The following is a 72,089-nucleotide window of genomic DNA, read 5'->3' on the forward strand; positions in this document are numbered from 1 at the left end:
AATAAGCAGGAGAATCCACGCACAGACCCGGGACATCTGGTAATCCTCGCGATCCACAAAAAGAGACTGTCTGCGCGCCGGAAAACGACGCCCGACTTCCCCGCGTGGAAAAGAACGACGCAAGTCTGTGTGTGCTGAGCGGAAAACGACGCACACACCCCTTTTTCCACGCATCTCTTCTCCTGTGGCCCTCTGAGGAGATTTCCCACCAGAAACCAGGTACTCTGTGCTTGAAAGACACTTTATTGCTTTTTAAAGACTTAAAGACTCTTAATATCACTTTTCAGTGATATCTTTACAAATTCGTATTGCAACTTTGATCGTTTTGACCTACAATTATCCAGATAAATATTCTATATTTTTCTAAACACTGTGTGGTGTATTTTTGTGGTGTTATACTATGGTGTTGTATGATTTATTGCACAAATGCTTTACACATTGCCTTCTAAGTTAAGCCTGACTGCTCGTGCCAAGCTACCGGAGGGTGAGCACAGGCTGATTTTGGATTGTGTGTGACTTACCCTGACTAGAGTGAGGGTTCTTGCTTGGACAGAGGGCAACCTATCTGCCAACCAAAAACCCCATTTCTAACATTGGTGGCAGCGGTGGGATAGGACTTGTGTTTGTGCAGTGACATACAGTAGCTAAGTATTTCACTACCTACCCACAGTTGAAGGTCAACTTGATTTTTTATCTCTTTTTTGACTTTTGGTCTCTGATGTCCTCCTGGATATACTATTGATATTTTGGACTTTGGATTTTGGTTTTTGCTGGTAAGATCCTATCAGAATGGGATCGCTTACCTACTTATTCTTTTTGCCTACTGACCACCTCACTAAGGCTGACCTAAGGAAGCTTTGCAGAGAATGTGGCCTTCCTGTAGCAAAGAGATCTACTAAAGCAGAGATGCTACATGCCTACATAGTCTGGGAGGAAGACAGATGGGCAGAGAGAGAGGCAGCAAGAAACCAAATGACTAAGTACCCCTCAGAGGAGGAGGAGGACGACTCAGATGAGGAAAGAGACCCAGTGAAAAAAGAATGGCTCATGGCTCAAGCACGGTGGATGGAAGAGCTAGATGAGTTTATTGAAAGGGCTGAGGCAGCAAGTCTCTTAGCCCTGGAAGAAGAAAAGATTGCAGCTCAAGAGCTGAACTGTAAAGAGCTGAAACTGGAGGCCGGAAGGGCTGAGTCCAGTTCAGATGGTGGCAGCAAAAATCTTGCATCTAGTACTGCTGAAGAAGGGCACAAGCCCAGAGATGTGGTACCCAACTTGAAGAAGAGAGTTGACACACCCCAGGCGGTTCAAGGGTATGAGGTAGTTCCCGTTATGCACAGGGTCCCTGAGAAGGATTGGGGAACTGGCACAGGGAGTCATATTCCTACTGGGGGGAGGGACACTTTACTGACTCTAGCAGAGAGTGACAGAGAAAAGGGTTCCCCCCTGGTGGACGTCCTGGATATAGAGTGTAGAGACATCCCAGAAGAGTTTGGGTTGAGTGTCAGGGACAGACAGAAACTGTCTCACCAGTCTCAAGAGGGTGATGTAGAGTGCTTTTCCAAGGCTGAGTTACTAGGTGGTTGGGTGAAGGGTACTGTGGTTAATACATGTGAAGGGCAGAGTGATGTAATTGCTGGAGAGCATATGTCTGGTCCTTATTTTCCAGAGCTACGCCAACACCAGGTGGAGTGTGAGTTCTCTGACCCCAGGGAACTTACAGTGGAGGCAGACTTTTGGGTGAGTACCAGAGAGTCTGAAGAGGCATTTGGGGGTGCTCCTGAAGGGAGTGGTCTAGGTGGTTCCCGACCAAGTGAGGTGGGAGAGGATTGTAGTGTCCCAGGTAGGTCTCAGAGCCTAACCTGTACCGTAGGGCCACCTTTTGAGGTAAGCCCCGCAGTGTCAGAAGAACTTGGGGGGATGACTGTAGACAGCATCCCAACAGTTCTGGTGTCTGGCAGTACCACTCCTAGTGAGGGGGTGCAGAAGTCCAGACATAGGGTTGAGAGGGGGTGGCAGACCCCAGTGGAGGATCTTGAAAGTCAGGGGTCAGCTCTGAGAGCAGAGCCCCCCAGGAATGACCCAGGTGAGACCGTTTCTGGTTTGGGGGAAACCCAGACTCTGCCGGATGGGCAGAGGTCGGGAGACCTGCGCCAACCAGACTCTTGTGTGGCCCTTGGGGACGGCGTGTCCCTTGTGGGGGGTGAGAGTGCCCCCCCAGAAAGTCCTGGTATACCAGGCAATGGTTCAACCTCAGGGTGGTGACCCTGGGTTGGAGAACCAGGCTCAGAGGTTAAACTCTGACCTGGTGGGAGGTAGGTGTGCCTCCCTGAAAGTCCTGGCCTGCCAGGCAATGGTTCAACCTCAGGGTGGTGACTCTGGGTTGGATATCCAGGTTCAGAGGTTAACCTCTGACCTGGTGGGGGGTAGGTGTGCCCCCCAGAAAGCCCTGGTGTACCAGGCAGTTGTCCAACCTCAGGATGGTGACCCTAGGTTGGAGAACCAGGTTCAGAGGTTAAACTCTGACCTGGTGGAGGGTCAGTGTGCCCTCCAGGAAGTCCTGGCGTGCCAGGCGATTGTTCTACTTCAGGGTGGTAACTCTGAGTTGAATGGCCCAGTTCAGAGGTTAAACTCTGACCTGGTGGAGGGTCAGTGTGCCCTCCAGGAAGTCCTGGCGTGCCAGGCAATTGTTCAACCTCAGAGTGCTGACTCTGGGTTGGATACCCAGGTTCAGAGGTTAAACTCTGACCTGGTGGGAGGTAGGTGTGCCTTCCAAGAAGCCCTGCTGTGCCAGGCAATTGTCCAACCTCAGGGTGTTGACTCTGGGTTGGATGACCAGGTTCAGAGGTTAAACTCTGACCTGGTGGGGGGTAGGTGTGCCCCCCAGAAAGTCCTGGCGTGCCAGGCAATTGCCCAACCTCAGGGTGGTGACCCTGGGTTGGGGAACCAGGCTCAGAGGTTAAACTCTGACCTGGTGGGAGGTAGGTGTGCCTCCCAGAAAGTCCTGGTGCGCCAGGCAACTGTTCAACTTCAGGGTGGTGACTCTGAGTTGAATGGTCAGGTGCAGAGGTTAAACTCTGACCTGGTGGAGGGTCAGTGTGCCCTCCAGGAAGTCCTGGTGTGCCAGGCAATTGTTCAACTTCAGGGTGGTGACTCTGAGTTGAATGGTCAGGTGCAGAGGTTAAACTCTGACCTGGTGGAGGGTCAGTGTGCCCTCCAGGAAGTCCTGGCGTGCCAGGCAATTGTTCAACTTCAGGGTGGTAACTCTGAGTTGAATGGGCAGGTGCAGAGGTTAATCTCTGACCTGGTGGGGGGTAGGTGTGCCTCCCAGGAAGTCCTGGTTTGCCAGGCGGTGATCCAGTCTGAGGGTACAGACCCTGGGCTGGAAGACCAGGTTCAGGGTGTCCCCCCGGACCTGGAGGGAGGGGCTACTGATAACAGTGCCCCTACCATGTTGTCTTCTGAGGAGGCCACTCCTAGTTGGAGGGTGCTGGACCCCAGAAGGGAGGGCAGGGGGAGGGAAGCCTCACCCCGGGCCCTAGTCCAACCTGAAGGTACAGACCCCAGGTTGGAGGGCCAGTGGCAGGTTAACAGCCCTGCACTGGTGGAGGAATGGTACAGGGCGACTTCTGTAAGCCCCCTGGCCATGTTGGACTCTGGGGGTACCGCTCCGGGAGGGAGGGTACAAAGCCCCAGAGGGGAGGACCAGGTTCAGGCTGTCATCCCTGACCTGGTGGAAGGGAGAGTGGTTAAAGGGTGCCCAGCACCTGGGGCTACCGCCCCCCACTCTCCACAGCCACAGTGGTTGGAGAGCTTTGAGAGGCCTGGGGCCCGGCTCTCATCCCTGGCAGCTGTCAGTAATCACTGTGGCTTGCTGTCCGGGTGGACAGAGTTATCCCTGGGGAGGGGACAAGTGTCACACCCCAGGGGTAGAGTGGGCAACACCACTATGTTGGTCATGGGGGTACTATCCTGCTCCTGGGATACATCTGTGAGCAAAGTAAGGTTAGGTGCTGCACAGATGGGATCCGCAGGAAAGGAGAAAGGTTCCCCATGGATGGGCTTAATGGGCCCTGAGAGTATGGACAGAGGGACCCAATGGGAGTCAAGAAGGCGAAGAACTGGAGCATGCCCCTGCTGTTGTGGGCCTGGGTCCTTGTTCTGTCGCCTCAAACAGGGAAGTACATCAGGATAGTGATTGTTCTCCCCTGGCTTTAGGCTGGTGGGGGGTCATGTTGGACCTGGCTTTTTGACAGGGACATCCCCAAACTTTTTGCCTCCTTCCTCCTATTTTTTCAGACCTGCTGTTGTTGGCTTTTGACCTCTGAGCACTTTACCACTGCTAACCAGTGCTAAAGTGCATATGCTCTCTGTGTAAATTGTACTATTGATTGGTTTATCCATGATTGACTATTTAATCTACCTGTAAGTCCCTATTAGAGTGCACTACATGTGCCTAGGGCCTGTAGATTAAATGCTACTAGTGGGCCTGCAGCACTGGTTGTGCCACCCACCTCAGTAGCCCCTTAACCTTGTCTCAGGCCTGCCATTGCAAGGCCTGTGTGTGCAGTTTCACTGCCACTTCGACTTGGCATTTAAAAGTACTTGCCAAGCCTAGAAATCCCCTTTTTCTACATATAAGTCATCCCTAATGTGTGCCCTAGGTAACCCCTAGAGCAGGGTGCTGTGTAGGTAAAAGGCAGGACATGTACCTGTGTAGTTATATGTCCTGGTAGTGTAAAACTCCTAAATTCGTTTTTACACTACTGTGAGGCCTGCTCCCTTCATAGGCTAACATTGGGGCTGCCCTCATACACTGTTGAAGTGGCAGCTGCTGATCTGAAAGGAGCAGGAAGGTCATATTTGGTATGGCCAGAATGGTAATATAAAATCCTGCTGACTGGTGAAGTCGGATTTAATATTACTATTCTAGAAATGCCACTTTTAGAAAGTGAGCATTTCTTTGCACTAAAAACTTGTTGTGCCCTTCAATCCACGTCTGGCTAGGTTTAGTTGACAGCTCCTTGTGCATTCACTCAGACACACCCCAAACACAGGGTACTCAGCCTCACTTGCATACATCTGCATTTTGAATGGGTCTTCCTGGGCTGGGAGGGTGGAGGGCCTGCCCTCACACAAAGGACTGCCACACCCCCTACTGGGACTCTGGCAGACAGGATTGAACTGAAAGGGAACTTGGTGCATTTCTTAGAGACTCTTTGAAGTCACCCCCACTTCAAAGGCACAACTTAGTATAAAACAGGGCCTCTGCCCTACCTCATCAGACACTTGCTGGAGAAGAAACCTGAACCAGAAACTACATCCTGCCAAGAAGAACTGCCTGGCTGCTCAAAGGACTCACCTGTCTGCTTTCTCCAAAGGACTGCTGTCTTGCTGTTGCCCTGCTGCCTTGCTGAACTCTTGTCTGGCTGTGAAAGTGCTCTCCAAGGGCTTGGATAGAGCTTGCCTCCTGTTCCTTGAAGTCTCAGGACCAAAAAGACTTCTTCCTTTCACGTGGACGCTCCGTGCGCCGAAAATTTCGACGCACAGCTTGTTTCGCGGCGAGAAAAACGCCGCACACCGACGCTGATCAACGCGACGCCCTCGGGACGATCGAGACTTCGACGCACAACCTCGCAAGGACAAAGCCGCCCGACTTCCAAGGAGAAATCGACGCGACGCCTACCGTGAGTGCGAAACTTTGACGCACGGCCTCGCAAGGACAACGCCGCCCGACTTCCAAGGAGAAATCGACGCGACGCCTGCCGTGAGACCAAAATTTCGACGCACGGCCTCGCAAGGTCAACGCCGCCCGACTTCCAAGGAGAAATCGACGCGACGCCTACCGTGAGATCGAAACTTCGACGCGCAGCCCCGCAGAACGACGCGCAGCCGGAAAATAAGCAGGAGAATCCACGCACAGACCCGGGACATCTGGTAATCCTCGCGATCCACAAAAAGAGACTGTCTGCGCGCCGGAAAACGACGCCCGACTTCCCCGCGTGGAAAAGAACGACGCAAGTCTGTGTGTGCTGAGCGGAAAACGACGCACACACCCCTTTTTCCACGCATCTCTTCTCCTGTGGCCCTCTGAGGAGATTTCCCACCAGAAACCAGGTACTCTGTGCTTGAAAGACACTTTATTGCTTTTTAAAGACTTAAAGACTCTTAATATCACTTTTCAGTGATATCTTTACAAATTCGTATTGCAACTTTGATTGTTTTGACCTACAATTATCCAGATAAATATTCTATATTTTTCTAAACACTGTGTGGTGTATTTTTGTGGTGTTATACTATGGTGTTGTATGATTTATTGCACAAATGCTTTACACATTGCCTTCTAAGTTAAGCCTGACTGCTCGTGCCAAGCTACCGGAGGGTGAGCACAGGCTGATTTTGGATTTTGTGTGACTTACCCTGACTAGAGTGAGGGTTCTTGCTTGGACAGAGGGCAACCTATCTGCCAACCAAAAACCCCATTTCTAACACCGGGTGTTTATCTAATTGGGCCTTTGATCCCCAATATCCACCTGCACATATAACCCACTGAACCAATTGTATTGATTAAGATATCTGCTGAGATCGATAAAAAAAGATAAAACATCACCAGCATGCATTATCAGTAATAATTTAAAAAAGGTTCAAGAATGATCTGATCAATTAAAAAATGTCATAACATGTGAATGCTTTCAGCTGTGAATATATTAATCAAATCATCAACATTAGTTAGATTACATTTAAAATACAGAGGAGCTAAACAGCGAATATGGGTTATTGTGATCGACGGGCATAGAATTAAACATGTTTTAAATATTGGGTTCCAAGGCCTGCCATTTACAACCCTCGTTCAAACTTAATCAAATTTACAGAGCAGTAAAATCACCAGAGGACAACTCTTTTACTACCCTTTGCAGTTTTTCTTCAGGGTGATTGTACTGCCCCCGTGCAGGTTTCTGAGAAGGAGAGCTAGGGCCATATGTACCAAAGCATTTTCCCAGTGACACAGAATAGGTAAAACCCTTTGCTACATCTGGCCCCTAATGAGCAAAACTGGCTTTACTGCACTTGATTTAGTGCATTTTTCCTCGTTCTGACCTATTTTTTCTAAGCCAATTATTCCAGGAAACACCTTGAGGAACGTGTGTGTGGAAAAACCAGTCGCTTTTACATCACTGCACAATGTTTAAGCTGGATTTTAGAGCAAACACTGTTTAGGCCCAAATCCAGATTTACTCCGGAACTTGAAGTGTTTGCATTTGATTCAAGACACTTTGAAAACAATTTCAGCGATCAAGTAAACACAATGAGTGCCAAGCTCTGCTGCTCTGATCTTCTAAATCAAAAAGAACTTGTGTGATTACTTCCCGGGCTAGTCGATGTATCTATATTTACTACATATATGAACAAACTGGAACACACAAAGGATGACTGAATCTGGATACCTATTTCGGGGTCCACATTTGATAGCCTATCCACATTTAAATTGTATCTCTTGCTGGTCACTCTCATTCACTTTTAACCACCAGAAAAGTACAAATAACTATTAAACCTTGGGATCAGCTCCTGTCATAATTCATAGCTGTCCAATGGGTCATCGACCCTTTTGCTAATTAGCTCCTGGATATAAAGAGTTTTGGCTATTACTTCATTTTTGCCTTTTTAAGTTTGATTGTACTCTGTCCTCGGCTTCTATTCCTTTTTGAGCTTTCATAGTATGTCATTAATTCCTTATGCATTTCGGGGTTCTCTGCCTCTTCTCCAGGAATATCCCTTGAGTTATCTGATACTCAACTACTGTAATTAATCAACATAAACATGCCTGAAAATCTCCTATAAAGTATGTCAGTAACTAATATGAACTATATTAAGTAGCTGGCTACCGATGGTGCGAGCTGGAAGTGGGGTTTCTCCATCTGCCTGGTCGTGTGCTGCTATTGGTAAGTGCTGGACTGAGGTGACTGCTGCCTTGTCGAACATAGTGAATGTTGCGCTATTGGGGGATACTGGGGGCTGGGATACGCGTGACAGGGGCTGTGACCTCCTATTGGCGAAGCACTAGGTGGCAGGCGGCTGGGGCAGAGCCCCAGTAAGCATTGGTTACACAACAAGACTCATTTCAATGAACAGCCTGAGCTTTATTCTGACTTACTCACACACGCATCACGACACTGAGGTATCTGGGGACCTCTCAGGTCATATCTGCTTAGTCATATGAGGGGGTTAGGGGATGAGTCCCATGATGCTGAGCCGTGAAGGTGAATAGGGACACTTCTAATGACGATGCTATGCGTCTGCTTAGCGCTGTAGGGTAGGGATGCGAAATCCTTCACAAACTGTATCCTCTATGACTGCATGAGTTTACTATGCTGCTATCTGCCTGACTGATTCTCATAGACGATGTAATATTACATAACTGCAATTACTTCTTTGTGAGTTTGTTAGCACTGGAAAATAACATTTAAAAAAGTAGCTGCCTACTGGTTAGTGAGTTTCTCATTAGCATATCATTTGCTGGGGATTTGGTGTAAACTAGATGTAAAATACTAGTTCCTGGTTTACTTGTAACCTGTTTGTAATGTAAACATCAGTGCTTAAGACTAATACCAATAGCCAACAATGTCAATTAGAGTGGACTAACCATTAATGTTGTGTTCTAAAACAACATGTTGTCTGGTGTAAAGTGCTTCAAGGCCTCATCAGTGGCTAGTAAGCCCAAAAAACTGCAATAACAGTACAACCCATTTGTCCACCTTTCTTGATTTATCCAGAACCTGCAATTAGCGTGTAGAGCTAGTCTTTCATGCCCCCAAGGCCTGAGCCGCGTGGCTCTTCTGGTTGCTCCTGTCATGGAGCTTATGTGTATGCAGGCTTCCTGCTTCATGTAGTATTTCTCCTTTTTGTGTGCAACTATTTTTGTAATTTTTTAATTGTACAGATATTTGCCCTTGAATCTTTGTGTGGTTTCTAAATACTAAGTTTTATGGTTAGGTTTTAAAGGATACTGAACGCCCTAGCTCAGTGTATTTTCACTTGGAACGGTGTGCCCCTGGTGATGTTTTAGCAATGTTAATGAAATGATTGTTTCGCTTGCCTTGCTTTTTGACAAACACAGTATATTTAGCAGTGAATCGTATCAATCGAGTAGTGATAGTCCAAGGCACAGGGAGTCAAGGCTGGATTTTATGTTTTCCTGAGTAGGGTTGAAATATTCTGTCGGATCTCGTCATAAAGCTGAAGTTGGCACAATTAAAACAGTCTGGCACCCCAGTTAAACAGCCTGAGGCCTACAAGTACGAACCAGCAGGAGTGCTGTGCAGACTGGTCCACAAGTGTACAGACTTGTACAAACACGTACTCTACAGACTAGTACATACATACAGACTGCAACACACACACACTGCAGATGGGTATACAGGTACACAGACTAGCAGATTTATTGGGGAGAAACCTGCCCACACATGACGTGTCGCAGGCCCAGGTATGCATCTCCCACAAGCAGCTTGAGGCCCGTAGCATCAGGTCGCGGTTAGCCTATTGTACAGGCCCCTCATAGCCCAAGGGTGCAGCTCTTACAGACATCGGGTGGACCACGGGTTCAGACTACAGTTCGTGCATTGTACAAACCCCTCATATATCTGGGATCAGTCTCTGTAAGGCAGCAGCAGTACTGCGGTGTCAGGCTGCTGTTCACACACTACACAGGCCCTCGTGTGCCACAAGCCTGCGCTGTCATGTTGAGGTTCACACATTGTAACAGTAGAGGGACACTCTCTTAGATGGAATCAGTGGGAGGTCGTCTGTGTTTTAGCTGCTTTTGTCTTCAGTTACCAGATGGCAGTTTTTCAGAGGCCTCCTGTACAAGAAGGTGACCCAGAGTGAAAAACCTCTAAAAACAGCATAAGCAACAGCATCTTAACAGCAAGAAGAAGATAAATCTTATCCCTTAAATCCCTTATCTCCTAAACCTCCTAACACTCACCCCCCTCCACCCTTAAACCCCCCTCCCCCAGCTCTTCTCACTCTACCTGTCCCCCCCTCCCTCGCGCTTTCCCGCCGCGACCTCCTGCACGCCCCCGCCCCCCAGCTCCCATTCGCCCCCACCTGACCCCTCCCCCCCCTCCTACCTCATATGGTGGCCGCTGCGCGATTGCGCAGCGGGCGCGCCGCTGGGGCGCGCCAGAGGCAAGCCCGTCTGCGCCCGTCCGCGCCTGTCCCGCGCCCAGCGCCACGACCCCTGGTCCGCAGCTCCCCAAGCCCGCTGATCCGCTACGACCCCACCACCCTCCACGCCCTCAACCCAGGACGCTCCAACACTTTCTTCCAAGCTCACCCCAAACGCACCCATGGACCCTTCGCCTGCAACTCCTGCAAACGCACCTTCCACCACGCAACAACCACGACCACAAGCCCACGCGCCATCAACCACCTCAAGTGCATCCTAGTCAACGCTCGCTCCGTCCACAAACACGCCGTTGAACTCTGGGACCTCCTGGACTCCATAGCACCGGACGTCGCCTTCATCACGGAGACCTGGATGAACGCCTCCTCGGCCCCTGACATCGCCACTGCCATCCCCGAAGGCTACAAGATCTCCAGAAAAGACCGCACCAACCAGGTAGGAGGAGGTATCGCCATCGTCTTCAAAGACTCCATCAGCGTCACCACCTCCACCGAAGACACCCCTCTCGCCGCTGAACACCTGCATTTTCAGATTCGCACCGATCCGAGGACCACCCTCAGAGGATCCCTCATCTACCGTCCTCCCGGGCCACGTGCCCCTTTCAGCGACGCCATCGCCGACTTCATCTCCCCGCACGCCCTCGCCTCGCCGGACTACATCCTCCTAGGTGACCTCAACTTCCATCTGGAACAAAACAACGACCCCAACACCACCACCCTGCTCGACAACCTCGACAACCTCGGCCTCAAACAACTGGTGAACACCGCCACCCACATCGCCGGACACACGCTTGACCCCATCTTCTCCGCCAGCAAACACGTCTTCTTCAGCCACGCCTCCGCCCTACACTGGACCGACCACAGCTGCGTCCACTTCACATTCCGAAGCGAGACCCGCCACCTCCGCACCCAACCCATCCCTCGTCGACAGTGGAGCAAGATCCCCGAAGAGCAACTCTTCTCCGCACTCGCCGCCAACCAACCCACCCTCACCACCGACCCCAACGATGCAGCCCTCAACCTCACAAACTGGATCTCCAACTGCGCAGACATCCTTGCTCCCCTCAAATGCACGCATCGACAGACCAACACCAAAAAACCTCTCTGGTTCTCTGACACCCTCAAAGAATCAAAGAAAACTTGTCGCGCCCTTGAGAAAGCCTGGCGCAAGGACCGCACCGCTGACAACATGACCGCCCTCAAGAACGCTACCCGCGAACACCACCACCTGATCCGCGCTGCCAAAAGGAACTTTTTCACCGACAGACTGGACAAAAATAGACACAACAGCAGAGAACTCTTCAGCATCGTCAAGGAGTTCTCCAACCCCAGCGCCAACGCCGTCACGCCCTCACAGGATCTGTGCGAATCCCTCGCCACTTTCTTCCATCGCAAGATTAGCGACCTCCACGACAGCTTTGGACACCAGACCCAACCAAACACCACCGAACCGGCATCCACGGCCATCACCCTCAACAACTGGTCCCACATCAACACGGAAGAAACCAAATCCATCATGAACTCTATCCACTCCGGCGCCCCTTCGGACCCCTACCCGCACTTCATCTTTAACAAAGCCGACGACATCATCACCCCGCACCTCCAGACCGTCATCAACTCTTCTTTTTCTTCTGCTACCTTCCCCAAATGCTGGAAACACGCCGAAGTCAACGCCCTACTAAAGAAACCTACGGCTGACCCGAGCGACCTGAAAAACCTCCGCCCCATCTCTCTTCTGCCTTTCCCAGCCAAAGTAATAGAGAAGACCGTCAACAAACAGCTGACCACCTTCCTGGAAGACAACAACCTGCTCGACCCCTCACAAACCGGATTCCGAACCAACCACAGCACTGAAACCGCCCTCATCTCAGTCACTGACGACATCAGAACCCTGATGGACAACGGTGAAACTGTCGCCCTCATTCTGCTCGACCTCTCGGCTGCCTTTGACACCGTCTGTCACCGCACCCTAATCACCCTCCTCCGCTCCACCGGAATCCAAGGCCAGGCCCTGGACTGGATTGCCTCCTTCCTCTCAAACCGTTCCCAAAGAGTTTACCTCCCTCCGTTTCGCTCAGAACCCACTGAGATCATCTGCGGCGTACCCCAAGGCTCATCACTCAGCCCGACACTCTTCAATGTCTACATGAGCCCCCTCGCCAACATCGTACGCAAGCACGACATCATCATCACCTCCTACGCCGACGACACCCAACTTATACTCTCCCTCACCAAGGACCCCGCCAGCGCCAAGACCAACCTACAAGAGGGTATGAAGGACGTCGCAGATTGGATGAGGCTCAGCCGCCTAAAGCTGAACTCTGAAAAAACGGAAGTCCTCATCCTCGGCAACACCCCGTCCGCCTGGGACGACTCCTGGTGGCCCACGGCCCTCAGCACCGCACCGACCCCCACAGACCACGCCCGCAACCTCGGCTTCATCTTGGACCCTCTTCTCACCATGACCAAGCAAGTCAACGCCGTGTCCTCCGCCTGCTTCCTCACCCTCCGCATGCTCCGCAAGATCTTCCGCTGGATCCCCGCCGACACCAGAAAAACCGTGACCCACGCCCTCGTCACGAGCCGCCTGGACTACGGCAACACCCTCTACGCCGGGACCACAGCCAAACTCCAAAATCGCCTGCAACGCATTCAAAACGCCTCGGCCCGCCTCATCCTCGACATACCCCGCAGCAGCCACATCTCCGCACACCTGAGACACCTGCATTGGCTCCCAGTCAGCAAAAGGATCACCTTCCGACTTCTCACCCACGCACACAAAGCCCTCCACGACAAGGGACCGGAATACCTCAACAGACGCCTCAGCTTCTACGTCCCCACCCGCCTCCTCCGCTCCTCTGGCCTCGCACTCGCTGCTGTCCCTCGCATCCGCCGCTCCACGGCGGGTGGGAGATCTTTCTCCTTCCTGGCGGCCAAGACCTGGAACTCCCTCCCCACCAGCCTCAGGACCACCCAGGACCACTCCGCTTTCCGGAGACTCCTAAAGACCTGGCTGTTCGAGCAGCGATAACCCCCCTTTTTCCCCTAGCGCCTTGAGACCCGCACGGGTGAGTAGCGCGCTTTATAAATGTTAATGATTTGATTTGATTTGATTTGATAAATGGGCTGGCACTGGCAGACAGGCGCCAAATACTATGGTCCTTACTTCACAGGTCCACAGCCTTGTGGGCGATCGTTCATGAATGATGGATTCATACTAATAATTAGTCTGCAGTTCATGAAATCATTTACAAAATGTATAGACCCGTCTACAAATACGCTACACAAAAATGAATCCACGCTAGAGGTGGTTGCTGTAGGAAAGTACCCTCTTTCTTGGCATGGTTATCCCCTTTTTCTGCCTGATGTCAATGTGTTTGACTGTGTTCACTGGAATCCTGATAACCAGGACCCCAGTGATTATGCTCTCTCTCCCAAAACTCTGTATCCATCCCACAATTGGCATACTGGTGCCCCCATATGAGCCCCTAGTATATGGTACCTAGGTACTCAGGGCATTGGAGTTCCAGGGGATCCCTATGGGCTGCAGCAGTTATTCTGCCACCCATAGGGAGCCCATGCAAGGGGTTCTGCAGACCTGCCATTGCAGTCTGCGTGAACCGGGTGAATGCACTGTTTTCATTATAGGTCACTACACCAGGCCACTATAAGTCATCCCTAGGGTAGGCCCTCTCAGTGCAGAGGGCAGGGTGCAGGTACCTGTGTGTGAGGGCACCCCTGCACTAGCAGAGGTCCCCCCACAATCTCCAGACCCACTTTACTGGACTTTGTGAGTGCGGGGATGCCATTTTACACACCTATTGGACATAGGTCAAGACCTATGTCCAGCTACATAATGGTAACTCTGAACATAGGCATGTTTGGTATCAAACATGTTGGAATCATACCCCAATAACTTTACAAGTGTTGGTTGTATGATTCCCTGCACTCTGGGAGCTCCTTAGAGGACCCCCAGCATTCCTCCTGCAGCCTTCTGAGGTTTTCTAGGCAGCCCCAGCTGCTGCCACCTCACAGAAAGGTTTCTGCCCTCCTGCTGCTCAATAAGCTCGAGCCCAGGAAGGTAGAACAAAGGATTTCCTTTAAGAGAGGGGTGTTACACCCTCTCTCTTTGGAAAAAAGTTTTACATGAATTGGGAAGGGTAGCCTCCCCAAGCCACTAGTATGCTTTGAAGGGCACATTTGGTGCCCTCTGTGCATAAACCAGTCTACACAAGTTCAGGGTCCTCCAGTCCCTGCTGTGGCACAAAACTGGACAATGGAAAGGGGAGTGACCACTCCCCTGTCCGTCACCACCCCAAGGGTGGTGCCCAGAGCTCCTCCAGAGGGTCCCTGGGTTCTGCCATCTTGAATCCAATGGTGGCAGGGAACTCTGGGTGCATCTGAGTGGCCAGGGCAGGCAGGTGACGTCAAAGCCCCCTCCTGATAGGTGGTCACCCAGCTAGGTGACCAATCCCCCTTTCAAGGCTATTTAGGGTCTCTCCTTTGGGTGGTACCTCAGATTTGGCTTGCAAGATGCCAGCGGGATTTCGCTGCATCCCTTACTTCGACTTCTGACCAAAGAAACTGCATCTGGACTCTCCAGGACCCGACAATCTGCAACAAAGGTGAAGACTTCGCCTGCAACATTGTTTCTCCAGCTCCTTCCATCTTCTGCAATATTTCCCCAGCCGTGCATCCGCTGAGTAAAGCTCGGTTTCAGTCTGCACAGGAAAGAAAAAGGAATCTCCCTTGGAGTGAAGGACTCACTCCCCTGCATCTGCAGGCACCAACAGCAACGACGACCGGCTGTGTGGATCCCTTCTCCTGTTGAGCTGCATGGATCCTGCAACACGGGTGGTAGTCAGAAGTGGTCAGACGGTCCTCTCTACCAGCTGCCAACGTTGGTGGAGGTAAGCCTTTGCCTTCCCATGCAGGACAGTACTGCAGTGCTCCGCATCATTTGCAGCTGCCAAGGTTTGTTGGCACTTCTTCCAATGAGTCTTCGTATAGCTCCAGCCCCCAGCACTCCTTCCTGCGACACGCAGCTCCCTGAGTGACTCTCCTGAGGCGTGGGATCCCTTTTCGTAGTGCTGCGTGGGCTCAATTTACACCTTCTGTGTTCCCGTCCTGTGGGACTCCTGTGTGCGCTACCTGTGCTTCTGTGGGCTCTCTGTGACGCTGAGAGTCCCCTCGGATTCCCCCTCCTGGGCTGAGTCCTCCTGGGCCTTGCTGGTCCCCGGAAGCACCACTTTCCACCAACTGCGAGCTTTGCCTGTGCCTTGGCTTGTTGGTGGAATCAAGACACGCAAACCCAAATGCAATCTTCCTTCCGACGTTGGACAGCACCTGCTTCCTCTAGGAACTCGACTCCGACTCCATGGCTGCAGTGCTGACTCTTCTTCCTCACCGTCGACCAACTCCTGCAATCCTCAGCTTGGTGGGTAGGGGCTCCTGCCCCCACTGGACTCTGCTGTGTCTTCTGGACTTGGTCCCCTCTTTCCACAGGTCTTCCTCTTCAGAAATCCACTGTTGGTTTCTTGCAGTCATCTGTGGGTTTTGCAACCCTCTTCTTTTCTTCTAATTGGGTGTTCTGTGGAAATTCTAGTGATTTAACCTGCTTTCCTGGTTGCTGGGGGGTGTTTTGTTACTTACCTTCGTGCTTTCCAGGTACCCCCAGTGGCCCACTAAACACTCCACTTACCTGGGTGGGGGTGAAATTCTCGCATTCCTTTTTTTTAGTATATGGTTTGTGCTACCCCTAGGTCCACTATTCTATATTGTGTTTTACACTCTGCAGTTTTCTAACTATTCTTATGCCTATTTCTGACAACTAATGTACATAACTTGTGTATTACTTACCTCCGAAGGGAATATTGCCTCTATAGTAATTTTGGTGTTGCGTTACCATAATAAAGTACCTTTATTTTTGTGACACTGAGTGTATTCTTTCATGTGTGTAGGTGATGTGTGACTACAGTGGTACTGAATGAGCTTTTCATGACTCCTAGATAAGCCTGGCTGCTCATCCACAGCTACCCCTAGAGAGCCTGGCTTCTAGACACTGCCTACATTTCATTAATAGGGTATACCCAGACTTGGTATAAGGAGTAAGTACCTTAGGTACCCTCCACACACCAGGCCAGCTTCCTACATTGGTAGTGCAGCGGTGGGATAAGCACTTGCAATTGCCTTATCACTCTGTCAGCTGGTAGCTTCTGCAGGAAGGACCACTGCTTACTTAGAGGTAGACATAGTACCTAGTGTTAGGAATCTAGTCTCTGGGTTTGGGTAAGCTAGGGGTCTAGGCATAGCCCTTGTTCCAAACTTCCTGAGAGAGACTAGAAGTTAGGGATGTTTGGCACACTCTACAGCACTCTAAGACATACCATATCTGCAACTGGGCACGCCTCTGAGGTCATAGATTCTCCTTATGAGAACCTGACCTTCAAGGAATTGAAAGGAATGTGTGCTGAAAGGAAGTTAGATATGGGGAGGAATCCTAATAAGAGCCTGGTCTTGGGCCTCCTGCTTCAGGATGACCAGGAACAAGCTGGTGATCAGGAGGAGGAGGAGAAACTAGATTTTAACTCCTCAGAGGCAGAAAAAGATATTCTAGATCTGGGGGAGGATCAACAGGATTCCTCACAGGGTCACAAAGTTCCTAGCAGACCCACTAGCATAGCTGGTGAACTTCAAGAAGTGGGAGGGGAGGCCAGACCGTTAGGACTCCCTTTACATCCAGAGTGCTAGTGGAAAGGGTCAGTAAGCCTTGTGGCAGATCCTCCTCTGCCCATTCCCATGTCACCTCAGTGTCTGAGGGGACCAACTGTTCTAACCCAGAGGGAGACTCCACAGACAGGGAGCTCAGGAAACTGAGGTTGGAAGAGGCCAGGCTGAGGCTGCAGCAGCAACAGCTCGCCCTAGATAGGGCGGCCTTAGCAGTTGAGAGGGAACGGCAGGGGTTGGGGCTCACACCCCAAGGTGGCAGCGGCTCAGGTTTTGGAGAGCACAGGGTCAGGGAGAACTCTTTTGACTCTAGAAACCTGCACAAAATTGTTCCCTCCTGCAAGGTAGGAGGTGATATTTACAAGTGGTTTGCTGCATTTGAGAGGGCCTGTAAAGTTCAGAGGGTCCCTCAAAGGCAGTGGGCTGGTATCCTCTTGTTGTTCTTCTCTGACAAGGGGAGGGATAGACTTATCACTGTCAAAGAAGAGGATGCAGACAACTACAATATACTTAAGTCTGCACTCTTAGAGGGGTTTGGTCTCACCACTGAGCAATAGAGAATAAAGTTCAGGGAGACCAGAAATGAGTCTTCACAAGACTGGATAGACTTTGTGGACTGTTCTGTTAAAACTTTGGAAGGCTGATTACATGGCAGCAAAGGATCTGATTATGAGGGCTTGTACAACTTAATTCTGAGAGAGCATATACTTAATAATTGTGTGTCTGATTTGTTGCACCAATACTTGGTAGACTCAGATCTGACCTCTCCCCAAGAATTGGTAAAGAAAGTAGACAAATGGGTCAGAGCAAGGGTGAGCAGAAAAGCTCACACAGGGGGTGACAAAGATAAGAAGAAGGAAGGAGGTAAGTCTCATGAGCAAGATGGGGACAAAGATAAAAAGGAGTATCAGGCCCACAAAACTCTTCTGGGGGTGTGTCTAAAACCTCCTCCTCTCACAATCAGGTGAAAAAGCCTTGGTGCTACATGTGTAAAAACAAAGGCCATAGGCCAGGAGACAGCGCCTGTCCTAAGAAAAACACCAAGCCTCCCGCCACTACAACCCCCACTCCTACATCTAGTGCCCCTAGCAATAACAGTAGTGGTGGGAATAATAACAATAACCAATCCAAGGGTGTAGCAGGGCTAACTCTGGAAAGTGTGGAGGGGGCTGGTTTAGTAAGGAAAGTTACTGAGGCTGTTTTAATCTCTGATGGGGGCATTGACTTTGTCACCCTTGCTGCTAGTCCCCTTAACATGGATACGTACAAGCAGCATCCCTTGATAAATGGTGTTCAGGCTGAGGCCTACAGGGACACAGGTGCCAGTGTCACAATGGTGACTGAAAAACTGGTGTCCCCTGAGCAACACCTACTTGGTCACCAGTACCAAGTGACTGACGCCCACAACAATACTGTGAACCAACCAATGGCAGTTGTAGATTACAGCTTGGGCGGGAGGGGGTTTCTGGTCCTAAAAAGGTTGCAGTGTCCACAGACCTACCTGTAGAGTGTCTACTAGGGAATGACTCGGAAACTTCAGCTTGGGCTGAAGTAGAGTTGGAAGTCCATGCAACAATGCTTGGGATTCCAGGGCACAAATTTGCTTTAACAATGGCTCAGGCCAAAAAGCAGAGAACAGGGAAACTTGGATCCTGAAACTATGGACCAAGAGCTTCCTAAAAGCAAGGGCATGAAGGGTAAGAAATTATCCCTTACCCCACCCTCTACTGAGGATTCCCCCTTGGCCAGCTTCCTACAGTTGCAGAGAAAGATTTATAGGGACACATATGTGAGCTAGATGAGCTGGGAGACGGAGATTGCATCTGTGTAGTGGTACACACAGGAGGTTTGTAGCAGTTTGGTCACAAACAGGCCTGCACCTCGTTGGTGGCTAGAGCAAGAGCCTTAACGCTGAAAGTGGCTGCACACACTGGATTGTGGAGTTCCAAATACACAATGGAACAAAAGCCTCGCCGACCCCAACCATGGCAGCGGCTGCACAAAGCGGCCAACCTCTGTGAGCCTGCACGCGGAGGTCTCTGGAGGCGCCTTTCCCAGAGCCGCAGCCTGCGCCATGGAGTGAGGTGAACCTGCACGCAGTTTGAGGGGGCCCTGTTAGCAAAGTGCCTCAGGCTGTCTACCGCGCTGTCTTGACGAGGATGCGCTGCGCACTTGGCCTCTTATTAACAAAATGAGTTACTCACTCGCCTAAATGCTGCTCAGCACCAAATTATTGCTACTCATGTGGAGGGAATCTTGCACTGTTACTGCCTCGGTGGGATACTTTCTCTGTCTGCTCAAAGGAAGCACAAACTGCGCTTTGCCAGTGTTGCACCTGTTTTGTGTGCGGCCCCTTAACTGCTGATGCCTGTGATGAGCATGTACTCAGCGTTTACACTGGTGTTCCTATGATTCTTTTGTATTGTTCCCATAATGGGCTTTATCTCTGTGCATCTGAGGCGCAGAAGTTTCCTGCACTTCTAATGCCGCGCTCAAAAGCACCAGATTCAATGTTTGTCCTTAGGCTGATCCCTTGGGGGCCCGGGGGCGGTCCTTGCATCAGTAGATGCAATACGAGGGCACGTCTGGCAATTGTGCAGGCATGCTCTAGGTTCCGGGCCACCCCGACAGTTCACATAACGCACAGACTCCCTCATGTCCCACGGTGCAGATCTCAGGAGCACCAGTCTGCAGTCCTGTCCTCGGGCCCAGAAGGGCAGCTCTCCAATGCAGCGGGAGGTCCGCGGTATCAGGCAGTAGTTCACATAGTCCTGGGGTGATGCAATCCCTGGAAAAGAGCGCTTGTTGTGATGAAGTCATGCTTAGAAAGGAGGAGGAGGAAAAGGCAGACGAGGGGAGGGAAGAGGCCAAGGGAGGGATGGAAAACATGGAGTGAAGTTCTCGCTAGAAGAGAATTGTGGAATGTACAACTAATGTCGTATGTCAATGGCGGCAACTATCATGAGTGTCGTGGCAAACATCTCGCTGCGCATACAAGGGGATTGGTACAGTCCTGCGTGCAGGCGCACGTCTACTACCTTCGGAGTGGGCTAAACCACGCAGGATAAAGGGCGGCCCTCGATTTTTGTGCTGTCTTAGAACTATTACAGTTACACAGAGCCAGGGTCGGGTACGTCATGAGAGAGCCAAATTATGCGACTGGGTTGATTATGCGGCAAGAAAAGGCAAATTGTGCTAATTATGTGGCATAATGGGGCACATTTTGTGACAGTATTATTTTGTCATTTTGTTATTTTTACACTTGGTAACTAACACTCTCTGGGCTTGGGTTGCACATCATTGGTGCACGTTTAACTCCTAAATAGAGCAATAAGCAACAGAAAGGTGACCACGCAACCTTTGAAGAGGGCCTTCTACTCCGCAGATACACCTGGCGCTGCGTTTTTAGTAACTTTTGAACCGTTTGAGATAGAAACATTTTTTGGGGGTAAAAACTGCAGAGTATGCAACAGATGTGGAAACTCCATAATTAGGCGGAAAACGCCACAGCCGTACAATCGCATAATTCCAGGGGCCTGCTTATTGGGCTCAGGCAGTGTAGGAAAGGCTGGTCTGACAGGTCAGTGTGCGGGCTGGTTTCCTGGTCTGCTGATATTAAAATAAACACTGACTGCAGCAAGCTCAGATCCATGCAGTCTTCCACAACTTGCAAAACACTCATACATTGTCTTTACGAGTTCGAAACTGCGCCAATATGCAACTTGTATTACCTGTCTAATTGACAAATGTGGGCTACTTTATGTTGGTGCCCGTCCCATTTTATGGCTCTGTCTGCATGGCGCGGCAGAGGGGCGCCCCCTATGATCTGGCAACATGGAACAAGACATGGCACAGGGTCGGAGTCCACCTTCAGGTGGTCGGGGGACAGGGAGCGGCTCCAGGATCTTTATAGAGCCAGCCACAGCAAATGGTCTAAGGGGTCCAATGGAGCGACAGGGCTGTCACCACCAAGCTACCGCCTTAGTGGAAACTGTAAGAGTTTTTTAAATGCGTAAAATAAGTTTAATATTACTGATTGACAATTTACAGTTAGGTGAAAAGGTGCATGCCTCTTGCAGGCATGTTATCTCTACAATGCTTGGGCGCAGATGCCCTTCTGGTATATGAACATCAAAGTAACTCCTGTGATGAACGTTTTTATAGGTTGGTGACCAAGGAGGAATTTCAGTATCACTTAAACTGTGAGCTAAATTAAAATCACCCTGACAGGAATAGAACTGCGGCTTTGTACATCGCCTCACAGAGAAATTTTTATTTCCGCGCATCAATGCGCAGAACAGCATTTCTATCTCTCGTTCACCTCTTCCTCTGCACTGCTTAACATTTTTCTCTGCATCGCTACACAGAGTAACATTTCTCCCTCCGTACGAGCGCATGAGGTAACATTTCTGTCTCTGAGGAGACCAGCGTTTCTATTTTACTATCACTGTACATAACGTCATTTTTGTCCCTCTGTCTATATTGCAGATGGCAGGCATCCTATGCCTGGTGCACTGTGCAGAACAGCATGTATACCCTTCCCTCGTATCCTTACAGCTGTTACCGGTGTTTATATTCTGCATCTTTCTTTTTTCAGACTTCACATAACCATGGTATTATCATCCTTGTATTCCCATGGTAGCTTCTCCCCCGGGCCAGCGCCACAGGTGCTTGGCCTCATGGGGGTCTCTCTAATAGTAGCTGTACGTGCGCTGCTGCTGCCTTCACGCAGAGAGACAGACAGACAGACACACACACACGTCGTCCTCAGTCCAGTGGAGAAAGAAACTCGATTCGGCACCTTGTGACTTCGGATAGGACCAGTACTCTAGTCTCGTTCCTACACACCAAGGGCACACCAGGATTTTCACACTGAACACGATGCTGCTGCAAAAGACCCACTTCATGTGTTGCACAAAGTCCTATTTATAGGCGATAGGATCATAAACTATTCGCGGGGTTGGCGGGGGTGAACATTGTGCAAAGAGAAAGGATCCGTGAACGCGGGCCCCAGACGACGGACGGCCCGTGCGAGGGGCATGGGGAGGAGGCCAGCCCATGGGCACAAGGAGTGCCCTTATGTGCTGGCGAAGTCTGTGTACAGTACTGTAAAACACGGGGAGGCAGCACAGGCGACGCCTGGCATGGGCCTGCGCCACAGCTGGGCTATGGGGAGAATTCCTGCCTATCCTAATGTGCCGGGGCTTCTCTTAGTAACGCATATTCGTGGGAGCTGAACACTTCGCACGTGGTGGTAGGATATCACATTTCACATGGCGTTATACACAACAGCCGTTGTTGAATGTGAGAAAAAAGGGCAAATTTAAAGACAAAAAGTTGAGTGAAGGAGTGCCCTCATAAACAAAGATTCATGGCAGGGTTTGGAATAAGGTGAATCGTGTGCACATGGCTGTAAGACATTGACATGCTGCATTATCTCAGGTACGGGTCTGTTACACAAGGGCAGAAGTCAGACATGTGGAGAAGGCCTCTATGGCAGGGCAGCGAGGGAGTGCTCTTTAAAGCAGAATCACTTTACACTCCCTGACAATTGAGTATTGTGCTCAGTCGAGTAAGGCATCGCAAGCTACACAGACGACGAATGACACGGACCTGTTACAAAGCAGAGCCAGTGGCTCTTTTTTTGGGGGGCCTGAATTTTTTTTTCATCAGACAATAGGCTGAGGAAGAGAGGGAAAACCAGACGGATGGGAAAGACGGCGAAAGAGAAGGGCGGCAAAACGGCCACAGAGGAGAAAGCAGGAACCTGCAAAAGCCCAGATATGGGGACATGAGCGTTGGGTGGTGGATTAAAGAGGCATGGGGTGGATTTGAGGCTGCAGCCTGGTATTCGATGCGCAGACGTTTAACTGCACCGGCCGCGGGCTTCTGAGCAGATCTTCTGGCCAGTGGAGTGAGGAAACTTGAGCCCCCCTTCAAAGTACCCCCTCCGGACTTACTCGGGAGCTATAGGCCCCAGGTACTGTGCTGAGGGGCCACCTAGAGCTCAGGGGCTCCCCCGCAATGCAAGCCAGGTGCCTTCCAGAGAGGAGCACAATCTAGAATAGTTTTGTCCTATTTGGGGCTTATCATTAAGGTGCAGCTTGAGTCTAATGGTACAGTAAACATGGGACCCATGTCCGAACATACTCATTGCACTGAGAAAAAACCAAAGGTAAAGGAGGATGCTAATTTCACTACATTGATATGATTAACTTTATATATAGATGTTCATAAATGTCATGGACATCCGAGAAAAATAGGTTCTGATACACCTTCTTCCCATATTACTGCGATCAGCCAATTCAGGTATCAAAAACTTGCAGACTGCAAACATCTGGTGAATACACTCAAGAAGAAATAGAATGTCATAGGAAGTCAGGTGTTCACGTAATGTGGAACAACCCATCACCATGTGTGGATCTGCCCTCTGGTAACTACAAAGGGTTCTGCTAGACCGTGAAGAACACACCGAGATTATGGAGACAGATAAAGCTTGTCTCAAATAAAGGTCAGAATCATTTATCTGTGGTTTAATAATGCCTAGGAGACCAGAGTGTATATTCGTTCTTGTTGAATTCGGAGCATCTGTGTGTTCATGGACTTCACTTTTCACAAATTGAGCATTAAAGGTTGGGATAAAACACAAGACTAATAACATCAGGTATAGTCTGTAGGAAGACCAAAACTCTTATACTGGTTACCTTTGGAAGTAACCTGCTTTGAGCAAAACTGATGCACCTATATTCACTATTGTATTAGGAGCACTTTAACTATATCTCCATAATCCTCAAATCGACTGGACAAAACAGACCACCGACCTTTTCTTAAGGTACTGTCCGCAACATTGTTATCCAAGTGAGCATGTTAACACACAAACGCCTTTAATTGTTTCAATGTGACCACACCAGATGTAGCACTACACATACCAGCTCCCCATCAGGAATTTAAATATGTCTGTCTTAAAAGGAGCAACACAAAAGGATGATGGACGGAGTGCTGAACAATGCAAACACCCCCGTCACAGATCTGGCTTTAATCAATCGTTCTTTTGCTCATCATGCCACCCCAGTTTGGACACAGCCATATGCAAATCAGTCTTGACCCTGTTCCTCATGGGAACAGTCCAGCCCAAACTGCCAGGCCAGGTCCTCCATGGACCAGTAACAAGGATCCTGGGACCGGTTTCAGGGTATCACCCTTCATCAGCCAGGCTAGATTGAATCCAGTGGCACAGTGAGCACGGTTTCAGGGTATCACCCTTCATCAGCTAGGCTAGCTTGAATCCAGTGGCAAAGGGAGCACCGGACCCACGTTTGAGCATATCCTTCCCACTTAGGGCAACTTTAGCAACACAAAAGGATGATGGACAGAGTGCTGAACAATGCAAACACTCACCCCCAGTCACAGATCTGGGTTTAATCCATCGTTCTTTTGCTCACCATGCCACCCCAGTTTGGAGCCAGCCAAATGCAAATCAGTCTAGACCTTGTTCCTCATGGGAACAGTCCAGCCCGAACTGCCAGGCCGGGTCCTCCCTGGACCGGAAACAAGCATCCTGGGACCTGTTTCAGGGTATCACCCTTCATCAGCCAGGCTAGCTTGAATCCAGTGGCACAGTGAGCACAGGACCCACGTCCGGGCATACCCTTCCCACTTAGGGCAACTTTAGCAACACAAAAGGATGATGGACGGAGTGCTGAACAATGCAAACACTCGCCCCCAGTCACAGATCTGGGTTTAATATATCGTTCTTTTGCTCACCATGCAACCCCAGTTTGGACCCAGCCATATGCAATCGCATAATTCTAGTGGCCCTACCATAAGCATGTCTTCCATGCATAACCATCCCTAAGATCCCCACTGCAAAAAATTCACCTTTGCTGCATGGTGCCCCAGATTTGTTGCCTTTTGCTGGACCCTATATCTTGGCTGGTTGGAGAACTCTATACAACTCTCTGCATTTTACCCAAGCTAACCAGTGATAAAGTGCTTGTGTTCTTCCTTCCATCATGGTAACTTGGCATGTTTAACTTACCTATATGTCCCTAGTACTTGATACCAAGTGTCCCCAGAGCATATAAATTAAATGTCACTAGTAGACTGTAGCACCCATTGTGCCATCCGCTACAGTGACCGTGCAATTTTGAGTGCAGGCCTACTCTATGTAGCCAGGCTATGCAGTTCAAAACTGCATATTCAACCTCTCAAAATAACTCCTTTTGACAGGCCTAAACCGTCCTTTTAATTATTTATACCTCCCCCCCTATGTAGACCTTATTGCTCACAAGGCAGACTGCATGGTTTTGAAAGTAGGATATGTAAAAAAAATTAATTATACATGTACTTGGAGCAAAAATTCACCAGATGCCTTTTTGACTATAGCATAGCTAGTTGTTCTATAGGAAAACACTCTGGTGCAATATCAAAGACAAATACTGTATGTTGGGATTGGAACTACCTAGAAAAATAATTAAACAACAATTGTTTATAGTTATTAAATATCCAATTCAACTCCTCCATCTGAGACCTGAAAAAAGCCTACAAGGCTGAACCTGCTCTCCCTCGTAACCAGGAAAAAAGAAGTGGACTCCAAGGGTCATAAGCATGATCTCCTGTACAAGCTGCAGAGATATAACAAGCTGCAACAGGCCTTTCCTACAACCGTCCAGCTGATCAGTGACAACTGGAACTGGACTGGATTCTGCTTGACACCCTGTGAGTCCTTATGTGCCTCTCCTGAGTTCCTGGGGGCTGACGTGTACTCCTGTGGTAGATTGGGAATTAAGGGGAAGATAAAACATTTTGCCCAGAATGTACCTGGTTGGTGTATGTGACCTGCACTCCATCACAGTCAGTGTCAAAATTTGCCTAGGTCCCTGTCCACTGTGACCATTGACTAGTATTAGCACTTTGTGCTTCTTTCCTCTCAATACCGGAAAAAATCATATCTCTGGTACTCCTTATTGGATTTTTGTCATTTCTCTATCATTTTGTTACATTTTACTTTATTTTTCTAATCTGTTTGGATATTTTTATTGCTTAACATCTCAACTTTATTACTGTTTTAATACTGCATAAATACTTTACATGCTGCCTTTAAATTAAGCCTGTCTGGTATGAGTCTTAGCTACCAGTTAGTTGGGCTCATGTTTATTCAGTGACTTTAGTGTTTCACGCTGACAAAAACTGATTATTACTGTGGGTATTTATCTCCTAGCTATACCCCTCATCCAGCTCCCTAATCCTCGCACCATATCCCTTCCGTCAGCTATCTCTTCTCTCTATCAACCCTCCAGCAGCTCCCTGATTCTCCACCCAATTTCACTTTCTGAGCTGTAATTCTTCTCTAAGCTACCTAGGGCCTCTCCATATCCCTCCCTCAGCACCCCTTCCCGGTATTCTCACCCACTTTATAACTGCCCCGTATGCCTCTTTCTCTGGCCCTTCTATGCATCTTTCTCCATGTCCCAACCCCTCTTCTGCTCTGTGACTGTACTCTCTTCCCCAGCCCCACATATCCTCGTATTTCCTCCCTCAGTACCACTTCTTTGTATCCCCTGCCTCTTTGTCCCCATCCTCAGCTCCCTGGCTATGTCCTCTCCTTTAGCTGCCTTTAGGTCACTCCATTTATCTTTCCTGGCCATACCTATTACTTTAGCTATTTCCCCCTCCCTCCCACCAGGGCTGGTGCTTGGCATGGACAGTGTGGGCAGCTGCCCAAGGCCCAGTGGCCTTCTTACTATTACCGTGCCCCCACTAGTCCATCACCCTTTTAAAAAGGGTTCATTGTACGAGTTCCTGGTGGGCAGCCCCCTCCCTTTGGTCTTGCAGCCATGGTGCAGAATCCTTCTCCCCAAAGGGGAACCTTCTCTATCGCTCCTTTCTGAAGCATAATATTGACTTATAATTTGAGGTAATGGAGATGTTTGTGAATGGATCTGAAGGGAGGTTTTTGAGCTGGCATCTGGATAAAGTCTAGCGTGTGTCCAAACTGAACCAGGTTCAAGACCCATCCGTCCGATGTTGTGTTCTGCTACTGTTGGAGGAATGAAAAAATGTTGCCCCCTAGTTTGAAGTCTGAAAGAGTAGGCGTAGCCGGAGTCTTGCAGAGATCGTTGTCGGCGAGCCGAGTCTTTTCCCTGACGACCTGGACGCCCCCTGGGGGCGGGTCTGTTGTACACCACTTGTGGGGGTTGCCTTTGGGCATATTGAGGGGTGTCTGTAATGTTGATAGCCTCTACTATACAAAGGCATTCTACATCCTCTGGCTCCACAAAAGAAAGACTTCCTGAATTGCCGTGTACCCAGTGATTTAGTTGTCTCTGTATTGGTTTTAATTGTCTGGAGAGCTTCATCAATATGTGTGCCAAACAAGGCTTGTCTATGAAAGGGAAGATCTAGTATCTTATTCTGTACCTCTGGGCGAAAGGACATAGCCTTCAACCAGCTTCGTCTCCTGAGCACAGCGGCACCCGCAAGCTGACGAAATGCAGTGGTGGCAATATCCATTGCACAGTTAATAATTTCTGCTGATGTCCACGGTCCTTCCTGCAAGATCTTTTTTGCTTCCAGCTTGGCCTCCTCTGGTAGCTGATCAATGTACGGAGCTATCTCCACCCACAACTGTCTATTGTATCAGTCAGGCACCACCAGAGAGTTAGCTGCCCTCATTGTTAGACTTGACATTGATGAAAAACGTTTGCCAATATTGTCTAAACGTCTTCCTTCTTTATCAAGAGGGGCTGAAATTAGAGTTCTTGGATTACTTTTGAGCCGCTTGAGCGATAACTGAAACTGAGGGTGGGTGACCAGTCAGGCAGGCTGGAGCATCTTCCGGGCTTTATGTGTTTTATATAGGAGCAGAAGCACTGCGGTGACTGTCGCCGGATTCTGCATAACTTTTAAACTTTCCTCCCATATGTGACTGACAATGGGCATGGAGCGGATGCTTTTTGGATTGTCTCTTTGAAGTCGTATAAAAAACAGTCCATCTGTTTGGATGGCATTGGGAGTGCAAATCTTTTGGTGGCTCTTTCAAGTAAATTATGAAAACCTCCAATGTCCTCAGGAGGCGTGTCAACTTTCATGGGCAATGGAGAAGATGGAGTGGGGAGGACATAGTCGTCCCACTCTGCATGCTCATCCTGGATTTCACCTTCCTCATGTTCTTCCTCTGAGGTATCTGTGTCCAGGAGCATAGCTGTGGTTGGTGTCTGAATCGTAGTAATAGGCAAGGATGGAGCGTGGTGGATGTTTTAGGCACTGGTGATCTAGCAGGCCTAGATAGTTGGGTTGCAATTCCTCCAGTGGGTGGGAATCTTTTTCTGTAATCTGACAGCATGAGTCAGAAATCAGGGAGCTTGACATAAACACCATCCACTTCTGATATGGCTGCTCTTAGGAAGTAGCATATTGTGGGTTGTATTCCTCATAATATTCTTCTTGATATTTGACATGTAACTGGGAGGGACTATGTGCTGTGCCATAGCGTCCTTCGTCATCTGAGTCATCTTCCCCCTCCAGTAAATGAGTTGGTAGGAGGGGAATCATTTTACTAGGGGAAGTGTATTTAGAGGTTAATCTTGACAATCCCTGTTTTATCAGTCATTGACTGGGTTGTCGACTAGGTCATCGACGGGACCGACAATGAGGCAATCAACGAGGTGGTAGACGGGATCATTGGCAAGATGATGTGTGTATCAGTCGTCAGTAGAGTTGTTTATGGCAGAGATGACGTTCTTGATGTCGGAAATGAGGAAGGGTAGATCTTGAGCGTCAACAGCTTAGTGGCTGACGCCGTCTACAATGTCGTTGGAAAGGAGGCAGACGAAGATTGTGAGGAAATGGTCACGGTCAGCTTTGTTGTTGATGGTATCATGTACGTCTTGGTCGGTGAAGTTGTTGACGCCAAAGCTCTTGTCGACGGTGGGGTATTGGTCGGTGCTCCCGTCGACAGTGGGGTGGTTCTCGGCTTTCCCATCGACAGTGGGGAAGTTGTCAACGCGCTCCCATGGACTGTGAAGTTCTCATCGACAGTGAGGATATCGTTGATGATCTGTCGATGGGTGGAGCTGAGGAAGACTTTTTGAAGGTATGTGAAACCTTAATAGGTGGTGTAGGTGGCTATGAGGAAGATTCTGTAGCCCTTTCAGAAAAGGTGTGATGTTCTTTACTCTCCTTTACAGATGGATGAGACCAGGATCTGTGAGTAGATTTGGAAGGGCTGTGGCGTTTATAAGACCCGTAGGTGGTCTTTTTGGAGGCTTTCTTGGGCTGTTCTGAGGAGGATCTATTATGGGGTGATCTCTCGCTCTCTCTTTTGGGATCTCCTTGAAGATGGAGTCCTCATTGTCAGAGTCTGAAACTGGCTTGTTCCTGGTTTTAAGTTTTTGCAGCCAAATAAGCAGCCTTCCTTCTCTGTCAGTTTTGGTAGAAATGGTATGACATACCTTGGAGTCCTTCGCAGAGCGATCTGGTTAGAGGCAATAAATGCAATTGTGGTGAGGGTCCTCAGAATGTAACCTCATTTTACGCAGGTTTTGCACGGTCTGAGGAGACTTTTCTTCTCTTTGTCAGACATGATGTTTGTCTTTTGGTAAGGTGAAACTGTAAATACTAAAGGTTAAGACCTTCAGGGCAGTGAAGAAATGAGACAAAATCTTCCAAAATATTGACTCAGAGAAAATCTGAGCAGAGATCAAAGAGGACTCCCTAGCACAACGCGCGGTAGAAAATCTGAGGGACTGGAGCTTCTCTCTGGAGTGTTCTAAAGGGTGGTGTCGCCTGATTGGTGGACTCTCAACTTTAGTCCTTTTAAAAAAAATTACTCTGATAGAACACTAAACTAATGGGCCTAAGGCCTTTATGTTTAGGTCTATCTTTACACTACTTTTTAAAGGTACCGGGGACTCCCATTTCAACAACAGGGAATGATTCAAGCATATGAATCTATGAAAGTTCCACTACTGGAGAAAGATAAAATTACTTGGGTGGGGGGAGGAAGGAGGGGTGACCCCCACATCCATCAGTACCACCTCAAGGGAAGCGCAACAAACCTTTCAGTATACGCACATCACATAACTCATCAAGCCACATACCATTCCTTGGTTTATACATCTGAAACAGTTGCACTAATCTGCAGCATCATGCTTGTTCACATTTGATATCCCTACTTCCCATGTTCCTAGGTGCATCCAAGGGGGGCTGGTGGTGTCCCATTTTGCTTCTAATGTAAGCACTGAGGGAGAGGCGAATCTAAAGGGGTAAGATAAACAAAAGAAGCTAAGAAGTGGGTGAGATGACAGAGTATAGCAGAGAGGCGCGAGCTCAACATAAGGGGCAGAACAACAATAAAGAGCAAGTCGCTGTAGGAAAGGAAGATGGGAAAAGAATGATGTGTATATCGTGGCAGAATTGGTGAGAGATGGGAAGAGGCTTAGTGAAGTAAAAGCATTAGCATGCAAAAGAAAGGAATGTATGAGGTTCAGAATCCACACTGAAATGTAAGAGCTTGTGAAGAGTCGGAGGGTGGAAGGGGAGAGAGAGAGTTGTAAAGTAGCACAAGAGCAGTGGTGTAACAAATTCATGAGGACCTTTTCTGAAGAATGTGATGATAGGCCCCAGAGTCTCCACATATGACAGATATTCATTGACCCTTGCCTAAATGGGAGCCCTGTGATGTGCTGGGGACCCTTTGAAGTACTGAGGTCCCATCTGCACTGCAGGGGCCTGTTCTGCATCCTGGCACAAGAGGTTAAGCAAGGTAAGAGGCTGGAGGAGTGGTGAATAGCAGCACAAGTGGAGATGTGAAAGCTAGTGAGGCAGAACCAGCGAATGAAGAGTAGAGGTGAGAGAGAGATAAAACATAAAGAGTAGAGCATGGAGCGGAGAGGTGGACATAAACGGGCAGAACCAGTGAACAAAGTTGAGGCAGGAGAGAAAGATGAAAGGTGAAAAGCAGTGCCTGGATAGGAGAGGTAGATATAAGAAAGCAGAACCACCAGGAGAGCTTAAGTGGTATGGAGAGGTAATGGAGAGGGGTGGATATAAGAGGGTGGGGCAAAGGGACAGACCAGCAAAAAAATGTTAGGAGGCTGGGGGAAGAAATATGAGGTGAAGGACAATACATGAATGGACGACGTACATGTAAGAGAGGCAGAACAATCAAGAAACCTTACACAGAGAAGAGAAAGGGAACGGTGAGAGGTGAATGTAGAAGGGCAGAATCAGTGAGAAAAGTTATAAGCAGGGAAGAGATGAGGTGATGTGTACAGCATTGAGGAAAGAGGTGAATATAAGAGTAACATACCCAGAAAGAGAAGTGACGTAGCTGGGGATAGCGGAGAGATTGATGTAAGAAGGGCAGGATCCACCAAATAAGGTTTAAGGAAGAGAGTAGAAAAAGAGTACTGCATAAAGGGGAAGAGGTGGTGTAAGAAGGGCAAAATCAGTGAGAATATATTAGAGTGTAAAGGAGGATGAAAATGGAGAGATGATGCAAATGGAGCAGAACCAGTGAAAAAGGTTGTGAGACTGGGGGAGAGATAAGCCGTGAAGGAAATGCATGGATAAGAGGCATGGCTATAAGAGAGGCAGAACCAGCGAGAGAATGTAAGCAGAGAGGCAAAAGAGAGAAGTGAATGGAAGAGAGAATAACCGCCAAGAGATAATAAGAGGCTGGCTGAAGAGGGGAAGATGAGGGAAAGGTGGATACTAGATGTGCAGAACCAGCAAGAGCAAGTTAAGGGCTTGGTTAGAGATGAAAGATGAAGAGTAGGTCAGGCAGGTAGTGTCTGATGCAAGAAGGGCAGAATCCCCAAAAGAAAAGAGGGAGTGGCATATCTAACAGGGGCAGGCACAGCAAGAGAAGATAAAGGGAAAGGGGAGAAGGAAGAGGCATAGAGCTAGATTTAGCATGGTGTACCAGTGGAGAAGATAAAAGCTGGGTGGAGAGGTCAAGAGAAGGACAGGGAAGAGAGATGTTGACGTAAGAGGGGCAGAAACAGCACGGGAATGTGAGAGGCTGGGTGGAAAGATGAGAGGTAAAGAGTAGGGGCATGGAGGGATGGGGGAAAGATGAATGTGAATGTGGCAGAACCAGAGAGAAAAAGTAAGAGGTTTAGGGATTGGGGAAAGATGAGACATTAGGAGAGCATGCAGGGTGGGGTGGATTTAAGAGAGGCTGAACCAGCAAGAGTAGGTAGTAGGCTGGGCAAGTGGTGAGGTGAAAAGTAAAGTATAGAGAAGGGAGAAGTGGCAGAATCAGCAAAAAGGTAAGAGGCTGAAGGAGAGGTAAAACTTTTGATGAACTAACATGTGCTGCTAGGCACATTGACCCTTCTGCCAAAGTTTTCCATGTAGGAAATTTGGCTTTGTTTTACGATGTCATCCACCAAAAAAGGTTTGTCATCTTGAACTATTCTCGACATGTGTGTGGAATTACAGCCTGCTCTCTGTGTGCTCCTACTGATGTTGACCTTTTTTTTACCAAATCTAGCTCCACGCTGGGACCATTTCATGTCCATTTCTTGAATGGACAGCTAGAGATAATAGCCCCTGCTCTGGCCTCCATTTGAAGTACCGCCTTTGCCTCATCATCAGTTCCTACCAAAGTAATAAAAAAAAACGAAAAAGTTGTGCTTATTCCTCTGCTTAAAACTGCATCTTCTGACATCTCTTTGTAGCCTTGTTCTCAAAAATCCTTGCAAAATAAGGTAACTGCCAAATCTCCTTCACAGATCCCTTGTCATGTGGCTTCTGACCTCTTCATGAGTTTGAAGTAGCATTTCTTGCTGTGTCAGATGATTTGTGACTGATTCTTGATCAGGAAGGTAGAGCAGCCTTAATATTACCAAATTATAATGTCCCATTTGTCAGTTTCCTGTCCCCTGCTTATGAGTCAACTGAACAACCTGGAATTTAAGGTATTCCCCTGGTGTGTCTTACCTCTAGGCTGAAAGATCTCAAGCAATCCATCCCCTCTTAAGCAATTTAAGTGGTGTACTAAAATTAGGCTCACTGTTTAATATCCATCTTACCCACTTAGCCCTATTCATACAATCCTTTGGTTTCTTGCTGATGTTCTGTGCATATTGATACCCAAATCAGAATTGCATTCAATGACAATCCAATCTCTACCCAAGAAAATTATTTGGGCTTGCATGCAATCAGTTTTTTTCTGGATAAAGACAAATTAATTAAAACCTTATAGAGAAACATCGGGAGTCTGCATCTTTAAGGTGTCTGGTACCATATACAGTTCTCTATAGTACCCTCTGGAACTGCGTCAATTAACCACCTTGACTGAGTCAGCAAAAAATATTGGATTCATTTTCCAACATCATCTCTCTCTGTCTGGGCAAGCAGTGTCATTTACCTACTTTCACTACATCCACAAAATCTGCATTTTCACCCGTCACTACTGCAAGACTGTTCTACAGTCAATTATCTTCTCACTCTTCAGATTACGCTAATGTTCCCTTTCTTAGACATCCCACCTTTTTTATTTGGTACCCTTCAGATCATTGAGAACAGTGACAGGTTTCTCATCTGAGGCTGCCCCACATGCTGTATAATTTCTATTCACCTTTTACCCACCATGGTCTTGTGCCATTCTAAAATTAAGAGGGAACATACTGGAGGTAAATCGTTCTCCTTTCTAACTGCAAAGCACTGGAAAACTCTCCATCTGGAGCTATAGCATATCTTAAATCTTCTGGAAAAAAATGTAAAACTGGCCTTTCCCAACAATAGTACAGTCTGCACCTTTCCTTTGAAAATTCCTTAGCGCCAGGATACCCACCTGGTGTGGTATTTTCATTCATCTATTTCAATAGAACATTAACTAAAAATGTGCATTACCTGTAATTTAACAAAACACTTGAGGAAAGGGGAAGGTGAAGAAGACAAACATCTTGTAAAATTAATTTGAATACCTATTAGGTATCTGCTTCAGCATGTTTTACAGTGCATCATTTGTCAGTAACTGTCCAAGGAATTAGGTCTATATGTGATACAAACTAGTTATACTGTCCCAAAGTGCATTACAATACAAAAATTACCAGGTTGCTACACAGAGCACAGGGGCCATCTGGCCATCCTCACAAAGATAGCCGGATCACTGTCAAGTGCAGAATGACAATGGGCAGACATGGGCAAGCACAGGGCGGTGTGCACCTCTTTCCGCAACAAATTAGTCCAAACCTCAAGGAGTGACAGTGAGAACTGGGGAAATTGCTGCTTTCAGTTTTAATGAGCTTTACTTGGGACTCGAGGAGAATTTGAGGTGTACAGGAGAGGGGGGCTGCGGAGGGGAGCAGGATGAGAAGGGTGTCATCCTATACAGTACATCAATGCAAATGGATTGATCAGCCAATCATTGAGCCTATGTGAGTAGGTGGCCAGTAGGTTTAGGGGGGCAAATCTTGTATTGGCAATAGGAAGGACCAACAGTGTTTGATTAGATAGTCTGGAGCATGACTGGAGTAACTTGTGGATAATTGAAATGATCTTTCGAGGGTCTTGCATTCAATTATCTCTTTAACCAAGATTCAGTGAATTTACCTGAGGGTAGATGCAATTTGGTTATTACTTCACAGATATTAAGGACATGTGACTTAAAATATTTACAACTGCAAAATCTCAGTGATTATGGAGGCATTATTTTGAAAGTCAAAAACACCCCGAGCTACTCCACATCGCTAGATATTATTTCCTTTTAGGGGAAAAGTGCACTGAGTCTGCTATAATAAATCCATTGTGTTTTGTTGCTGTAATGTACTGCTTACCTCTTTAGTGGCTGGCTCCCTGTATATCACTTGGCAGTTTTCCAACTCTGGATACACATTCTTGTCACTTTTTAGCCATCTCAGTTTTATATCTTTAAGTTAGTTCAGCTCTTTGCATCTCTTAAAAATTAAATTTGAGGGTAATTGCTGTGTTTAAGCATTCTAATTTGTGGGAATGGGCAATCTTTTGGTGTTCCTGTCTGCCAATATATTAGCCACCCCACCTGCATATGTCATCTGTGCCGCCTCATCCTCTTGTTTTCTGCAATCGGTGCTTGCTGTTGTTTGACGGAGCACTTGCAGGTCACTCACCAGAACCAGCATGTATCCCTTTGTGTTGATGCTCATGCCTGCAAAAACAAAATGCCTTAACCTTGAACTTCACTGGCATACAGGAGTACCAGCGAGTCACTTGAAACCCGCTATGTAGCTCTGGGACAATCTGTCTTAGAATTGTATTCATGTACTAATCTGGAAATATCGGTTTTGGAGAGAAAAAGGCCTAGCTTTTCAGCCCACTTTGATGTGTAGCTCCACATAATGGAGCTTTAAAATACTTGCACTTATTGTATTAGGGTTAATATTTATATTTGTAGCCATCTCAGTGATATCCACAGTAGAGATGTAGCTACTTGCAAAGCTGCTTCAACAGTGCCATAAAACGAATGGTCACTTGACACCTCCAACGATAGCACTTCCTGTGATATTACATCTCATGCAAATTAGAGAGGCCCCACATGTTCTTATCCTATCCAGGGCCCCACAAACTCTAGAACCGGCCCTGCCACCTGCAATATGACGCCTACAGCTGTGTGCACCTTCTGTTAACTCCCTCAATTTAAGATTTAGATCACTTGACTCCATTTCACCAATTCAGTCCTAGGATTTCGAGTCAGACCACTGTAATCTGATAGTTTAGTCCAATTTGATTTGAATGAAAGAAGTCACGACTACAACTAACAGAAAGAATGTCACTGTTAACTAAACTCTGGTAAACCTCGCCAGTAATCTCCCCTCTCCCTAAGCACTCTCTGTAGCCTTCCCTCGGCTACTTGTACCCCACTCTACACCCCATGCTATAGTTCCTTATATAGCATCATGCTACAACAGAATATTCTATCCAACTTGCAATGTCAATTCTTTTGATTGTTCTGTATTCTCAAATTGCATGTTATCTCAAAAAGCCTCCTCTATATTTGTAAAAAAAAAATGGATTAAAAATTGACCTGGATTTAAAATTTGTGATTAACCTCTCTGATTACCCTCCATCTTATGCATATCTAGTTGTCCCTGAAAGTAGATTACTCGATGTCGCATATCTGTATGCATACTATTATATTTCTGCAAAGTGCCTACACTGCAACTCAGATATAAGAACTCCCTTCGTTGAAACTAAATTACTGCATCCTAAGAACACCTAATCTCTTCTCGCCTATCTATTAATTCCACCGTCTGTATAAACGTCTGTACACTTGTGAACACCTCGAAAGCAACTCAACGCTTTGTCAGGGATAGTAAGGGCTACATAAACAACACCTCACTAATGAACACTTCTATGCCTATTAATGTGTGCCTATTCTATGCCTATTAATTTAATGTGCCACAGACAATTGGAGTAAATGCACAGACTGGCTTCATTGAAGGCACATACCTAACCCCAATAACAACCAACCAGTAACCACTGGATTTACCACTAGCCTAACCTTGGATTCCGGAGTATCGTAGTAGTTTAGTTAGCTACCTGCTGAAAACGCTCCGAGTATATCCTATACGATTCTACTTTACAGAATCCAGCTTCCGGATCCATTGCGGGTTTTCCCTCCATCTGTCTGCGCAGGCGCAGGGGGAGCGGTACAGCAGGGACAGTGCACAGGCGCACTGCGAGTAGTGTGACCGAGACAGTGCTGGGGCTCGGGTCGGTTACCTTTACTCCATGGGACTAGCACCGGGGACCCGGCTTGGGATATCGCACTTCAGGTACCGACCCAGAGCTGTCTCCTCCAGCCGTGTGCTTCTTCGCAGCCAGAACACCTGTGTCGCGGAGGTCGGCGGGGCTCGGAGTGCTGGCAGTGAGCATCGAGTGTCGTGGGAGGAGGGCGGCTGGGCTCACTTCTGTTCTGCTTCAGTTGTTATGATCGAAGACTTCTTTGGGTACAGTACTAACTTGTTGCAACTATAATCTGATTTTTTTTTTTTTTTTTTGCTCTGTCGTGTGCCATAGTTCCGCTCTCTCTCCCTTCTGGCTTCTTCAGTCTGACCCACTTGCACACCTGCCTTGGTTCTGTTCTGCCTCAGCGGTACTCCGCCTTGGTTCCGGTATCGCACAGTCGTGGTTCACCTCTCTCCTGGCTGCATTCAGTTTCTGTTCTGGCTGTCTCCTAGCTGTGTCTCTCCTGGTTCTACTCTGGCTCTATATTTCCTGCACTCGGTGTCAGCGATCCCTTTAGTCCCTCTTAGACTAACAACTAGGCGTGACTCCCAGAGCTGGACAACAGTTCTAAAGTAGTAGAGATGCAGGCAGTCCGTGGGGTTTGGGAGTTTAACGCAAAGCTACAGATGCCAGTCTTGTAAAATTCTAAGTTAAGTTTATTTTCTCACCAGACAGCGGACTAGATAAACACATGAAGCAAAACAGCCCAGAGCTTCATGCGCGGCGACGTCAGTTCTCACACTAGCACAGTAGAGTGTAGGTGGGCCTGGCATCTTGCTGAGGGCTATGAATAGGGTACTGCGCTTGGCGGTACTGAGACTTAGTCTGTCTTTTCTACTTTGGTTTTAGTCCATCAAATAGTGTTTCCAGCCCTGAGATACAAAGGCATATAAAATGGACATCTCAAATGTCTTTCTATGGGCAGCACAACTTAGCCCCAATGGCTTCACCCACAGATTTTCTCAAGTGAACTATTGTATTTTTTTTATCCCCGTGCAACAATCAATCCAAAAAATAAAGTTTTGTTATAGTGCTGATAATCCAGTTCCTGACAACTTATTGGTGACAGGTGTTCTTGTACACCAAACAGTGGAGAAAAGGAGCCCATAAATATGTACATACATAGGATGTATCTACCATTATTATAAAGGCCTGCAAAAGAAAAATTGTTCAAAATTGTCACCCTTGACAGGATAAATCCGTTATGCAGTCTGTATGTGATCGAAAAAATAAAATCATAAATATGGGCACTTCATAATTGTTATGTCATATCAGTGGCTTCCACAAATCATCAGTCGACTGTTGGAGTGCGATAACAAAAGACATTTAAGTCCTATGAGAAAATCTGTGGGTGAAACTATTAAAGGTTCCTTCTGCACCCAGACAGGTTTTGAGGGGTCTATTAAATGTGACTTTGCTTCAAAAAACATCCTGGGCTGTGATCTCTTTCACTTGAGGGGTTACAATGCATGAAGAAATAACAGCCAAAAGGGCTGCTAGTAATAGGATAGTAATAGTAACTTTATCACACTGTATAAATAGAGTACACTTTGTAGGACATTTCTTCCACTAAATGATTGTGTGTAGCAATAGTGCTGAGTTAGGCGCGTCAGACATCCTGCTCAGAGTTGGCACCATGGAGGTGTGCAAGGCGGCCCAGGCACCTCAGAGCACGGATTTGTGACTTGTAAGTGGCTGTCCCAGTGTTGGTTTGGGGGCACGTTCACTGAGGTTTTACACCTATCTCAGGGGTTACTGGCACTTTAGTGCCATCACAGTACAAGCCACGTCTATGAATCCCGTTTAGGAGTGAAGTGTTCCACTTCTCCTAGAGGCCTTCCGAGTTAGGCCGGATGCTTCTAAATCAGATACCTACAGTGTCCTCGAGATGGCCCGCATCTCGGGCTTTAGTTCCTACTAGTACTTGGCTCACCATGGGCTGACACATGATGGGCGAGAGGGGATGAGCGCATACCAGCATCCTCACTGGAGCAGGCTGACATGTCTGAGAAATAACAACTCTGTATTCTCTTGCTGTGTCCATTGAAGAGATGAAGGTTCTGGCCAGCAGTTGAACATACGTCTTTGAGGCAGATTTAATCGAGAATGAATCATTTCAATCAGTTTTAAAGACAACCACATCCGGCTAGATCCGGACACACACAGTCTCCCAGTGTCAGGCTCTTATAACCCATCGTTGGCTCTGGTATCATGCAGAATATGAATACTGCATACTGCCTGCGATGGTTACAGCTCGTGTGAAATGTATAACCAAACATAAGGTAAAACGAGGGATGACAAGCTTTTTTAAAATGTCAGAAAAAAATGACAGTTGGGGTAAGAAATAGGCAGGGTTAGGTAGGGGCAGGATTTAGAACTAGCTTTTTATAGGTAACGTTTCAGTGAAAGCAGTCTGTTCAGCATCCGTGTGGGCTTTTAAAAAAAACACTACTGCGTAGGTATCCTGTCACAAAAATAACTTCAAGTGGGTCAGACTATTTTAATGCATTTGTTTGACACTACTCACACTTTAAACCCTCCTCTACGATGGAATAATAAAGCTTTATAAACTAGGCACAGCATGCTCATAAAGTAGGGTTAGGTGAAGGGTTACATTGTAGTGTTGTTTAAGTGCAAAGGGTACATTTAGGGAATCGTGTGGAGATTAAGTTTAGCAGCAGACTTATGAATGTTTTCCATTTTTTCCAGTTGGATTATATGTTTACGTAGTAAAAAATGTAATTTACGTACTACCTTTTCCCTCAGACTTTTAGCTTAAATTCCTGTGTGAGCCGTTAGACAAATCAAACACACTTACATGGCTTTTCTGAGGCCCTTCTGGTTTTGAATGGGCAGACCAGGCAGTTGCAATCCTGTTTTTTTGATGTGGGACCGGGTATCTGTATCATTCCAACCTTTACCTTATTGTGCAAATTTCTGTTGACAGCCTTCCCAGCCCTGTAAGGCCAGGCACAGAGGAGCCCTCACATGTCTAAAGTAAAGGACCTCAGAGAGTCTTAACACTCCTGTGGTACATCACGGTAGGTAAATCTCAGCCGATGGAGTTAGCTCTGTCGACCTTCCAACTCCAGCATCTGTAATTCGGTTTGTCTTGGGGTGAAAATTAGTACTAAAAGAACCGGCTACCCTCCAAGCAAGCGAGGGGCTGTGCGATATTCGGATGTGGCTAATTATTGGCCTATTCCTAATGCTTCTTTTCCCACTAAACTGCTAACACAGTTTTTGTAGAAGCTCAGGGTATTCTGTATACCCTCCAGGCAGGCGTCTCGACTGGAAGCGGGCAGAGAATCAATTCAAATGGACCTTGGTGGCGCGAAAAAGGCAGCTGTGTATGAGCGCACACTTCGGCAGCAGGTGTGCAAGCTCACAATGTGAGTTGTTCTTAGCCTACCCATGCTGCTTGTTAAGCATGTCTATGGCTCTGTAGTTTTGAAGCCTACAATGCCACGTACCAGGGCTTTGGAGCCCTAGAAAACCATGCAGCTCTTGAAGGGAGGTCAGGTAGTAAGGCAAGCCAGGGCTATGCCACATGAGACCACTGTAGACATAGAAGAAACGGAGAAACTGTTGGTGAGTTGGCTGGTATTGCTTTGCTGTATGAATTTGCTGCTGAGCCATTAGCTCCGGCAGAACAAGTCAGTAAGTGCATTAGGGTTTGTTCTGGTTTTCAGCTTCCCCCTTGTTTTTGTTTGCTTCCAATGTTGATATTTGCTTTTGGAACAACAATTGTGGCTTAGCTCAGGCGCTTTGAAACAGAACTTGTTGTAGGTTTGAAGCTCTAAGCTATAGATGGTAAAATATCCTCTGTTGGTGCAAAATAGGGCACCTGTGACATGAATGCTTATTGAAGTTAGGAATATAAATTCAGGAAAGGAGTTCGGATAAAGACCCAAGCCATCATGGACGCGTTAGATACAGAATAAAAAAAAAAAAACTAAAAAAAAAAAAACTTTTATCTCCCAGGGGCCAGTCATCCAGGCATAGAAAAAAAATCCCTGAACTCTTCTTGAAGGGACCTGTGGATATTAGAAAAGAACTTCTGAAAGAATTACTCCCCTCTTGTGACATTCTATGTTTCAGAAAGGGTAACATTAAAACCTAATCCAATTATGAAAAGGCAAACTGAAAAGTCATCAATCTGTCAGCCTGAAGGTAATCCAATTAATGCACAGTGTTCAGTGCTCAGAGCAGCATCAGGATTGGCTGGGAGCGCCCAACCAGGGTACTCCCAGGCAGACTGGGACCCTGTGCAGGCTCCCTCCAGCCCAGCAACTGTGTTGCTGGGCTAGAGAGAGCCCTGTGCGCATGTGTGTTTGGCCGGCCCAACACGGCCGGCCAAACACACATGCGCTCTGAGGTGGAGTGCTGAGTATTCTCCTTAGTGCATGTTACAAAGTTCATTGTCGTCTTTGTGGAAAAGGTTTGCAGCTGCTGTTGCTGGCGGGGCCAATGCTCCTCCACCCTTATGGAGGAGCTGCCCCTGATTGTATCCATAATAACAGTAGATCGTAAGACCCTCTCGCCTTCCATCCCTTGGCCCTATGACAACAATAGCCTCTCAATACGGCTGCCAACTCTCAGGAATGAGCCCCTCTCAAACATTCATCTACTGCCTCCATTTCACCTTCGGAGAAAAAACTGAAAATGTTGGTGGAGGAGCAAAAGAAGGAAACTGTCATACTCAAAGAGGAGTGACTCTAAACGACATCATCATACCAGGCCATCCTTTCAACCAACTACACTGAGCTGCGAGTAAACTGAAAACGCAGGCCGTTCTAACCTAGTTGTCTACCTATAAGAAGCTTCTAGCTCCTAAACCAGTTATAGACACCAGTTGAAAAGTTTCAAGCTCATGCCCTCGAGCTCTTACTAACACAACTGGTACAGAGCCTGCTGGCAACATTTTAAAAACTACACTGTTAACTGAGAAAAGCATAAATTATAGCAATTCCATCATCTCACACCCAAACCGAAACAGCAAAAAGGTACAGGAAGAAGTAGGTCTTTTAATGAGCAAGTCCCAATTTTCCAGTCTACTTGCAATTCCTGAAATCCTGAGCCTTGAAATACCGTAAAATTTAAAAGGTGATTGACACTCCTTGAAGGCAAGAAAGTAAGGGATCAAATCAATGAACGCTGAAATATAGTTACTACAAATGTCACTGTCCTAAGTCTTGGTAATAAACCCTGCTTGGCTGGTGAGGATGGGTCAGATATAGTGAAGTGTTTACACTTGAAAAGGTTTAAAAGATTCTGGATTCATGAATGAACATCAGCGAAGGACTGCATCACCATGAGGTGTGAAGAGTGTTACAGAAGGTAAGTAACTTATTATTTCTGGTAGCGACGCTATTCGTTTTTGTGAATTCAACACAGGCACACACTCACAGGACAGCAGACACACAGTTCAGTATGGTATCACCAGTTACACATCACATTAGAGATGCAAAGATACTCATTCTTATGAAATGACTGTTCACCATAAACGGTAGCCATTCTATCTAGCTGCAGATTCCTCCCCTTTTTGAAATTTTCCAGGCCTTAGATGGGATCCAGAAACATTTCAGAAGTACCTCTGCATGGAGGTAGGCTGCACTGACGCTGTTCCACTCTAGAAATGACGTGCAGGGCCTACATAAGCACCATTCCAGCGTGCTGAGTACAGTTGCATTCAAGAGTGCCAGCACCCTGAGACCCAACACATTGTTGTGACCAGTGTGCAGATTCCTAGACTTAACAGATACAGTCCAACGCACAGAACGCAGACGATGGGAGATGGGACAATGGGAAGACGATGAGGAATCTGCAGCTAGGTACAGTATCCACCAGAAATAGTGTTATTAAAGGTAAGTAACTTGTTCTTCTGATAGACTTATAGCCACATAGTCCTCAACCTTTGAATAAATACCAAAGCAACAGCTAAATGGAGGTGGATGTACTCCAACCCAAAAGTCATGCAGGACTGAACAAGAAAAATTCCCCTCTTGGCAAACCAAACTATCCAGACAATAGTGCTGTATGGAGGGACACCCACATAACTACCCAGCAAATGTCTAGGACAGGGACTTCATGTGCTAGTGCAGTGGTAGCAGCCTTTGGCCATGGTAGAATAAGCATGCAGTCCTTCTGACTGTTTTTCAGTCAGCGCATAGCAAATCTTAATGCAGAGCACAATCCAGCAGGAGATGGTTCTTTTCTCCACAGCTTTGCCTTTTTTCGCTCTAGAGTACCCCACAAAAATCTGATCATCGTCTTGATGTTCTTTGGTACCATCTATGTAGAAAATGCAGTGCTCTCTTAAGGCCCAAGTGATGGAGCCTCTCCTCCTCCTTATATGGGCGAGGCAGAGCACAGACCACCAGCAGAGTGATGCTTTGATCGACGTGAAGGACATCACAACTTTTGGCAAGAAGGATGCCCTAGTCCCCAGACCCAGTTTGGCTGGGGGAAAAGGTGTTGTACGGCGGGTGGACACAGAGAGCTAGAAGCTCACTCACATGTTGTGCAATATGATGGTGACAAGAAATACTGTCTTAAGGGTGAGGAGCCATCCGTAACTGCGGTGGAACAGCTCAAATGGAGTGCACATTAAATATATATGAGGCCTAAGTTAAGGTCCAACTGTTGCATTACAAAGGGAGAAGGAGGAATTAAATATTGTAAACCTTTCAAAAAGTTCATAATAACATAAACAGACAAACAGAGGGCAGTGATCCAGCAACCTCAAAAAGGCTGAAAGGTACCCTTTTAAATATGTCCAGGGCAAGGACTTGCACAACTAAGGACAAAAAAAACAACAAAACTGCAGGTTTCGTTGCCTGGAAGGGGTCTATCTGTAGAGTGCCGCACCAAGACACAAATTTGTCCCAATGACAGGCGTAAACAACTTTTGCTGAGGTACGCTTGGCTGCCAATAATGACATCAACCACTTCCGGAGGAAGTGCCAAGCAGAAAGAGCAACCAGGGCCCTCCGAGGTAATAGTTTCAAGAAGGAAAAGCTTGCAGAATGGTTTTTAATCCTTATAGATGAAAGATCGAATACAAATCAAGAGATATCAACGTCCATATGTTGAGATATCAACGTCCATATATTAAAAAAAAATATGTAAATTCGGTAACGGCCTAATCCTTAGGAATGAAAGATCGAATACATATACAGAGATGTTAACGTCCATATATTGTACAAATATAAGAGAACACGGTAACAGCCAACACGTGTTTCGTCCAAAGGACTTCTTCAAGGCTCGAGGACAGAAGTAGGATTATCTCAAATGTTTCCGTTAGTACTCCGAATGAGGATTCTAATGTACTACACGTCTTGCTGTCTCTAGATTCCCGGATCCTGGGGAAGTACGGACTGGGTCCATATAGGCTCTTTTCATAGTGTATCCCCTACACCACGGATACACTTCACAGGCTACTCCATCTACTTTATATAAACATTTTCCTGGGAGATATGGAGCTCCATCTTTACTTTGATGGAGGACTCATGTTTCACCCATGACCAAAGACAGGAGGTCAGAGCCAAACAGTATGGGGATAACCCTGCAAAAAGGACCATTCCCAAAAATGTGCATTATTTAAAAACATCTATGCACAATGCAGAGTGACTTAAACTCAATTCTTTACTTATAGGATGAGTCAAGGTATTTGTCACACATTTGTCATTTGTTGGCTAGAACCTTTTCAAGACAAACACAGACCACTGGGTTGTGAATATGTTGAAGCCAGCGCTATGCTCTTTTAAAAAGATCCAAACATATTAGATTACAGTAATCTAGCCATGATTGGGCAAAAGCGGTCATGATCAGACCTCTGTGAGACAGTCAGGAAAGGAAATACTTTCCTTTGTAAACTCGGAGGGGAATACAACTGTTGCTGGAGACCAGAGAGACTGGGTTCCTCAAAGAATCACAGGCAGTTTGCATGCCTAAATTCCTCAAAGTCGTGACATGTGAAGAACAGGCACTCGGAAGCTAGACCAAAAAGTGCTATTCCGAGCATTTGAAATGTTAGACGTGAGAAGAATATTGTTCTTGGCTGGATTTTACTTATAGTAATTGTTTCTCATTCACCATTTCTCTTTCGTAATGCGGATGTCAATTTCTGAGCAGAAAATGTGGACTACTAAACCTCAAGATCTCGTCCGGAGGCCAGAGAGGGAGCCCCCTTTAAACGAATGTTCAATAGGATCTACATATCGTCTGAATACACGAAGAATGAAACATCCCGCCCATGCTATGAGCTAGTGACGTCATGCATAGGATGTACAAAAGCAGTGGATAGGCAGACTCCAGTTAAGACAATCCCACAGGCGTTTCCCTCATGAAATGCTACAGCCTAGGGAATGGTTCTGTGCCCTCCATGCTCTTAAACCTGGGCCTGTAGGTAGCTACCCAAAATGTGCAGTCACTCTGTCTGTAAGATACTATTACGAGGAAGACCACTGCATTCACAAGACTTTATACATAGAATCCCTACCATGTCACCTCCTTCCTTCTCTCTTTTCTAATCGCTTGGCTCTAAACCTTTCACTCAATACCATACGTGTTTGGACCTCACCAACCCCCTCAGCTCCTTGAGACCCCTACGGGTGAGTAGTTGTGCTCTATAAATTATGATTGATTGATTGAATCAGCCAGCTAGGCAACGGAGAGTATGTTCTATGTGTTGAAAAGCGGTTCATTTCATATCACACTAACATAAGTTACCCAATCCTCAGCAGCTCGTGAAGGGCTATCCTTCATACTTTGATTTAACTGATCTCCCAAGAAGCCCATACAGCCCCCGCTCCCACTCCCTTATCTGCTGTGGACACATAAGTAAATATATTTGTGGAAAGGCTACATGAGAGGTCTTAATAAACACTGAGGATGTAGTCACTGACTCTAAGGGGCACTCTCTGGCCTGCTATAGTATCTCTTGCACTGCTAAAGAGCTATATAAAAAGCCAAGATAACATTTGCGTATCCTTGGTTTCCCGCTATAAAACACTAAAGAATTATTTATCAGAAGCACCACTGTCCATCATAAAAATATATATATATATATTCCCGTTGCAGAACTAGACTCTTGGATTCGCTCTGTAAAATTAAATCTCAGTGCCAACATGCCCTTACTGGGTGAAAAATGCTCCATAAATCCTTATTACATAGCTTAAGGTTAGGTAGGCTTCGGTGTTACTGGGCTACGTACTGTAGAGCAGGAGTAGTTGGAAAGCTTTCCTGTGTTAAGACCTTCACTTTAGTGTTGGCTTTCCTGGATGGATCTCTGAATTCTTCGTCTAGAAATTTCATAACATACTCTACCATCAAGATGAGAGGTTTCAAACTGATCTACAGAACCAAGATAGAAACATGCAGACAAGTATCCACCACCTCGTCTAAAATAAAGAAATAAACATGCAGACAAGTATCCACCACCTCGTCTAAAATAAAGAAATGAACGGGTTCTGATCGTGATGAGTTTGTGCTGTCCATCCTTGCCCTCAAGGAAACACTTGGGGCTTGGCAGTCCTTGGTCAGCCATTGGTACTAGTTGCTAAATGCAGAATGCTGTCCCCTTTGATCTCAATGACTGCAATAATCTCTTTAAGCACAATGTCTCACACTTAAGGCACTGTGTATTCACCTACTAAGTACCCAGGTTCCTCAAGTAGTAAAACTGTGAAAAACAAGGGGACTCCAAACTTCAAATGACTTTATATAATATCTATATAAACACAGTCCATTTGAACTGTACATTGGCTATTTATTCAGTGGAAAAGAAAGGACCGGAAAAATAAAAAAACTTTACATTTATTTATATGTACAGAAGGAGTTGCAAGACTTTGTAGTCCATCGTTTTGGCTCCTGCAGTTAAATAGTGGTTGGCGACTAGCTGTTTAAGAGATATGAGTCCCTAAATTTTGAAACCGTAGATGCCTGTGGTGAGGCTAGCACATTTCCGGCCCGAGTCTCCGTGTTTGAACTTTGCCTATAGAGACCAGAAGAAGCAGAAACTGTTTTCTGTTGATGATGCTTCCTTGTCACTGATCTTTGAACTACTGAACCCTATAATTGTGAATTTGGACCAGCACCCAAAATCATTTTTCAGTGGGTGGCAATCCCAGTTCACCTTTGGATGGTGAGTTCTTGGTTATCTAAACCATTTATGTACTTTGTCAACTTTATGGCAGTGTAACCACTAAGTTGTCCTCTTCCACTCAGGGCCACTGGAAAAGTTAGACAAGGGGCAGGCATATCATAGCTTATTTGGTATATTGTGATACAGTATAGCACTTTTGTTCTACACCATAGGTACCTGCTATGTACTTAAAGCTCTTGCTTCAGTATCTGTGGGCAAAGGGCGATGTATTACATGGATCCCTCATGGGGCCGTTTGCATTGCACCTCCCTGGCAGGCCGCATTCATCGATGTCACCCTGGGCAGAGACTAATCAGCAGCTATACTCTTCACCGCAGGAGTGTGAAAAGGCTACCTCTTTGGGAAACAACATGGCACCTTCCTGCTGGGCTTCCGAACGAATCGTGGATGCAACTGCCTTGTGGCTCTCTGCCAACATAATGTGTGGCTACTGGAACACACTTTTCTAACTTCAGTGGGTGTTCTACATCTCTTGTATGCTCTTTCATACACAGACCTGGATAAACTTACCATTAGATGTAAGTCAGCATTAGTTAATCTTTTAACCCCCTCTAACTGTAGGGAGGAGACTATAATCAGCATTCCTTGCTGGGAAACCCTCTCGCATCCCAACACTGCTTAGGTTCGTGTCCCCCTCACAAGGCAACAACCCATATAGAGGTTTTGAAAGATTTGGGGCAGTGGTTCGTATAGTGGTCGGGCTGCCATCATTTAAAAAGAGGACAAGGTTTACAGCGAAGTTGAACTCTTAGTGATGAGCTCTTGTTTGATCCCATACTTAATCTCCAAAAAAGGCTGAGTAGTGCCTGAAATTAATTTGCAAAAGTGGACATATGGCTGTGAAGGTTTAAGGTGCTGCCTTAGCCACTGCACTCGGAAACTTTGACGGGGTCTCGGAGTAGTACTGAGTGGAAGACCAGCCCGCTATTGCATGAGTCCTGGCAGCCATTTTGTTGCAACAAAACTTAAATTAGTCAGCCCAGGGTGAGATTCTTGAGGGGGAAAGGGATCTGGACGTGAGGTAGTGGTTTCCGGAGTGAAGAGGAAGAGATCACACATTTCAAGGGAAGCAAGAATTTCAGTAGAAAAGGTGGGATAGGACGAGATGGAAGCCTGTTGAGGAGCAGGGGGATCTAGAGCAATGCACTGCTCTTTGGTTCTTTTTGCTGGGCCCAGCATGAGGCAGCGAAGCAGACTCATTAGGAGACGCACAGGAATAATCGTTCTCGACCAGCCAGAAGAGCTGTTGATATAGTAAAGCATCCAAGCATATTTGGGAATGTTATAAATGGTGTCAACACTGAGGCCTCTATTGGCCTCAACCTCTGTCTGACACATTATGCCTTGTCTGAATTCGCTGGTGCGAGTCACCTATTGCCCAAGGAAGTTTTCAAAGCTCCTACACTTAATGATCATTTTTGTCCCTCTGGATCTCTACTGATGGAAGGACTGTGAGCTTGTTTCAGAATATGGCTATGAAATCTGTGTTCTGAGTGGGTTTTCACGTCATTTTCGCTCCTTGGGGAGTCTTGGGAAATTGCAGAGATTTTGATAGGAAGATATATTTACCCGATCTGACAAGTGCACGATTTGAGTGGCAGTCAGACGTTGAAATAATTACGACACGTTCTTTGAAACAGGTTGTCTGTTCAGCTCTTGACATCCAGGAATAAATCAGTTGTGGGAAACACGCAGAGACACCAGAGGCAGGAAGGTGGAGAGGACCATCTAGGCGAACTAAGTCTGAAAATGGCATTGAAGAAAAGACTAGCTGTTCCCCTTCACAAAAGGGGATTTGCTGGCCTGCCCTAAACACCTACAGAAAAAGTGGATAAAAGCCTTTGCGGAACACTTAACGCAAAACAAAGACTCATGTGATAAGTGCATTCACAGAGGTTTCTTAACATATATGTATATGTAAGAAGAGGGTGTATTTGATGAAACAAAGAAGTTAACGCCATTAAATTATACAACACCAAACTAAATAGAGAGAATTTACGCTGAGATGTAGGTCCTGTGAATGTGACCTATTCCACATTCTGTGGTTATGCCCATGACGGACAAGTTGCTGGGAAGGAGAATGGCACCTCCTACACAATACCAGTGACTACTCTTTCACACCAACCACCAAACAGGCAATTGCATGACACGGGCGACTCAGAACAGACAACCTCATTCTGGTGATGAATAACTACAGCCTTATGTACTGTAAAAATATGTATTCTGAGACACTGGTTTGCAGCAGACCCATCAAGGTAATCAGTTGCTCTAGAGGTCTTCCTTGTTTCTTTTATGATTACACAATGTGGCGTGGAAGGATAGACGTATACACCACCCGAATAATTTATTTTCCACACTTGCCATATCACTCTAATCTGCCAACCCCCCCCCCCCACGGAGGGAGGGGCTGTTAGCTGCTGAGCTAACACCCAATTTTAATTCTATTTCATCATCACTTCTTAAAGATGCAGATTCATGTACTGAACCAGTAACACACTCACTAATAACCACTATGGGAATGAGGTTCATAACAACTCACTTGAAAAGAATAGAAATCGCTCTGGTTAGTGCTACCAATGTTATTACAGATGCACGTTGGTTAGTTCAACTTCTAGGATATATACTCATTTCAACATTATATATTATTGTTATTTTCCTTATACAGTTGTGAGAGGCATGGAAAAGACTACTGTGAAAAGTAAAACAAAATGTCCTTGTCAGGTTACTGACATAACTGGAAATGTCAGAATAAAAAGAGTAAGACAGAGGAAGTCAATGCCATTGATGGGTGAAGAGATGAGAGATCTCAAAATCAGATGTGATGGACTTGAAGACCACTTGTGTCACAACATCAAGCTAAGGATTGTGAATGAGGTAGCCCAAGGCGAAGACATTCAAGAATTGTGTGCCGCATTCTTTAAGTGGATGCTACAAAAGGAGTATTGATTTCGGTTTGGGATTGTCATGGCTCATGTGATGGGCAGGCCCGAGTACAGGTGTGTTCCAGCCCTAGAGACATTCCTGTGAAGCTCACTTCCTTGACAGTGAAAGACAGGATTTTGAGGGACGCCAGAAAACAAGGGATCCAAGGTGGAGAGATCCTGTTTTACATCATTTATCGATAAACACTTTTTAACACTAGACAAGAAATGCAAGACCTCATGACAAGTTAACAAGCAACAGTTTAAATATCACTGGGCAGTCCATTTCACAATGTTTTTTCAACTGGATTCCAAACACTACACTATTTGCACACTGGAGGATAAAGGGATTCTAGGCCTTGAAATTCATGGAGGTCAAAGTGACTATAGAGCGAGCCCCCCTAAAGCAAGAGAAATGCTTGCTGGAAATGGCAAAAGAACACCACTGTGTCCCTTAAGTGAAAACAAATTATGCCATAGAGATACAATGAGGTCTGTTTGATATCCAAATGGGCAATGTTATGCATTTATTAAGTCAGAGTAAAGAACATTGCAGTGGGAAAACAAGCACCAGATAGGCCATAAAAGCTCAGGCACTCGGGCATTACTCTTGTGACATATATGAAATACAGTGGTGAAGTCACAGACTCTAAGTACCCATGCTCATGTCAAAAACTGAACAGTTACACCAATTTGAGTCAACTGTACTGTAGTACCTTGACACGCGAGTAATGCCTTATTGCCTAAGCTTTTATGGCCTGCCTGGTGCTTGTTTTCCCTTGCAAACATCTGCTGGGTAAGTGCATACTCATTTGTTAAAACATATTTCTTTTCTCCAGGGGAAAATATTTCGCCCCTACAGAAACCCCTTTTGCCACCACCACTCTTTCTGACTCTGCGCTTGTCATGATTAACTTAAAAACACCTCTTCTAGGAAGGAATTTGAGAGGAGTTAGTTTGAGAGTGAACAGGAAACTCAACAGGGCATTCCAACCGTGAAACTACCACCTCCCACTTGTCTCAAGCTCCTGTGAGTGGATTTGTTCACACACAAAAGCCCTCATGGGTTTGCACAAGTGAGCAAAAACGTACACATCTAAATAGCTTTGACAGTCGGCACTATGACATTTTGTCCAGTTTAAAAATCTGAACACACCGTCACTGATATTGTGCTGAGTATATGCTCACAAGTACAGCAACCACAGAAACTAAGGCACGGTAAGAAGTGAGTTCACAAAAAATAACGCATGGTCTAGTTTAGAAGGTCAGAGTTAACTGTCTCAATTTTCTACTGTTGGCAACCTAGACAGTGCCCCACAAGTATAATTTGGGTTCACTTTAAGTAGCTGAGAACACAAATGAATGCTTACAAGTAAATTTACCAGAGGAATTCACAAGACATTTGAACAGAAACAACAGTAAGAAAGAAAGCAGAGGTACAATTAAGAAAATTATATATCCTGAACTGTGCTATAATGAGAATTCTGGCAAGATGAAAGTACTGGCAAATGTAAAGCCCTACTGTGACCAGAAAGCAGGCTTAAACCGGCCCATTCATAAGAACCACCTCTGCTTATTCAAAGCCTGTGAATATTCAAATATCTGGCACAAATAGAGGCATTGGCATGTTCTGGGTCCAATACAAGCAGAAAGGTGAAATAATCATAGCCTTCTTAAAATTCAAACCTTGACTCAATATGAGCCCTGGCATATTCAGAGAAGCTATTATTAGCGATGCCCTAATCTGTCAACTCACTACATGGCACTAAACTGGACAAGCTATCATTTCCACACATGGATGAGAAATCGTAGAAGAACTACAGGGGAAACAGGGATGAACTACATGTTTGGTGGCTGTCCCATAATACTAACTTTGGTAAGATCGTCATGTTAAAATTGTGTTTCCCGTTGGCCCCTGATCTGGGTGTAGCAGTGCTGGGGTTGAGAGCTACACTCACTAATAATGGTTGGGCACTGATTAGCAGCACGTTTTTGACAGCAAAACAGGAGATTGTCGTACACTGAATCCTGGTTCTCCCACAATTTGTGATTGAACCCTGAGGCTCTGGAATTTCCTGGCAATGGGCATACGTTCAGACTAAGTCAGGGATGTATACAATATCTCCAGTGTGATCTGGAAACCATTGCTGAACTATATGAGAATTATGTTGGAAGCTATTAATTCATTTGAAATTTGTTGCTACAATTTTTCATTTCTAGTTTGATCATTTTTTATATTATTGTTAAGCCAAACCAGTTTGGGAAGTGTTATGAGATTTGGGTTCCACCTTTTAGCCAAGTTGCTGTCTAAGTGGGAATCAGTATGTAGGAGGAACTGGAAGATCTGACTTGCTAATAGGTTATGTACTGTATTGCTTTTCTCCACTAGGTTGTTTCTTCTCTGTTTCTTGAAGCTTGTAAACATGTTAGGGTAAACAAATGAGGTGTGGTGGCAGCACCCATCCAGGATTGATACTCACCCGACCCCTCATGCCTTCAGTGGACTGAGGTTCCTTAACACGACTGTGTGTCAATCAAAAGGTGGACGACAGGCTGCTTCTGTCCCTTCTCCCTGCCTGGGTCATGAGGAGTTCCTACCTGTATCCTACTTTTGCTTTTCCCGCTAGTGTGAGGCAACCTGCCTTATGTGCCAGATCAGTTGTGTTGTTGTCACGTCACTCTTCTTTACCGGCTCCGTAATTGGCCAGTGCAGCCGAAGTGTGATTTAATATGCTTGCTGTGGTACAGGGATCAAGCACAGATTAATTCAAGGTAATTTGTGCATGTCCTCTGCTCATGCTCACGACGTGATTAAAGTACTATTTCATGCACCTCTCACTTCCCCTCCCTGCCTCTCCCTCAATAGTGCTTGTGTGCATTTTACATCTTTTGCCCACACTTTTCATACTTGCTTGTTTTGTATAGTTATGACTACTGCGGGTGGTGTTACATTATGCAGTGACAGACAGTAGTAATTACATTAGGATGATATGGTGTGTACCTTAGCTGAGTACAACTGTATAGCAGAAATCTTTCAAACCAAATCGTTTCTAGGCGCTGGCGATAGTTGCTAGTATTACCCATCTCGATGGTGCTCTTGTTTTTGACAGCAGAAGAAAGAATCTTAGTTGTAGCCTCCAGGCTACTGACAGATCTCTGCAGCAGGCACTCATGCACCGAGCTACCTTAACCAATGTTCTTGTTTATGATCATTGAAGGCGTGTCCCTTTCTTGTGCAGGTCAGAATTTGTCAATGCTCTGCAGAGGTTTCTTGGTTGTCACACAAGACGTTGCACCGATTCTTTCAGTTATAAGGAAATTGATTTTGAGCTCTCTCATAGCACGTATCACAATCTGAACTGCCTCTTGCCCCTTATAGGATAGGCCTTACCCCAACTCTTGAAACTGCATGCCACAAGATATACGTAGGACTCTGCAGTAGGTGCGCAATATACTAACTACTTAATCAGATAGTTCATACGAACCCTTGCAAACCCTTTAAACGTATATCTCGAGACCACGGCCTAAACTCACAAATCTCTTTCTGCGCTAAATTAGTTTCCCGAAGTTTTGATTGCTACTCAGCAGAACAAGGCAGATCAACTATTTATGGAAAAAAAAGTGACACTCCTGCCCCACCCAAAGACTTTCTAATTGTAAAGGCTGCCACAATGCAACGTTTCAGTTCTTTAGTATCGCTATGTGTACAGCTGGTTTCAGCATTAGGTCAGGTTGCGCATCACCCTTACTGCACGGTGAGTACATCTCAGAACAGTATGTGCTGCAGACCCTCTCACAATGGCTTTACTTGTAGGCAGTGAGGATCAAATGTGCATTTTGCCAACAAACTGCAACTAGTCTGTACCCAGAGGAAATGTTTCTTGAAATATTCTGACAAAACTGCCACCCAGTCACACGTTTGTTAAAGTCAAGGTTCCTATAGTTATCAGAGTATAACCTTAACTCCCTTGAGAAATCAACGATTACTGCCTTGCAGATTCCATGTCGCAGGTGCTTTACAGAGGACAACTTCTGGGGCTATACTCGCAAGGGCGGACTTGCTGAAATCTTATCTCCATGTCGGGAATTAGCTCCTTGTAACTCGGTTTTCATTCAGGTCCACTGTTTGAGTTGAAATGACAAATCAGCGTAGCATAGACTATACCTGAGTATTTGTTAACCATAAAGTTATGACCAGCAAGTTATTACCTTTGTTGTAGATGATGCACTCTAGAGATGGAAAGCTCCGCTCTAATGTGACATGCAGAAGCGTAGCTAGGGCTAGGGCAGCAGTTGCAGTGGTGCCAAGGGGTGTTATGGGCCTACTGCACCTCAGCTGTTCCTTGGTTTTAAAACTCAACAGGTTAGCAAGAGAGGCCCAATTTCTGAGCTTGCAGTAGGGCCCCAGTACCACTTTATATGCCCACACCACCAGCGACAGCTCAGAAAGCACGCACCCAAGATGCCAGCCAGCTGGTTGAAAGTTAAAATAAAAAATGCTATGATGCTGCCAACTGCTGTACAACATAGAAAAATGACAAAGCCAACAGAGCTTGTATAGGCGAGCCATATTGGCTTTGGTAATCTTTTTTTTTGTGTTATCTTTCTTGCCTGCGCCCTCCCACCCATCATCCAGTTGTCTTCCTTGCCTATTCCCTCCTGTTGAGTGTCCGGCCCTCCACCTGACAGAAAAATACAAATTTCTGTTAAGCAGCTGGCTGTGGCATAGTGTGTTTCCTCATACTTTACCTTTAGCCATGCTACAAGCCTGCTGTACAACATGGCTTAAAGTCACTGGCAAAGCAAATGGTGCTCACATAGACGAGACCTATTGGCTTTGTCAATACTTGTTTTAAAAATGTTGCAAAACTCAAGTGCAATCCTTACCCTATCAGGGCCACCCAACTGGATCGTCTGGTAGGAGAGGTATTGTTTTTCCTGGGTCAAATCGCCTCCAATCATTGTAGGACACCACAGACCCCTATGAAATGGTGTCGTTTTATCTGCATACAGATAGATATAGCTGTCTGCAAGAGTGACAAAAACTGACTGGCTCACATCCACCCTAAGGGGATCACTTTGGTGAGTATGCAAGAGTCCGCTAACGGCTCTTGAGGAACTTGTTCTTCAGATGACAAGGATCCTAACAAGCAAGGGAACAGTGCTAACTTTGTTTTTCTCCTAAATAGAATTGTGAATTAGTATGACTGTTTATGGATACGAGTGAACCAAAGTATGACCGAAGTGGAATCACCGACAGTTCGTAATCCTGTGATTTAAGATAATCTGAAGTAATACTTGGTTATTCTTGACTCTCATTGACACTGTTATTACAGTTCTGATGAATGTGCCTCACCTTTTTTTAGGCATTTGGGTTAATAACTAAACATGGAAATACAGTGACTAAATAAGATATTGGGTTTACACCTTAAATCTACTGTTTTAAATCACCTTTTAGGCAGAAACTAATAAAATGATGGTAGCCTAACCTTATACATTTTTGATATTTTAATATGGGCTAACAGTAAATGTGTCAAAAGAGAAAGAAACACGCTAAAACGTGAGGGTGGTGAATAGGATATGAGGATGATAACTAGTGCATTGACAGGACCTCACATGGATCACAAACTTTGTAGGAGTGCTGGTTGGAAATCCTGTCAGGCCATGTCCCCGATGTTAGATGGAGAACCCTATGATGAAGCATGCCTCACTACCTGAGTTATGGGTTTACGGCCTTTACTTTGGTGGAAAATTCGTGGCTTTATCTGTGTCTCAGCATTGTCTGACCTGGGAGGTAGCTTTCTGAAGTGAAGGGAGCGGATATGAAAGGTTCTTTCTTGTGGTAATTTCTAGTTCTAGTAACATTAACAGGCATAATAATAATATTAATATTAAATGCATATAGGGTTCTGGGTGCCACTTGGTAGTTCACATTAACACCACCATGTGAAAAGGAGGCTTAATAGATTAAAAGAAGTCCAAGTATAAACAATAGCTAGACCCACAGTTTGCAAATCATTTACATATTTACGAAATAACAAATGCATGGAGTTGATATTCGATAATCTTTTATTTTTAAATCTGATCGTGATTCATCCACTTTCAAGAAAAAAGCATCAGACACTCGACATGTTTAGTCTGTTCTCTGGCCTTTGAAGGCTAAAATGCCCTATTCAGGAATTGGAATTGATTAATTAGAAGAAAAAATTATACAAATCCCAAATTGTAGATGGTCATTGCTTTTCTTATTTCATAAATATATGAATTTGAGACTGTGTGCATCTTGCTTGAGGTAACATGACATTGACATCCATCTCAGCTGTCTGCTTTTGATTCAGTAGCTTTCTCCCCATGTCTTGTAATTGTCCCACCCATGAGCATTTTTGTCTCAGTTGTTTGATTGGATGAATGGTGTCCTTCCACTGCTGACTTGATGGGACTCTTTTTAGGTCTGGCATTAAGCACAACCTTTTGATTTTACTAAAATTATATACACAATATACACACTTCTAGGGTGCTTCCAGTGAGCCCTGCTGATTCATTGGTCTGTTTGTTATCATTCACATTTTGCTTCCATCCACAACAACATACACCATTGGACAGTTGACGAACCCACTTCAGGCATTGACCAACTTCACTGGGAGTGACAGCATTCTGCTCTTTCACAGGGAGGTCATCCTCAAAGTAATTCCCTTAATTTCCAATGACTATTATGGTTACTATGTACTTGTGCCTTATTACATCTGTTGCAAGTTGAACTAACTATTTTTGCTTTTAGCCACTTTATTTCTTTTTGTTGGGGAGCTGCTGTGCCCTACTCAATGTAAGATATTTCACAAAAAACATGAGAAAACCAGTACGGACAAAGTCGAAAGTCTGGCAGACAATGTCCGACCTATTGGATATGCCAGTGCTTGTTTTGCTCTGCATTTAGTACTCCAAGGGAGGGGATGTGTTTGCTTCTCCTTCATCCTTGTTTCTGTGCCTCTCCCTTCATGCTCTTTTCAGTCACTTCCCTTCCAGCTCTCCCTGATTCTCACCTCCCTTTTCGCTCTTCTATTAAATAGATTTATTAACGCGTGCTACCTAGCTGCCTTTTCTCTATATTTGCACTTGTGTGCAGTTTTTATGTTAATTTACCTAGGACTTCTGCCCTGTTCAAAGAGGAAATAAAAAACTGACTCTATGCATGCATCAGGAGTCACAATTGATAGCCATTGTGAAATGGAATCTCTTAAAAAAAAAAAAAGAAAAAGCAATACAAAATTGGCAGCCGCATGTGGATGTCATGATGCGCGTACACATATGCAATCAGCAGAAAAAAACAGCCTTAGCAAAACCAATAGCTTTACCTTAAAGAAAGGTCTGCTGGCTTTGTCAATGCTTATTTGTGTGGAGATCTACTTAAGTGGGAACATAAATGAGCGTGCAGGCAGGGCTTTATCATGGCCCTCTCAACATTATTAAACAATGCATGGTGCCCCCTCTTTCTCTGATATATGAATGCTTTGTTCCTTGATAGACACTAACATGTTTCCTCTCTCTTCCTTGCAGTCTAAATCCAACATATAAAGGGTGTCTTGCCCACTGAAATCAATCCCGTTTCCCAGGAGGCCCAGACTGCCACAATTGGGTAGCAGGAGAGCTGGCTCCGATGAGCAAGGCACCGCTAGCCCACGGCGCCCCTGAACAGAACGGGCTGGGTGTCCTACACGGGCCCCCTGGCCTGGTCCAACAGGCCCCTCAGCTGGTGCCTGTCAGTCCTGGAGGGATGGGGGGTGGTGGCTGCAGCAGCAGTAGCAGTGGAGGGGGCAGCGGTGGCGGAAAGGCCCAGGCACCAAGCAAGCAATGTAAGAAAGGTGGCCGCATGGACCGGGCCAGTGACGAGTATCGCCAGCGGCGTGAGCGCAACAACATGGCTGTGAAGAAAAGCCGTTTAAAAAGCAAGCAGAAGGCCCAGGACACCCTGCAGCGGGTAACCCAGCTCAAAGAGGAGAATGAACGCCTTGAAGCCAAGATAAAGCTGTTGACCAAGGAGCTCAGTGTCCTAAAGGACCTCTTCTTGGAGCATGCTCACAACTTAGCTGACAATGTGCCACCTGCAGGAGTGGAGGAGACCCCACCACCTAACCCAGAGAGCGCCGGTCAGTAGCCAATGTTCTCGACCACAGGATATTTTAGGCAGTCTTGGCCCCTTGGATACTCTTCACTCCGAGCACCTTCTAGGTACATGGGCCCTCAAAATCTTTTGAAGGATGCGTACCACTGTGGATTCACTTCACTCCAGGGAGCATGTATAGACAGAGATATCTTCAAAAGAAGCACTCATAAACCTCCAGGTAGTACCACAATTCCTTGGGGTAGCAATGTGTACATCAGATGTAACCACATGTCCGAAGGAGCCTACCACACAGCATCAACAACTGAAAAGTCACCTAGCCAATCCATCAGAAATTAATACTAGTCCACAGCAACATCAATTTAACTTTCAAAAACCTCATTGTAGCACTGCAGTGCCTCATGACCCCAGTGTTGTCTCTACAGCAGTATATCTCCGAAGGAGTTTGCAACACAACGTCAATTAAACATTTTCTCGGAAACCTCCACAAAGAACCATGATTTCTCAGGGTCTAATCTGGAGCTATAAATTGCAGAACCATCCCCGGCATAGCAATGCTTCAAATCTGCCTACATGCCAACACTTAACTTCTGAAGCTGTAATGATAAATCCTATCCAACTTTCTCAATAGTGCAAATATCCAAAAACTCCACATAGCAACATCAAAAAAGACATTCTGCTTACCTTAAGAAGATGTAACAATGGATCTCCAAAGGAGCCCACTGCAGAACAATACCTTTTGAAACTTCATCTGAGTGAATCTTGATTAGGAACCTCATTGAAGTACGTAAACTTCTAAAAAGACGCTTTTGTTGCCTTCTCATCTGCCAAGTGCCGGCTGGACAATTTTGTGAGATGCCAGCAGAGACGTTTTCTGCCCATGGGGTGTTTAGGAGGGAGGTGTCTCGGAAGAGAATGAAAAATTGCATATGTGGGACTTTTTAAAAGTTGCTTTATTTTTTTAAGGTTGATTTTATTTTCTAAATAACAGTGACACACTGAGAATTTGATTCACACAGGAAAGAAAAATAAAACGGAAAGAAAAATGAATCAGGTTTTGCTGTGGATGAAATTAAATTGTGTGCGTGTTGTCTGATTGTGATCCGTAAAGTGGGGCAGCCTTAAATAAATCAGGATTAAGTTGCATTTTTTATGATTTCCTTGTATACCTTGGGATTTACTTTGCATGGCTTGGGTCCACATGACGTGCATTGGTATTAGCTTGCTTGACTTGAGTTTGTATTTAAACCAGAACTGTGTTGTGCAAATTTGGGATTGTTTTGCAAGGTTTTTTTTCTTGCATGCGTGCTTTGGGGTTGCATTGCATTGTGGCGTGTGTTTCCAACATTTTATGTAGAAGTGTCCTTACAAAGCAGCAAGAAAGGTTTGAGTATATTTTGAAATGTGCTGGATAGCCTAGAAGAGTCATGAATTGCTGTTTGTTTGGTTCTGCTGGGGTGTAATGTTGCCCACTGCTTTGTTTCAGGTGGCTGTTAAAATTTCATAGGGTATCTCCCATTTATGTAGTCTTGATGCCATTTTACGTGCATGCAGGTGTGGATGTATGTGATTAGAAGTACCTCTGTGAGGTGGGAAATGCTTAGCCAGCTAGATGACGTGCTTGGGGCAGTATTGTACATATGACTGTGCTTAATGTTTTTCTGTTGGAGGTTGGGTGAGCAGTGCTGAGGGGGACGTGACAGCCTTTTTATATCAAAGATGTGTTTTACGTATGTGAAGAACAAGTTACTTACCTTTTCTGGTGGATGCAGTAGCTACCTGTGGATTCCTCACCTTAGGAATTTTCCCAATGCACCAGCATTCGATGGAAATTTTCTTCCTAGCTCTTCACGTCGATGAGGACATCACAATTGCACGGCTCCGCACGCAACTCCATCTGACGTCATTGTGGCAATAAGAAGTCCTCGCTGGTGTGCTGACGTCAGTTTCACCATTTTTTACGTGCCTTCCAGGAGAACAGGTGAATACCAACTTCACAAGAACAATATATACCAATACAAATGACAATATATGTTTATATAAAAACACCAAAAACGTATATACATTTATATGAAACAGCGAGGCGGGTGGGACTGTGAGGAATCCACAGGTAGCTACTGTATCCACCAGAAAAAGCATTGCCGAAGGTAAGTAACTTGTTCTTCTGATGGATACAACTACCTGTGGATTCCTCACCTTATGAATAGAATTCCAAAGCAGTCCTGCACTCGGAGGTGGGTGCCTGACCTGTCAAACCAAGAAATCCTGCAAAACAGAATGCACAAAATGTCCATCCCTCCTAACTTCCAAGTCTAAGCAATAATGCTTTGCGAAAGTGTGGAGGGAAGCCCAAGTTGCAGCCTTACAAATTTCAGCAACTGGGACACCTCTAGCCAAGGCCAAAGTAGCAGACTTAGCCCTGGTGGAATGGGCCTTAATACCTTCCGGAGGAACCTTCTTTGCCAGTGGATAACAAATATTCATGCAAAGAATGACCCACCTGGAAAAGGGTTCTTTTGTGGATGGCCTTGCCCCCTCATCTTGCCAACATATCCAACGAAGAGTTGATCATCAACTCGAAAGTCTCTTGTCCTCTCAATGTAGAAACTCAGAGCCCTTTTTGGATCCAAGCGATTAAGTCTTTCCTCCCCCTTTGATGGATGAGGAGGAGGGTAAAAAGATGAGTGTTATAGACTGACCCATATGAAAGGGAGTGACCACTTTAGGAAGGAAAGCCACCTTGGTTCCCAGCACCACCTTGTCAGCGTAAAAGGTTGTAAAAGGAGGTTTCACACTAAGAGCCTGAAGCTCACTCACACGCCTAGCTGACGTGATAGCCGTTAAGAAAACTGTTTTTAAAACTAAAAGCCTCAACGGGCAAGAATGCATAGGCTCAAACTGTGAACCCATCAAGAAAGTCAGATTCAAATCAAATCCTACAGAAGCATGACAAACGGAGTGGGAGGAAACTTGTTAGTCAAACCTTTCAGGAATCTAATAACTATAGGGGACTTAAATAAGGAAGGCTGATCAGGAAGGCACAGAAAGGCCGACAGCGCTGATAAATAACCCTTCACAGTCGCAACAGCACATCCCTTCTTTGCCAAGGAAATTGCAAAAAGGGCCTTTAAGGTATCAATTTGTGTCTCTACACCAAGCAACAGATTTTGCCCATCTGTTAGCATAGACAGTCTTGGTGGAGTGTCGCCTGGCCGATAAGGTAACATCCACCACTTCTGGAGGGAGAAAAAAGGAACTCAGATTGCCACGTTCAATCTCCAGGCATATAGGTGGAGGCTTTGGAAGTGGGGGTGCAGAACCTGCCCCTGAGACTGCCAGAGGAGGTCTGCCCTGTGAGGGAGACAGAGCTGGTGGTACAGCAAGAGTTGGAGAAGGTCTGTGTACCACACCCTTCTTGGCCAAAACAGGGCTATTACAATGACTTGAGCCTGATCTTGGCGAATCTTCCTCAGAACCCGAGGAATCAAGGGTATGGGGGGAAACGCGTAAAGCAACTGGTCGCACCAAGACATCTGAAACATGTCCCTCAACGCTCACTGCCCCGGATACTGGAGGCTGCAGAACAACAGGCAGTGTGCGTTCTCTTGAGTGGCAAACAGATCTATCTGTGGAAATCCCCACATTTGGAAGATGTGAAGAACCAGGTCTGGATGGAGATGCCACTCGTGATCGGCTGAGAAATGCCGACTGATCTGTCCTCACGTACGTTGAGAACTCTGGCCAGATGGTTTGCAACTATGCAAATCCGATGGTCTTGCGCCCAGGACCAGAGCCTCTCTGCAGAAAAGATACAACCCTAACCCCTCCTCTCCCCCCCCCTGGTGATGTACCACATCGGAGTAGTGTTGTCTGTCGAGACTTGTACTGACTGACTGTGAATGGACGGGAGGAAGGCCTTGGCAGTCAGACGGATTGCCCACAGTTCTAACAGATTGATGTGAAACATCTGTTCTACTGGAAACCAAAGGCCTTTGATCTCCAGGTCCCCCAGAAGAGCTCCCCACCGTAGAATGGAAGCATCCATTATGACCGTGGCCACCAGAGGTGTGAGGCAAAACGGCCTTCCTTGGGAAAGGTTGCCGTCCACAGCCCTCCATCGTAGATCCGCTGCAGCATCTATGGAGATCGTTATCAACTCCTTCAGATCCTCTTTGTGTTAAAACCACTGCTAGCCGAGGCACCACTGGAGAGCCCTCATGTGCCAACATGCATGAGTGACCAACAGAATGCAAGAAGCGAACAGACCGAGCAGACGTAGGACCTTGACTGGAACACCACTCCCTTTTGAAACATTGAAATCAATGCCTGAATGTCCTGAATCCTTTGAGTCGGAGGGTAGACCCGATTCAATGTTGTATCCAGTACTGCCCCTATGAACAGGAGGTGCTGAGAGGGCTCCAGGTGAGACTTGGGCACTTTTACCGTAAAGCCCATGTTGACAACAACTGTGTTGTCATATGCAAGTGATGCAGCACAAGCTCTGGGGACCTGGCTTTTATCAGCCAATCATCCAGGTAAGGGAATACAGATACTCCCTTCCTTCTGAGGTCCGCTGCAACCACTGCCATCACCTTTGTGAAGACTTGAGGTGCAGAAGTAAGACTAAAAGGTAGGACTGCAAACTGGTAGTGTTGCGACCCTACCACAAACCGGAGATACTTTCTGTGCGACTTCAAAATGGGGATATGAAAATAAGCATGCTGCAAGTCAACAGACACCATTCATTCTTCCTTGGTCAACGCCAGAAGCACCTGTCCTAGGGTCAGCATTTTGAATTTCTCCTGTTTGAGGAACCAATTAAAAATCCTCAGGTCCAGGATAGGCCTCAATCGACCATCCTTCTTGGGAATCAGGAAATATCTTGTATAGCATCCCCGACCCTTTTCCTGCTCTGGAACCAGCTCCACTGCACCGTTTAACAAAAGGACTTGCACCTCCTGCTGAAGCAACAGGAGATGATCTTCAGTGCAAAACAAATGACGGGGAGGAGAGGGCGGGGGAAACTCCCGAAAAGGAAGGGCATAACCTGTCCCCACAATATTCAGCACCCAGGAGTCCAATGTGATTAACTCCGACTTGTGGAGAAAATGAAATAGCCTTCCCCCTATGGGAGAAGTATAAACAAAAATGAACCGGAGGACTCGCATGGGACTCGAAGACCTCTATCAATGACGGCGCAGGAGAAGCCTGTGAACTCTGAGGCTAAGGAGTGACCGTTGGACTGACCTCCTGTGCCGTACGGCACTGACTCGGAGTGGACCGAGACCGATCCCTGGAAGAACAGCATCAAGAATCATGCCGGCGCCACTTCTTATGTGACCTCGAGGACTTATGTGAAAAAGAGTCCCTCGCCTTGGATCTTCGATGGCCCTTATGCTCCTTCTTAGCTTTTGCCAAGAACAGCTTAGCCTCTCTCTCCTTCAAGGCTTTCAGGTTCATCCACTGACAGGACACGCACCCCTCCACGTCGTGGTCCGAGCTTAGGCACCACAAGCAGTCCTCATGAGGATCTGTGACCGACTTGCGACCCCTGCACTCATGACAAGGCTTAAATCCCGATTTCTTCGGTAGAGACATTGTAACTCGACGACAACAACACCACCTTCAAAACAGTAACTGTTCGAGAGCCAGGAAAAACCGTTAGCGTCAAAGGCGCGGAAAAAAGGGAACTGACATCAGCACGCCGGCGAGGACTTCTTATTGCCACAATGACGTTAGACATAGTTGCGTGCGGAGCCATGCAATTGTGACGTCCTCGTCGACGTGAAGAGCTAGGAAGAACATTTCCGGCGAATGCTGGCGCACTGGAAGAATTCATAAGGTGAGGAATCCACAGGTAGTTGTATCCATCAGAAATGTTGCATTATAAGTACGGGGGCGGGCTAACCTGCTGGGCTATTACCATACTGAGAGACTACAGGGCTCAGTCTGCCTGACGAACTCAGACATTTTACTGCACAAGTACAAGTCCAGCTCCCCAGTCTTTCCTTCTTGGGTTTGCTACCATACAGAAATAGGAAATGCAGGAGTCAGTTAGACTGTCTTCTTAGGTACCATACCATAAATATATCACTAATACAGATTCAAGACACACTGTCCTTTCTGGGCTTGTTACCGCGAAGACAAATGCTTTATCAGCATAGTAACTTCAACTATTAGTATAGCACTTGAGCACATTTTTACATTTTTTTATTTTTTTTACTGCATTCCTTTCGGTTTTACACCAGGAATTTGGGTTGTTCAGAGTGTGACAGGGTGCCCGAGTTAGATTGTGGGGTACCGCGCTGATTGCCTGGGGGAGGACAGTTAGATAGGCATTCTTAAGGAAAAAATTAAGATTAGATTTTTCTGCTGTGTGAGGTACTAAGTAGCTGTGTGACAGAGGGCCAGTGAATGAATAAACTAATCAGTGCTGCATGTCTTCCATCTGTGTTGTGGGATTACCCTATTTCTACTGCAGCTGAGATAAATGCCGTTCTGAGTGGCTTGGTGTGTTTGAGAGAGAGAGATCAATAACTGGTTTGCTGTGGGATTGTGTTGGGTCTTGCGGCTCTTTGTATGTTTTAGCATGAAACTATGGGGGCTATGTTTATTTTAGGTCTGTTAACTTTCAAATGTCATTGCACCTTTAGCCTGCAACAAGTCACTGTGATTTAGAAGCTCATTGTGTCTTTGATTTGTGTTGTGTACGTTGATAATCATGTTTGTCTGATTTGACTGCACTGAGTTAAGAGTGACTGATTGACTGGGTGATTAATTTCTCTTCTTGTGCACTCACACCCCAAAGGCTTCTTACCGAGAATACTGTTTTTAGTGATTTTTGACTGACAGATGTTGCTGGGTAAGGAGTTTCACAAGTACGAGTCGAGATTCAAGATGCCATTCTGGCACTGCTGTTCAGTTTCAAATGTGGTATAATTGGAGATGCTTGTCCTTGGCTCCTTAGATATTGTTTGAATGATAGGTAAACATTTTCTGAGACATGCATGGGTGAATACATCAAAGATGGGCTAGCTCAATTTAGAGGTAATGTGGTATGGAACACCCAGCACAGAGTGAATCGAGACTGGGTGATGTGATTTATCCTGCGTAGACCAGGCAGCAGCCTATAGGCGCTGGAGGTAGGCATGCAGAAGGTGCTGCAGCACCCTCTAAATAAGCATTCTGAGGTTCAGAAGGTGAATGTGCAATAAAGATGCATTTTAATCTTGTCTCATTTCCTGTGCGGCCAAAGGTAGAGAGAAAACCTCAGGCTACGTATTCTAACAAATTGCTGCTTATTTTTTTTAACATGTATGTTGGTGTTTATTTTTCATTCTGTGACTGCAAATTGAGAGGCTTTTGTAAACTGAACTATGTGACAGTCTTGCTGGAGTGCAAGGAATGTGAAAAGATAGGCTATACGGTGTCCATTTCATTTTTTAACACAACAAAATGTAAGTATCTGTAAATTAACTGTACAAATATTTCAAAATATATCAGCAGTTAGGAATGTAGAAATGTAACACTTCATTGTAATTTTGAATTGTGATGGAAACGACAATTTTGATAGGATCAAAACAAATCGAGACACTTTACATCGTGAGGCACAAGTGATAAATATTCACTGAAACCAAATTTCTACACATCATCTTTTGTGCCTTATATCATTTTATCAGTGCAACTGCATGATTGTTCAAATGTAGTGGCCGTTTTGGTGGAAAATGTGCTGTCTATAAATTTGCAGCGGTGCACTCCAAAATGCACCACTGTCTACATACTGCACCCTTATCACTCTCCACTGAATGGGTGTGGCTTATTTGCTACACTTGTTCTTTGTCTGACACTTAGCCCCTCATTTTGGGTTTGACGGGCAGAAAAGGCCCACTGCCAAACTCCTGCGGTCGGGTCATTGCCAGTGCAGTCCCCTTCCCGTGGCCCCTATTAATAGTTTCCCGCTAGGTCAGCAGGCAGAAAGAATTTCCGCCCAGGTGTAAACAGCCCACAACATTGACGCCGGCTTGTAATTGAGCCAGCAGCAATGTTGCGGAGCGTAGGGTGCACCAGCGTCTGTCGCGCTTTTCACTGTCTGCAAACCAGACCAGAGAGGGGGGGGGGTCATAATCCCCTGGGCAGCTGTGCTGGATTGGGATCACTAGGCCGTCGGGCGGCCGAAAAGTGGCGTGCCAGCAGTCCGATTGTGGCAGTAACGCCACAGTCATAATGTGACTGCCAGACCGCCACATTATCGACTTTCTGAACGCCACTGCGCCCCTGGCGGTCTGTAGACTGCCAGGGTCATAACGAAGGCCTTAAACTTTTTCCACCGTTCTTGTCACTTCAATGATGTAACAAAGATGGCAGCACCCCTCCTCTGGAAACTGTTTTAGTATGTGATATACAGATCAGAGACAAAACCTAAACCATTTACCTTGACCATGGCAGGTAACTGCAGTCTAAAGATATGAGGAGGATAGACATTTTCTTGGCATTCAAGTCCAGTGAAATCATTAAACCTGCAGATAGGTTTGCCACTCTCTAAAGTGTTCTATACAAGCAGAATCCAACATGCTTACCTGTCATCTTAGGATTTCTATAGCAATTGTGCACTTCAACGCCTGGACAAACACGCTGAGAAAGGTCTACAGAAAACAGTAACTAATAACAAAGAAGTTCTGTACGTACCAAGGACATTTTTCACTGCTTTTAATATCTGAAACGCCTAATAACCGGAGTATTGTTTCAGGGTTTTTTTTCCCCCAGATGTCAATGGTATTTCCACAGAATCAGTCTCTGCAAATTACTCTACAACAATCTTACGAACTATCTAGGGAAGAATGAAGACGACCATAAGAGAAGGGAAAGTCAACGTTGTTTTTTTTATTCCAACACAACATCTCACAAATCTTTTGTCAATGTTAACGTCATGATGTTCCAGGCCATCCAAACACAATTCTTATACCGTTAAGGATGCGATTATCTCTTAAGGAGTCTACAAAGGTTTCCCTGCAATTCTAAGCTAAACCTCAAAGTTTGTATCTACCCAAACCCATTTACTTTATTTTTCGTTTCTTTCTGCATTACACCTTTATTTAACAAACTGATTGCTTTACCCCTTCCTTCAACTGGACTTATACGTTTATCTGTTCCCTTTCCCACTCACAGTGGTTGCATGGATCATCACTTTAGGGTTAAGGCTTGTAAGGACAGCGATATTGCATGTGAAATTCCACAATGAAGAGAGCAGCGTCCAGAGATATTGCAAAACTCGAGACCACTTGTTCCTTTATGCACCAATGGCTGACCTATGTAAGGTGCAGCGGCGTTCCATAATTCTGCAGTGGTTCTTTTTATCACCAGTTGACTAATGTCCATTTGTGCGCCAGTTTGCACCAGTCACTGCAAATTTTGTATCTGCACCAGTTGGTCTATGTAAACCGTGGTGCAAAACTGCCTTGTTACCAGTACAAACTGTGTAATCCACTGCCTGCTAGAGGAAAAAAAATGCTAGAGCTCAAACAGAGCCAGTACACGCTATTACACTTATAGAAACAAGCGAAAATAGCCCCTGTATCAAAAGAAGCACTGGGTAGACCCTTTTTAGCGTAAGGCGCGATCAGGAAGGGGTGAAAGTAAAATACTTCATTCTACCTATCAATCTTAAAGCATTTTGGGATTCTATTTTTAATTTTTGGTTGCAATTCTTTGAAAAGGAAAAAAAAGATGAGATTCGTATTATGTTGGGTACAGAAGTAGTTTAAAAAAATGTGCAAGGATGCAACTTCCTAAACTTTAATAAAAAAAACCTTGTTAGTCACAGAATTTCAGCATACAGATTTCCTCAACAGGGTATAAAAAAGCTCTTTAAAACTGTGCATAATCGTTCGATTCAATGGAGAAAATAAATATGTATTTCAAGTATTGCTTTCGTGCACTCTGTGTTTCTAATATACTGTGTCTTTCATAACATGTTAGGAAAACAATACTTACTTTTACATCAAAGTCGCCACCCTTTTCCTAGTAATTTTTCATGAAGGTAACTCCGCCAGACATAGTGGCGGATTATCCATTCTAGATTGGGCAGTTGATCCAACATCATTTTGAGTGGCGTTACCTTCATACCTTCAAGGAGGAAGGTGTTTTTATGCTATCTATGAGGCATAGTACAACAGTCAGGTTGTCGGAGGTGTGGGTGGGTATCCTACAGGCTTTTGTCATATTTACCCTGACTGCCCTCTAAATCAAGCTGTGTTTGTAGAACTGGTCTGGTAGGATGAATTCTATTTCACTCCTAGGAATGATTTCTTTTAAAAGAATGAAAACATAATGCTCTTTTTAATCTATGCTACATTATATTACCTTAAGATGCATGAAATTAAAAAAAATCCTCTTAACTACTGAACGGAACATTAGGGACACCAATTCAAGCCTCAAAAAATTGCTAAAATGTTACGAGACGTGCCAGTCTAGTGACTTGAATAATTTACTCGACCTAACTGTAATTCGCTTGACACATAAACTTGTCTCAAATCGTGTGACCTTAGACGAACATTTTTTATTCACTTAGTTGCCTTTTTCTTCATTATTACATGTAAAAGCATCTTTAAATATGTGAGTTCAGCATGTCTGCTGTATAGAAAATTGTTTGATTTAATAAGAATCTAGCTCGTGTACGGTATACATTGCCCCTGACCTGCCTCTTAGTTCACTAATATCATCGTCATCAGGGCAGAATCAGGAAAGTTTCAATAAATCTATTACTAAGAATGATGTGGTAGCGCATAGTCATTTACAGATAGCACATTTTCCATTGAAATGGCCACATACATGCCCACTGACTGATAGTTTTACTGATAAAACCATGTAGCGTATGATAACAAGTGAAAATCGGGTTTCAGCAAATAAGTAGCATTTGCACATCACCAAGTAAAGTGTTCTGATTAGCTATAACTCTATTAAAATCTTTGTTTCTATAACTCTTCGGAATTACAATGTGCTTTCCTACCTGCTGATTGTGTTTGAAATATTTTTGCGGTTCATTTACAAGCTATTTAATTGTTGTATATTGGAAATAAAATGTGACATCCTACAGTACTTTATTTGACACTCCCCGCACCCCAGCAGGATAGTCACAAGAGTTCACTTCACAAAATCCTTCAAATTTGCAGCTAGAGAAAGAAAATTAAAATACCAATCTCCAGGAAAAATAAGCACCTATTTGTTAGAAGACTTAAGCTAACATTTGGTCCCCCGTTCTTTGAACACTGACCAAATGTGACAAGACAAAAACAAGATTTAAAGGTGTATTTATCGCTCATTCACTTTCTGAATGAACATAACACCTGTTCTTTGTCAGCTCAAGCTATCTTGTCAGAACTGGCCAGTAGGCCCTAAAATAGCTCACCCTAAAAAATATCTGACTCGCTATCGCAATTGGGCAAGTACATTTTTCGAGGGCTGTGATTACACTATCAAGCCATATATTAGGGATGCAGATTTCTTTGGTGACCCTGTATTAGATCAAGGGAGAACACTCATTTAGCCTACACTGGTTTACAAACTGAAATCACTGATTACATTATCCGGTATTTAACTGCTTCAACTTGAATTAGATTACTCATGATGTCCCCCTACATTAGCTCCAGAATGTTTACGGTTTCCTTTACCCTACCTCAATAATAATACAAAAGAATAATCTTATCCTGGATTCGGGATGATTACTTTGCTTGCTCTACCCTGCATTATATCTTGTGGCATTAATTCCCCTACTTTACCCCTGTAGTTGCTTAAAGATGACTGAATAATTTATCCTCCATAAACTTACACGTGTCCTCGGATTATTTCACTGTACATTTAAGAGGATTCATTACTAAACCCTGTTTAGGATTACACGATGATTACTATGAATACTTTGAATCGCATACAATTATACAAGAATATTCTGAGTACTGTGACCTTCACTGAATAACAGTAGGCCATTACTTTGACTACTCTTACCCTCATGCAGTTCAGAAAGTACCTTAAGACCTGTCTCTTCAAAAAGCACTACTATCCCTACAATAAAATATTTTTTATAGCTTGTATCATTGTGAAAAGTCATTCATCATAATCCAGGCTTTTACATTTCATTTCCCTTCAGTTGAGTAGGTGCTCTACAAGTACTATTACATATATAAATACATAGACAAAGTTATTGTCGATTGCTTTACTCTTTGCTGGATTTCAGAAGATCAGTTTTGATTTCTCTAGTCTGCGTCAGAGTACATTAGCCAGGACCTGCCTATTTTATCATTCACTGAATTAATAAGGAAGTTACTCTGACTATCCTTTACAGGATTATTTTAGCCTGCATTAAGTAAAAGGTGATACTTTGGTTACATTAATCAACGTTAGATAACCAAATCAGATTACTCCGAATAGTTCACCCGCCTTTATGTTAAAAAACATTACTCTGAATATTTTGCCTTGCATCTGATTATAAGACATGAATCCACTTACTTCACCTTGCCTTGTGGAGGACTATTTTTATTACTTTACTCTGAATAAATTACAAGTTACTCCAATTGCTTAAACCTTATAGTGGATCACAGATTACTCTTATTAATGTGTCCTGCATTGTGCTAGAGATTAGTGTGATTAACCCACATTAGATCACCCAATGAATAGATTCTTGATACTTTACCCTATATAACAATAATGGTTACTAAAATTAATTTACTATTTCGGGAATATAGAATGTATCTCATTGCTTTAGCTTGTATTAGATCAGAGAAAATGATTCCGATTACTGTACTTTCATTAGATAAAGGTTACTTTACTGTGTTTTAAATACGTTAAGATTACATTACTCTGCACCAGATAAGAAAGTAGGTAGATATCTCTGCACAAGATTACATTGCCTTTAGAAGATTACAAGAATCTACTTTGCATATTCCATTTTGCATTATAACACAAAAATAATTTGCTCTAATTACATTGCCAACATTTGATTAAAGATGATGACTAAGGGGACTAAAGATGAGAATGATGATGATAAGTGCTACTTCAAGACTCCCCCTGGAGCCACGGCTTTGCAAGAACTAACAGTCCCCTACAAAAACAAAAAAAAACACACTCTCACTCACTCACTCTCAGAAACATGGCACTCATGTTACTATGGGAGCAACTCTTTCTGAACTGCTACTCATTTGAGTAGGAAAAGCAACTGGACACAAAACAGGCCTGTAAAACGAAAAGGACACACCCATCGATAATTCCACGACCATAATTGGGGTAATTAGAGCCACAGATTGTCAAATCCCACAAATGAAGAAATGCCACGACATCCGTAGTTTCAAAAGAGATGCCTTATGGGTCCAGGAGGGCCCCATAAACAATACCTATTGACTATACTATCTCCAAATAACATTATCCAACTTCTGATTTCAGATATGAGCACAGCTCCTCAAAAACTGCAAAAGTACAAAACAATTCCATGCGTACAGCATGGCACATGAATAGATGAGGTTTTTGGCAAAGGTGAATTACTCTGGTTGAAAGCCAATCATATGACAACTACGAAGGGACCAAGACAAAGGATTACATGAGGCCACATACATAAACACACATTTACCCTTTTAAGTGGATTGCAGAAGATTAGTTTGATTATGTTACCCAGCTGTGTTTACATAAAGAGTACTGGTACTCTTCGTGCTTCATTCTGCATTCGATTACAAATTACTCTCAAAGCTGTAGCCGTCATAGTATTACATAAATGTACCTAATCCAATTACTTTACCTTGGATTATAGTCCTAGAGACCAGTTTTTAGTTCAGCTGTGGAGGCTTATAGACAGTTCTTAGAAGCCACTGCAGTAAATTCCAACTTTGGAAAATAGCATCTAGATCAGGGGTTCTTAATTTTTTGACGTTCCCGAGTGAAACAACAAGAAACCGGGGACCCCTACCTATACAAAGCTCAAAACAACACCCAAAAATACAGAAAGCAAGTGTACATCAGAAACACAACTGTTTGACTATTTTATTTATTACACAAACAATGCTAAAATTGAAACGTCAATCTGAATGGGAAGACTGGACCTTTTCAAAATATTGTTTCATTTCTTAAAGACAAAGAGATGTGCTAGTCTCTAACATATCACTTGGTCTGTTTTGTTCCTAATGCATGCTTTCTCTTGCAGGGCATGCCACAGTTTCAACTGAGACTACCGTTCATTAATACTAAATTATGATTGCTGTACTTCTGCTGCTCCCATAGA

The 72,089-nt window shown here is 45.5% G+C and overlaps 1 protein-coding gene across 3 annotated transcripts; it reads left to right on the forward strand.

Annotated features, from left to right (window-relative positions):
* Positions 1-36,558: 36,558 nt before the first annotated feature.
* On the forward strand, positions 36,559-58,882 carry CEBPG (CCAAT enhancer binding protein gamma). 3 transcript variants are annotated; one of them, XM_069231170.1, is made up of 2 exons: positions 36,559-36,763; positions 57,268-58,882. In XM_069231170.1, the coding sequence occupies exon 2, from the start codon at positions 57,368-57,370 to the stop codon at positions 57,863-57,865; it is 498 nt and encodes a 165-aa protein (XP_069087271.1). In that variant the 5' UTR covers positions 36,559-36,763; positions 57,268-57,367; the 3' UTR covers positions 57,866-58,882. The 3 variants fall into 3 exon arrangements, with proteins under 3 accessions (XP_069087271.1, XP_069087272.1, XP_069087270.1); XM_069231171.1 differs by having other exon boundaries at positions 36,562-36,671; XM_069231169.1 differs by having other exon boundaries at positions 36,581-36,845.
* Positions 58,883-72,089: the final 13,207 nt, after the last annotated feature.

The sequence above is a fragment of the Pleurodeles waltl genome, chromosome 4_2 (assembly GCF_031143425.1).
Source record: "Pleurodeles waltl isolate 20211129_DDA chromosome 4_2, aPleWal1.hap1.20221129, whole genome shotgun sequence".
In the NCBI taxonomy this organism is placed as follows: Eukaryota; Metazoa; Chordata; class Amphibia; order Caudata; family Salamandridae; genus Pleurodeles; species Pleurodeles waltl.

What these genes read in the sequence shown, in the direction of transcription:
- CEBPG (XM_069231170.1), top strand. Translation starts at nt 57,368, where the DNA reads ATGAGCAAGGCACCGCTAGCCCACGGCGCCCCTGAACAGAACGGGCTG.